General features: G+C 46.0%; 2 protein-coding genes across 2 annotated transcripts; both read right to left on the reverse strand.

The window, feature by feature from the left end:
- Nucleotides 1-5,553: 5,553 nt before the first annotated feature.
- Nucleotides 5,554-7,168, reverse strand: LOC138723122 (GTP-binding protein Di-Ras2-like). Its single transcript, XM_069862013.1, has one exon. The coding sequence runs from the start codon at nt 7,094-7,096 to the stop codon at nt 6,500-6,502; it is 597 nt and encodes a 198-aa protein (XP_069718114.1). The 5' UTR covers nt 7,097-7,168; the 3' UTR covers nt 5,554-6,499.
- Nucleotides 7,169-20,940: 13,772 nt separating this feature from the next.
- On the reverse strand, nt 20,941-59,634 carry LOC138723159 (protein wntless homolog). Its single transcript, XM_069862053.1, has 12 exons — nt 59,398-59,634; nt 42,524-42,796; nt 33,238-33,362; nt 31,955-32,116; nt 30,557-30,693; nt 29,989-30,157; nt 29,710-29,807; nt 29,331-29,394; nt 28,145-28,288; nt 26,431-26,514; nt 24,876-25,029; nt 20,941-24,332 (listed from the first exon to the last, which is right to left on the reverse strand). Exons 1-12 carry the CDS (start codon nt 59,501-59,503, stop codon nt 24,223-24,225), a joined length of 1,626 nt encoding a protein of 541 aa, XP_069718154.1. The 5' UTR covers nt 59,504-59,634; the 3' UTR covers nt 20,941-24,222.
- Nucleotides 59,635-65,469: the final 5,835 nt, after the last annotated feature.

Genomic DNA, 65,469 nt, shown 5'->3' on the forward strand with positions numbered 1-65,469 from the left:
CTCGTCCTGTGGCAGGGTGGGAACAAGGACACTTAGGAGTGGAAGGGAACCCTGTTAGGAAAGCAAAAACCTGCACTTATCTGCCTGCCCATGGGACACCCCAGCACAGACCTCTCTGTTCCGGGAGAGGGGCAGGAGATCCTTGTGCTGCACAAGCAGCCTGGCTGCTGGCAGCAAACGGCGACGTGTTCAACCACCCCTTCTTTGTGGGCAAAAGAGACTTTGCATTGACACACAGGCACAATGCAGTGTACATGTATAAGCTTTTTGGATACTGATCCTTGGAGAAAAACGTCAAATTAGGCAGCAGAAAAATCTGTCTGATTTCCTCTTACCTTTACCTAGGCGGGAAAACAGGATTCATTTTGAAAAGGGGAGTCTTCATCAGGATACACATTACATCCTTGTCCATCCAGATTTTCTGGGTATAAAGGAACAACCTTTCCTGTTCTCCACTGAGAGAAAAAGATTTGTATTTCCGCTGGCCAGCTCTCCCCATCAGTCTCTTGGTGTCAAGAGGATGCAATCATGTCTTGGCTGTTTCATGCAGCTGCAGATGCTGAACACCTCCATGCCTCTGTTGAGTAAACTGGAGCATCCCAGCACACTTGGGTTGTTCTGCCATGGAGATTGTGATAATGTTGATGTGTATTATTTTTGTTTCATCTCTAGGTACAAAAAGCCATCGCCTCAGAAGTGCCCTTTCCAAAAGGCAGACGTGAAACAACAAGACTCTTGCTAACGCTGGAGATGCAAAGCTTTTACTCCTGTGCTGCCCAGGTATTTTAGTACTGGGGCAGCACTCACATATGCATGAAAATCATCTCCCTGTCTCTGGAGGAGACATCACAGGCTCCAATGGTGAGATACAGGAGTCACATCATGGGTATGTTAATAATATATCATCATCAGTGAAGCGGTTTGAATTGCAGTCATTAAAAATACATCCTTCCAGGAGGAGACAGTTTCCAACTGGGAAACACATGCACTTTGCTCCAGAGTTAGCAGGTTACCTCTGCCTACAGCTGCTCTAGGATGATAGCATTTTGCTAAAAATCTGAGAGCAGAGAGCAGCAAATTGGACCAGATGAAGCAGACCAAGGCAGACCCCACACCAGGCACCCAGCCGTGCCAGTGAAGCTCAGCTCTGCCACTGTGGGACACCACGACCTTGCACAGAGGAAAAGCAACCCTGCCAAGGTAGTGCTGGTACTTGGGTCTTTCCCTCCTTTCTCCACTCCTCTTGTTGTTTTGCATTATTAGATGTATGTTCGAAATGGGAAAAACAGGAAGCTATTAGGGCAGCAGCGCTAGCCTACCATGCAGCAATATCCATTAACCAGGAGGCTGCTACACTGCAATTAGTTTTAAGTGGTCTTTAGCATTTTCATTAGCTCTTAGCTGCTTTTGATGTACTTAATTTACACCACAGAACCTGCAGAAGATAGCAGAAGATGATTAAGATGCACTTTTACTCTTCTTAGAGTGAGCTGAGTACCCTGTAGCTACAGACTGTGCATATAAAGCAATATTGCTTATTATTCAGAGCTGTTTGTTACATTAATCATGTTCCTGCTTTGCTCTGGGAAGAGGAATGAGAATATAGCAATATTCTGGCTGCTTGTTTTTAAAATATGTGTGTGGGTGGACACTCCAGTTTCTGCTCACGTTTTTCTGTTGCAAGTCACCGAAGAGCTGTTTGCAATTCCCCTCCCTGGTATTTTCTCCTGATGCTAATTTTGTTGGCCAGATTCAGAAAGGAACCTGCCTCAAGCCAGTCAACGAGTGCTGCATGGTAATAATAAGTATTACTAATTAAGAAATGTTTGAATTTCTGGACTGCAGAGAGGCAAACTTGGAACAGTTTTAAAATGAAAGGTGCCACAGTATTTTTCCTCCAGCAAAGACTCAGAAGGCCTCCAGTGCCATTATCTTTGCCCATTAAACCTCTTCTGATCTGGCACCTTCTAGTCTGAATACTGCTGAACACGCTCTCCAGAATGAACTGTAATGCTGTTTCTGAAAATTATTTAAGAGCTCTATGTAGTAGAAAGCAAGGAATTGATTTTTCAGAGCCAAATTTGAGCCAAGCTTCAAAGCAAGCTTGAGATTCTGAACCACGTATCAAAGAAAAACCTGTCTTAGTGCTCAACTCGGTTCATGCTGTTTCCAACGGGTGGTAGAGAAACTGAAAGGTAGGGTTAAATTAGTGGTGGAAATACATACCTAGCCGGTCCAAGCTGGGAACTGTCAGTCCTCGTGAAGTCCTTAGACAGTGGGCAGTGAGGAAACACAGTGACATTGCCCAGAATGGTTCAGCCTTCATCCAGGTACCCAGCCTACCGGGCCATCTTGTAATTTATTCAGGACATTGCGCAGAGAATTTTTACAGTTGACTGTGTTCACCTTGTGATCCTGGAAAGATGTTATGGAGGCATAAATAGCAACTCAACAAGTCATACCAGCATCTTCCATGCCCTTGTCTTGCCGCAACTGAGCTCACGAAGAGCATTTCAGAAAACAAATGCAGAGAAAAACAACCAACTCAGGAAACAGTGAGTTACCTTCCAGATACGAACAGGGTGTCAGGGCATGTCTCCAAGCTGAAGAGGTTACAGAATGCATAAACAGTTCCATAAAACACTCTGTTACTGCCTCATGAAAAAGCATTCTGTTGGCACACAGCAGTTAAGGACAAAACATGTAAGTCAATACAGGAGCTGCACCAGAACTGCTTGTTTACTCCAGACAAATGATTTCTCCTGAATGTTTTTCATCAGAACTCCTAATAAAAACCCAAAACCAAAACCCAAACCACAAACGAAACCAACAAACACAATCAGTTAATTTTAAATTGTACTTACTCAAAAAAAGTTCCTTATGATATACTCCTTAGGATGCAAAACATTTCAGTTTTTAAATAAAAATAATTTTTACTTTAATTCAGAAAAATGCTCCAACACAAGAAATAAAACTTAAGCATAAGTGCAATAAACTCCTCAAATGCTACCTGTAAGAGGCACATTACTTCAAGATGCTTTGAGCAAAAACTTACCCATCAGTCCATAAAACCAACAGACCTGTTCTCCAGTTCACCTGAGGGCACTAATTCTACAGCTGTGCCATCACACCAGAAAAACAACCTTAGCCCAAGACTACTGGTTACAAGAGTGCAAGGGAATGATGCCACCACTGTGCCAGAACACACAAACACACCAGATCTTGGCTGTGAGAAGCAGATCCAAACGCAAGGTTTATGAAGTAACGTTGATTTACGAGGAGAGCAGGGCCACCGTTTCATAATGATTCGCAAGTGTCTCTGAGCAATATGGTATTTTTCACTTTGTTGCTAACTATAGGCATCCTCTACGTAGCTCTCTGCAAGACTGTTAAGTTATTACCCTTTAAAGTAGATTTGCGTGGAACTTTTAATAGCCAACATCTTGACATGCATCAGTTCAATTAAAATAAATCTGCCTTCTATAAGAATGATAGATTATGCACACATGCAAATCAGACTAGTTCAGTTTATATAAACAAATACAATTATACAATTTATTTATTAATACAGTTTTAATTTACCATACAATTGCTCTAGCACACCCAAAACAGATTATTTACATAGCATGAAAGGCAGCCACACCGCACGTCACTCCTTCCCAATCCTCTCTCGGCTCCTAGGCCAGGACTCAGGCTGCCAACGCCCCTCGCCAGCACCCTGCATCAGCAGCATCCCAGCACCTCCATCACCCATGCAGTACCGCGGGGCTTCCTCTCAAAGCCACCAAAGGTAGCGTGAGGAATCTGCCAGGTGTGTGAGTGAATGAGCCTGTTTTTTCATATTAGTTGTTCCTTGTGCTTCACCAGACCTCAGTTCCCAGTGTTCTCCACACCACATACATGGAAAACACTGCAGTGATAATGACACATTACAGAACATCCTGGATGTGTGAATAATCACAGATACATGCTGCCCTGCCTTTGCACAGGCATCTCCATGAAGGCCGTGGGAGTTGTAAAGACATTATTAGGTCTCATGACATTTCAAAAAGGCTTAAATATAAAATGACTTATAGGGGTTTCGAAGGCTGAAATGGAACTGAATAGTCTTTGCAATAATAATTGCCAGATGCTAAAAACGACCCACAGAGAAGCATTTGCATAATTGCTTGGAAAGAAAAGAACAGAGCAAAATCCATGCACAAAGTTAAAGAGGGAAAAACAAGTTATTTTCAAGCAAAGTCATTACAGCTGCTTCTATGGCTGCCCTTCAGCCCATCTCACCCCTGACTGCAACGGCAGTGAAGGCTACCCACAACCATGGGACTGAGGACCGCACCACTCAGCACCACCAGTCCAGCACAAGAAGCTTGGAGGACCTGCGGGATATCACCTCCAATAAGAAAAAATCATATGGAGAGCCTTTAGATCAGCTTGAAGAATCCACACTTTATTTTGGCAAGTGAGCGTCACTTTAGTCAGTGCCAAATACTCATGCAGAACTTGCTTGGGTTCCTGAAATCTTAATGATCTGCTGAATCAAACGGCCCGAGGGCTGCAGCTGTACCTGGGACAAAGTCCTCTGGCACACTCGGAGCTAATAGGCCCCTTATTGGTTGTGTAGGCACAGCCTGAAAGACCAGAAAAGCAGCTCATAGACAGAGAATCATAGAATCACTAGGTTGGAAAAGACCCACTGGATCATCAAGTCCAACCATTCCTATCAATCACTAAACCATGCCCCTCAGCACCTCATCCACCCATCTTTTAAACACCTCCAGGGAAGGTGACTCAACCACCTCCCTGGGCAGCCTGTTTCAGTGCCCCATGACCTTTTCCATGAAAATTTTTTCCTAATGTCCAGCCTAAACCTCCCCTGGCAGAGGAATCAACAAAGCATCAGGAGGTAGAATAGACTGTAAGAGTTGTTCAGATATGTGAATTATTAACATGGATACAAACCTCATAGTTTTGTGTGTTAGTCTGCCATGAACAAACAATGGCTGAGAGAAGAGGCCCTTTTCTAGCATCTTACATAGCAGAACAGCAGTTATTAATAGACACTAGTGCTTTCAAACCAAGAAAGAGTACGTACCTTCCAGCATCTCCTGCCCCTTATCTTGTTCATCCTCAACAATAAAATCATTCCACTAGAAAAGTGCTATAAAAAGAAGCAATTCTGCTCTCCCACACCTCTTGACTCACAACTAAATTGCTGTGTAAAAATGAAGCCAACAGTACAACACTGAAGTCCTTAGTCGTCTTCTTGTGCTGACACATACACAAGACAGATCTATGGCATAGGCTGATAGCTGACCAGCACTTCCTTCCCTGAAATCTTTCTCTGCCGTGCACTTCTGATGAGGAGTGTCATGCTTATCTCTTGTTAACAATAGCCAAAGAAAGAAAAAGGCGGGCGGAGGGAGACAACAGAGAGAGGAAGCTTATGTCTCCAGTCCCTTCATCTGCAGGACTTGTCTGCTAAGAGGTTCTGTCAGAGAGGAATTTGCTTTATACACGCAGTTTCCAGGTGTAGATGCTTCTTCCTGAAACAGTGTTACCTAAACCAACTTGTCCCCAGTCTCAACTAAAACCTGGGTCACTCAGATGAAATGAGAGGGGAAATGAAAATGCCTAATAACTAAGAGAACTCCAAGAAGACACCAAGAGTATCTTCAGCCACTTACAAAATCAGTGTGACAGCTGCAAAAAGAAAGGTGAATTGCCAAGATAACCAGCTGGTATCAACTGGTACTTACAACAACTTGATTACCCTCTTGAAGGAGGCAGCTCTTGCTTAAGGATGCGGAGAATCGCCCCTGGATGTGGAGCCACAGCACACGGAATCCCCTGCCTCAGTGAACAGGGGAAGACAGAGTAAAACAGCAAACAGCCTGATTATATGCAGTTATAGCTGTAATCACTCTCAGAGCTCCAGAAGTCTCAGGAATTGCAGAGCACGCAGGAAAACTTAACTTCTACTGTGGAAAAACTGCATCTTTGGTAGGCAAGCCAGTCAGTTTGCCAAAAATGTAAGCACCTGAAGCGACATACGCGTTCATTTGCAGTGCAAATGCCCAGCTTTGTTAAAGGTTTGCTCTGGTCAATAGATTCCTAAAAACAATTTTTGAAGTGTACACATTATAGATATTATGATTTCTTTAGAGCAAATAGGCTGGAAATTCTTTAAAACTAGCATGTACTCACAGGAATAGAGATGTTTGTTTCTGACTGATGCTTTTCTGTAAACTTCTTGCATGAGAAACTTGTAGTCACATATAATTGCTAACATCAAACATTTATTGTTTTAAAAAAATAAACATGCAGAAAGCCATCCTTTTTAAAACCAACACATAAGATAATCCAGCAGAGATTTTAGAGAAAAAACAATAGCCCTACAAGGCATGGATTCCTCTGAAACCTCCAGCAGATGTGTATTTTCTGTGGGAGTCCACGCTCTGATTATATCATGCAGTAGTGCAAGTCCAGCCGAAGTCAATCACATAACAGAGCACTTGCTTTGCAGTTTATCTTTCTTTTTCTGCTGCTTGGATTTCTTTCCATCCACCTGGAGACTGACAGTTCTCCTTTTCTCCAGATTCAGGAGCTCCTGGAAGAGCTCCTGCACGTTGTAGTTCATTTTGGCCGACGTCTCCATGAAGGAGCACTTCCACTTGCTGGCTAACGCTTGCCCCTCGCCGGCATCCAGCTCCCTCTGGGCCTCGTCGCTTTTGTTCCCCACCAACATGATTGGGATTTTTTGAATGTCCCCTTTAATCTGACAGATCTGTTCGAAGATGGGCTGAAGATCTTGCATGGACTGCCTGCTGGTGACGGAGTACACCAGGATGAAAGCGTGCCCCTTGGAGATGGACAGCCTCTGCATGGCCGGGAACTGGTGGCTGCCCGTCGTGTCTGTGATCTGGAGGGTGCAGATGCTCTTGTCGCAGCTGATCACCTGCCGGTACGTATCTTCGATTGTGGGAACATAGGTTTCCCGGAAAGTTCCCCTTACAAAACGAAGGACCAAGGAGCTTTTGCCAACCCCTGCTGCTCCGAACACAACCACCCGGTAATCGTTGCTCTGCTCGGGCATGTTCGCCGCGCTGCGATTGTGAAGGTTCTAGCTGGAAAGAGCCCGAGTGCTTCAAGTTTACACACCCCTATGCAGAGGTGGAGAAGGGCGAGGAAGGGAGCAGAGGGGAAAGAGAGGAGCAGGGGGAGAGAAAGGGAACGAAATCCTTCACACCATCTCGGGAATTTCACGGTGCGTTCTTGACAGACGCAATTAAACCGGTCGCTCCCCTTCCAGTCCTTTTTCCTTGCGTTAAAGGGAAACAAACCGCTATCCCCGCAGGCACCCAGCTCACTTGGCGTTCCGAGAGGGGAGGAGGGATTCACCTGTAGGCATCAGCTCCACCGCCCGGAGAGGAGGGAGGACGATCCCCTCGCAGCGCCGAGCGGCGGGAGAGCTCGGGGGGCGCTGCCTGCTCCCGCCCCGCTCCTCCAGGGCCGCCCGCCCTCCCTCCGGCCGCAGCACCCAGCCTCCCCCGCCGGTTAAAGGCGGGTTCGGGTAATTAAAGCCACCCCTCTGATCGCAGGCGGGAGCAAACGCGAGCCGCTCACCTGGCTGCCCCGGTTCTGGACCCGTTTGCAGGCGGCAGCGGTGCCCCGAGGAGCGGCCCCGAGGAGCCGCTTGGGATCTCGGATCCGCCGCCGCGCCCCGGCCCCCTCCCGCTGGCGAACATCCCGCGGCCGCGGCTCTTTCTCCTCCTTTATGAGGAATCCCCCGCCGCCCCTCCGCTCCCCCGGCAGCAGGCGGCGCCCGGGGCCGGCGCTGAGAGCCCCGCCGAGCCCCGCCCGGCACCGACAGCACCGGCTGATCAGCCTTCCGAGGGTCGTGTCGGAGTTTTAGAGAGCGAGCAGCCTCCGTCGGGCCTGGGCAGCAGCAGCGAGCCGTCTCCATCAATCCTGTGCGGCCAGACCGCGCCTGGGGCCAGCATGGATCCCCCACTTACGAGCATGTGTGTAGGTTTTCCCAGAAACCGTATGCGTGTTCTGTTCCTTTCCAATTTTAATGTTATTATGAACTTCACAACAGTCAAAACTCTTGCTAATTAGGAGCTGGCTCCAGCTCTGCCTGACCTTGCCTTTGAGATGGGAGGAGGCTGCAAACAGAGGGGATTGCGGGAGAGGAGCCGTGTTCGGCACCGATCACACTGAACACCTCATTGCTCTCTACGACTACCTGGAAGGAGGGTGTGGAGAGGAGGGTGCTGGCCTCTTCTCCCAAGGGACAGGGGACAGGACAAGAGGGAAGGGCCTCAAGCTCTGCCAGGGGAGGTTTATGTTGAACATTAGGAAAAATTTTTTCACAGAAAGGGTCATTGGGCACTGGCAGAGGCTGCCCAGGGAGGGGGTTGAGTCACCTTCCCTGGAGGTGTTTAAGGGACGGGTGGATGAGGCGCTGAGGGATATGGTTTAGTGATTGATGGGAATGGTTGGACTCGATGACCCTGTGGATCCTTTCCAACCTAGTGATTCTGTGATTCTATGTTGTCATCTTCAAAGAATGAACAGTGTCTAGTAAAAACATTTTAAAAGAAAACATGCTATCAGAGGGACATTCTAACTTTCAAAAACCACAACTGCTTAGACAAAACTTAACTCCACTTTAGTGTAAATCAAAATATTCCAACTTTTTTAATATTAACTACTTATTGTATCGCGCCAAGGCACAGCCCCCACCCTCCTTCATGCCCTGAAGTGGCTGCCAGCCCTCGCAGAAGGACGCAGCCCCAGTCATCCGCAAATTCTTCTTCTCCACAGCATGTACCCAGCTCTGCAGGGTCCAGGCTGGCCCGTGAGTGGGGTAGTAACAGACAGCAAACACCACAGGAGAACGGCTGGGCGGGCTGGACAGGGCCATCGCTCTTCCCAGCTGCTGGCGGTGGAGACCACGAGGGCTGGAGGGCAGCAGCCTTGGAGCAGAGCCTGAACAATTGTGTGGCCCGATGTCCTGAGGACAGCCAGTCTTGGCTTGTATTAATCACAACACCTCCCACTGTGACAATTAAAACCATCCCCATCTCTGATTGTGACCAGGAAAAGAGTGCTGCCTTGCCTGGATAAGAATCCTTCCCTTTTTTTCCCCTAGAGAGTTTTTTTTTCTGAGCATGGCCTCAGGCTTGCCATAAAACAAGTAGCTACTATTACAAAAACTGGAAAATTTTTATTTAAGCTAAAGTAGAGTTAAGTTCATCCAAGTAACTGTATTTTTTGAAAGTTAGACAGAATGTCTCTCTGATAGCATGTTTTATTTTGTAGACATTGTTAAATCTTGTGTTAAGTATGATCTGTGCTGAACAGGTGACTCTTTTTCTATAATCACCTCTGTTTGGAGTGTCCCTGTCTCAAATGCAAGTTCAGACAGAGAGCTGGCTCCAAAGCTCCAAATTAGCAAGAGTTTTGACTGTTGTGAAGTTCATAATAACATTAAAGTTAGTCCTTGGAAAGGAATAGAATATACTTAAGATTTCTGGGAAAATTAATACATATGCATGTGAATGGGAAATCCATTCTGCAACCAGATTTTGTCTCGTTGCACGCGATTGATGGAGATCACTCCCTGCTCTTGCCCAGGCCTGATACAGGATGCTTGCTTTCTAAAACTCCAAAATGAATCTTAGGGAGTTTGTTTGCTGGCATTTTTGGTATCACCCTGATGTCCTGAGGACAGCCAGTCTTGCCTTGTACCACCAGCAAGATTTCCCACTGTGACAATTAAAACCATCCCTTTCTCTGGCTGTGACCGGGAAGGGGGTGCTGCCTTGCCTGGATGAGAATTCATCTCTTTTTTTTTCTATAGAAAGTTTTTTTCAGAATGTGCCCTTGGGCTTGGACTAGAGCTTCCCATCTGGGAGCCTGCAAAAAGCCCTGGATCCCTGGGCAGCCGTCGGGGAGTTGTCGGCTCGGAGCTGAGCTGCAGCAGGAGAGGACGGACCTGGCCAGCATGCTCAGACAAGGCCAGGCCCTGGGGAAGCTGCAGCCAGGGCTGGGAACCCAGGAATATGGCAGTTTTAGAGTGTGACCAAGGGCACTTGCGGTGCTCCACATTCAGCAAAAGAGTACGAACGTCCCTGTTCAGAGCTCAGCTCCAACTGGGAGAAGATGGGATGACCCTTGGCCAAGGGGTGTCTTCAGGGTCTGCCTGTCTTGTTTGTAGCTCTTCTGCTGCCTAAGATGGAGGTGTTTAAGAAATCCTTTTGCTAAGCTTCACTCTTTTATTGTTGCTACAGTTAAACCACAGCAGGACAAACTGCATCCAAAGGGGCCGGTACACCTGCTTCAGGACCTGCTGCAACCAGAGTTCAGGAACAGGTCCAGACTTCTTTCCCCCTTCACAGAAGCTGTAACTAAAACCTGGTTAGAGGTGGTGCCGTAGATGTTTCCCCTGATTCTGTGGATTGTTGGGGGAATAAGAACTCTAAAATGGTTAAATAAAATACTTCTGTAAATGTACAGGCATACAGTTCTCTTCCATGTCTCCTTCAGACCTTGCCTCACGGACACCCAGCCCCTCACACTTCTGTGTGGCCCTTTGGTGGCACATCTCGAACAAGCTTGCCCACTCCTGTCCCCTGCTCTTCCTGCGCTCCTCGTGCACGCCAGCGGTGACTGTCACTTCCACAGCCTAAACTCTCTAAGAAATAATTGCTTATCCAAACACGTGGTGCTTAATAACCCATGGTTTCAAAAGCCATAATTACATCCTGGTCACGGAAGGGCGATGCTGCTGCTCGCTGTGTGGGGTAAATATAGAAACTTCTGACTGGGGAGTGCTCAGATCTGTGTGCCGAAGAGTTAAATCCCTTTGAGGGCATCTGTCACAGCCCTTCCCAGGAAGCTTGGAGCTGGGAAAGTGAAAGATCACTCTTGTTGTTCTGCCACACTGACACTAAGGGATTGAAAGCAGCCAGAAGGAGCAAAGGTTAAGGCAGGCTGGATTTGAACCCTGCTGGTGACGTAGAGTCATGGAATCAGAATAATTCCAAACAATAGCACCAGTGGGAGCCTGTTCCCCCAAGAAGAATGCAGGCAAGGAGCTGTGCTGCTGCCTGCTCAGACCACAGGTAATCGGCATCAGTCAAAGGCTGCTCCCCAGCAGTCTCCTGAGGCTTCTTGCTTCCCCACAGCCTCTCCAGGGGCAGGGTTGCCTTCAGAGGGCAGGCAGCTGCAGGGTGTACCATGCAAAGCACGGTGGGAGAGAGAGGGAAAGCCTCCATGACAGAGGATAACCTTTGGAATGCAATTGTAGGTGCCTGGCAAGTTAAAAGCCCTATAAATCTCCTGCTTGTACTGGTACAGAAGCTGCAAAACAATATGCTTATAGGTGGCCTCAGATGCACCCTGGAGTAGAGGGAGTGTGCCCAGAAAGGAGAAAATGTTGACAAAAGCACAATTTCCATTGCTAAAATTAGTTATCTCATATCCCAAAATCCAGTTTCTGCATTTGTCCAACATACCTGAACCACTAGCCCCAGCACTGGCCGTGCCACTGGGAGCAGACCAAACAAACCCCTTTTGCTGGGATTTATGAACAGATTCGTTTTGCTCAAGGTCAACTGGCTGCACAAAAACCTCTTTAAGGCAATATCCTACCTTTTTGCCTCCCCCTAGACATCCTGCTCTACTCTACCATGGTAGTTTATGCCCATATTCACTGTAGGGAATAGACTTCTGCCAGTTTGTGCCTGTTGAGGAGCTGGTCTTAAAGCAAAGCCTCGGACCTGGCTGAGTGGATAGCTGGTGGCAGAAGATTCATAGAATCACTGTGTTGGAAAGGACCCACTGGATTGAGTCCAACCATTCCCATAATTCACTAAACCTTGTCCCTGAGCACCTCATCTGCTTGTGCCTTAAACACCTCCAGGGAAGGTGACTCAACCACCTCCCTGGGCAGCCTGTTCCAGTGCCCAATGACCCTTTCGTGAAATATTTTTTCTATAATCTCTTCCTTGGAACAAGGGAGGGCAGCAGACTGGAGCTTGGGTCTTGATGACAACACACTAGAAAGCACTTGAGTGTTTTCCGGGGCTAACACCTCCTTTTCCTGCAGGGCAGAAACTGGCACCAACCCTTGCACCACCCCACATGGGAATTATTGGGTGTTAAGGCAGCAACCGCAGTTCTTCACTCTGGGACAAAGACAGGATCAAGCAACAGACCTATAAAGGAGAAAATGGTCCGGACATCTGCTTCAAGCCATTTCTGCAGCTACTCTGCTGGTGCCAAGGTCTGTTTGGGTCTTTTCCCATCAGCCAAATTCTGGGCAGAAAGAGGAAGGGATCACACCATTGAGAAAGTGTGGGCTGGTTTGTTTTGGTACCTAGTCCCTGTCTGAAGGGATGCTGAAGAGCCTGTGCCACAGAGGAAAGCCAGGCTCCCGTGTCCGAGGGGAGCTGGGCAGGGCGCACACCATGGCTCTTGGGGGGAAAAGTGTTGGTGTGAGCATGGTCACGTGCAACAGGAACGTGCCCTTTTCTTGAGACTTGTAAATAGTTTTCATTCTTCCTGATACTGGAGGAAGTTTTTGCCCACACTTGTGCCTGAGTTATTGGACATGTGCCCATCTTTTTTCTGATCAGTGACTTGGGAAGAGCAGATCTGTGCCAGGAACCAAGCTGGCTTTGTATGAGGAGGTGGTTAGCGCTGTGACACCCTTCTCTGTCAGTGCAGCAGCAGCTGTGATCCCTCCACAGTGCAGGTGCTGCTGAGAAACCAAGGAAAAACAACTGAGAGTCTGCAGACAAGATGGAGCCACATTGGTACTGCTGCTCAGTAGCCACCCACAACAGGGCTGGGCCATCCCACATCACCATCAGGGTGGTATCCAGTAAGTCCAGAACGCATTGGCACAGGCTTGTCCCTGTGTCAGGCTCCAAGTATTAGCAGGCAACTTTCTGATGGCTGAAGAGGCAACACTACCCTTTCCAGGTAGTCCCTTCTTGCTTTGAGGGAAAAAGAAAGCAATGGAATGGTCCTGAAGGTGCTAAGAATCTTTCCTGTTTGTTTCTCCCATCCTGTTTGCACTCATACTGCTTCTATGTCTTTCTGCTATCACACCTCGTCTTTCCGCCGTATGTTTTTAGCCTATTGAAAATGAATGCAATTCATGAACCATTTATGCTTGGGGCTGTATGGATTATATACAACCTCGTCATATCCTGAGTTCTGATGGCCCTAGTTCTTTCCCATTGCACATGGATACTTTGATAGAAAAATTACTGTCTGGCCCCCCCTCAGTACTGTGGCTCCCGTTACCGATGCTGCAGTTGCTGTTCGAAGGCTGCTGCAGTGATATCATTCCTATCTGTGTTCTCTCTCTTAGTTGAGCACCTAGGGAGCTCGTGTCTGTAGCCAAATTTCACTTTGGGAGGTACAATAGCACCTAAAGTGTTAGTGAGCACTTGCAGAGGAAACATTTCTCAGGCCTTCTCCAAGCGTATCCTTCCAAAACCATCTCTAGTTTCCCAAGTTATTGTTTCTTAATTCTCTGATACTTGCTGCCTCCCTGACTCCCTGCTATTTTCCAATCTATTTTGGATCCATTCCTATCCTTACTGATACTGAGCAGCCTTGTAATGCCTGCCTCCTATCGCAGATGGAAAAAAAAAAAAAAAAGGGTCTTTGGATCTATTTCATACTACTCTGGATTTTTTTGTCCAACACAAAAAGCCCAGAGGATTTTCTCAAGGAGCTTCAATCTTAACATGAGGCTCTGTCAAGTCCTGTCATCATTCACTGCATTATTTACTAGGGGAAAACAAAAGCAGATGCTCAGCTACAGGGCCAGCTGTTTTAGACACAGAAGCGAGCTGTCTGCTGATAAAGATTAGGGCCAATTCTCATCTCAGTTACACAATACATAAGCAGAACACCCAATTTTTGCAAGGTACTCAGAAACACGCAGAGTAGAACGTAGCTCAAAAGCCATTCAAAAGTAAGGGGAACTATAACTGAGACCATCAATAAAGAGGCCTCTAAAGCCAGTAGGATTCCCAGTTGCACTGAGCTGCTTTGCAAGTTCCTGTCTGGAATATTTTTAATAATAACAACATAACAACAATACTAATAATAGAATAAATGAATCATAGAAGCATAAAAATCATAGAACTGTTTGGGTTGGAAAGGACCTTAAAGATCATCCAGTTCCAACCCCGCTGCCATGGGCAGGGACACCTCCCACTAGACTGGTTTGCTCAAAGCCTCATCCAGCCTGGCCTTGAACACCTTCAGGAATGGGGCAGCCAAAACTTCTCTGTACAACCTGTATAATAATAATAATGAAGAAAATTAAAATAAGGAAATAAATCAGATCTCTTTTACAGTACACTAATCAACATTGCTTCATACTTAATGCAAAGGGATGAACATTACTTCTAATAAACTGCACTTCTATTATGTTAGAGAATTCTTAGTGCTGTAATCCCAGCTGTTGAATCACAACTATGAATCACAACTATGCTGCTGTTCAGGAAATTCTCTCCTGTTGTTAATTAGTCATCTGAAGAAACCTGAGCTCAGCTCTGTAGGTGCAAATACAAGGGGCTGCCCCTTGTGTAACCACAGAAGATTAGAAGTCTTAGACTATGAGCAAAACCAAATGTCTCCTGCAGTGGAATATCCAAGGAGTATCGCTGCAGTGGTGAGGTGTCCCGAAGAAGTGCAGAGGACAAATGGGTCCTGCTCGGCAGTGAACATGCACGCCTGTGCATGCTGGCAGCAACGTGTTCCTGTGCAGATATCACTGCGTAGGAGCTTGTGGAGATCTACCTGGTCACATCAGCTGCAATTTTCTACAGGCTTTCATTCAGCACACCTTTTCTCTTCACTTTGTTAAGGCCTCTGCAGTCCCCAAATATCTTAGTTTTAAAATCCAGACGAATTAATAAACATCTCACTTCAAGGCAGCTGGCACCATCAGCTGCCCCATGACCATTTCTCTCCTGACTCTTCCCACCTCTTGTCAAATACTCTCTCTTTGAAGCCCATGTCTCCATCTGCTCAATGCAAACACTGTTCCTGAAGGACTTGGTGACTCCTTAGTGGACCATGTAACCCATCTGAGTTTTGGAGCAGTCACAGTGCTGGTTCCTGAATTCCTCTGTCATGCTCCCGTCCCCACTGCAGGATCCACCGTGCCTCAGCAAGTTGAAGATGCCCTTTCCCTTGTGCAGCCAAGAGAACCTTGAATTGCCGTTTGCCACTCTTTGCATGCAGTTTTACATCAAAAACATTTAAGCAAGACCCACACTTAGTGCCTCTGAAGTCGGGGAACTGCAGCTTATCCAGCTCTCTAGGACCGTGTCCTCAGGAATTCTCCCTGTGGATTTAAGAATTTCCTGAGGACACGGTCTAGAGAGCTGGATAAGCTGCAGTTCCCCGACTTCAGGCGTCTAAGTGTGGAGTCTCTGCATTTAATCTCCCTGATTTTTTGGATGTAAAACTTCTCCAAGAGCAAGACGTCCGTCTGCAAACGGCCATTCCAAGGTTCTTTGGCTGTGGCACCGGTGCCTGCAAGCCGATGGAGCCATGGCTAGGCCCTGACAAAAGTTGTCACAAGAGCTCTTTTCAATCCAGGCGACGCTTGTGTCCATTTGAAACATCTTTTTTTCAGTCACTTTTGCTCTGGGTTTGAGTCCTGGCAAACTCACAAATATCTTTCTGTATCAGGCGCTGAGTCCCACCTTCCTCTGTCTGCCTTCTGCAAGTGGCGCAGGGGAGGATTTAATCAACTCTCACCTTCCATTTGCTGGAAAACAATTTCCATTCCTCCTGTGGCTGCTTTTACAGTTCTTGTGTCTCCAGGCAGGACAACTTGCTCAGCCTAATAACCTGCATCACTCACATTGCCTGAATCCTATCATTAACAGGGTTTTCCAGAGCTGATTTATAAAACATCATTTCTGGTGTTTATGAGGTATTTATTAGCCACAATGAAATGCTAACTAGTACTTAGTAGCTTATTCACTATCCCAGCTAGCCACACTTGCTCAAAGGCAGGCATCCCATTTTCAGGGAACGTTTTCCAAGCATTCCAAGGGTTTTGGGTGGATTCCTCAGTCACCATCCGTCAGCCTCCTGGCCAGCCGTGTTTTACTCATACCAGGAGCTGAGCAGGGCTCAGCTAAGTCTTGCTTAGCTGGGCACAGAACTGAGTCCAGATCAGTGTGAGCTAAAAGGCAGCTCCTTCCAAGAAGTATTTGTTTGATAAGTAAGGCAATGTGAAAAGCCAGCAGGCTCCTGTGTTTTCAGAAGGATTTCTGACTCTTCTCCAGTGAGAACAGTAGGAAAGAAGCTGTGAGTCAACATAGCAGAGGCAAGAGAGTGGGAAGGATGGAAAGGAGACGCGTCCTATGTAGAACCTCTGTCTTGGGTGGGACTGACCAATCAAGGAGAGATATAACCACGAGATGCTGGCTCAATGCCCCACTGCCTGACAGGATTTACTTGGGCTGGAGCTGACAGCAACCAGAGGAATTTTAAATGGAAATCAGCAGTTTGCGAAAGCCTCCCCGGAAGGCAGAGCACAGAGAGAGCAGGGGGAGAGACACTGCTGCTTTGCCTCCTGCTGCTGCTGCTGTGGGAAACTGCCTGGGGAATGCCTGGAGCTGCAAGCTGATGCAAGACAGCAGTGGGGACCCACAGAAAGGACGAGTGAAGATAATCAGATCCCTCTTCTGTAGTGACTTTGCCAAAGATTGATTGTTACATCAAGACTCTCTTGGCACTTACAGAGATTGCACAAGAATGTACTTTCCCGGGTTACCAAGCCAGGGCAATACTCCTGACAGCAGTAAATCCCCCTTTCATATTGCTTAGCAAGCATGGGGGATGCTCCACCAAACTTAGTTGGTTTTCTCCAGGGAGGAGAGCATCTGCAGGGTCTGCTTTTAGCTTCATCCTGGAGCTGCCTGGCTTGAAATTGCTTTGAGGTGGAGGAGGAACCTTCCCTAGGTGCACACCTACAGCTCTCGCTGCTGCCTCCTCTACGCTTGCTCCTGGCAGGCAGGAGGAGCAGCGAGGAGCGCTCACACCAGAGCACGGATGGGGCACCCCAGAAATGGGTTTCATTTAAGGTTGAACAGGCCTCAGCTCCCACGTTTGGACCTTACCCAGCCCAGAGCAGTGAGCAGCAGCCAGGCTGAAAATGGGCCACAACACGGGTGCCTCAGGCTATTCCAAATTAGGAACTTAAGCGTTCCACTCCCTATACCACTACAGAGGAAGTTCTGAAAAGTCCAGGTCTGACTCCTGAAGTTAAAATATCCAACTTCGGGGTTTCGTTGTGGCACGGCCCTTGGGGTCTCACTAGGGGGTGTCTAAGTGACCTGGGGTACAGCAATGAGCACAGCATTCCAAGGCTCAGAACCAGCTCCATTTCCACAGCTTTTCCTCTGGAGCCCACCTAGGGCCTTTTCCCGTGGGAGATGGAGCTTAGTGTGCATGGCCAGTACAGCCACCTTCTTAATATTGCTTTGAATGTCTCCGATTCCTGCGGAGAGGTACGAGTCCGCAGCTGAAGGCAGAAAAGGGATTTTTTTTCCCCCTCTAGAATGATGTAGATTATTATTAAACCCAGACGATGTATGTCAGTGGCACATACCGTTTATCAGAAAGGAGGCCTCTTCCAGGCAATGCCAATACTTGGGAGTGCCGTTCAGCCTGTAAAATATTTATTAGAAAATGTTCCAGAGTGGCTTATCTATTTTTGAGCCATAACATCCATCTCGGGAGTGAGACTCATCTGTACCTGGAAGAGTGCCCTTCCTCTGGAAACGCTGGAGGGCATTAGCACGCTCAAACGAGGATGGAAAAATAGAAGAAAACACAAATGCCTGCTATTATAATGGATGTAAACTTTCCTTTAACAAAACAGCCAAAAGATAGGACGATATTTAAACCACCTCAGTGAGGAATTCACTGCATGGAGTCATCACGTCAGCTCAGCTGAGTCAGAAACAAGCACCTGCCCATCCCTGGCCACGAGCAAGTGGGGAGCCCGGGCCCTGATGTCCCCCGGTGCTCAGCATAGCAGTGAGGAGAGACAACCCACCCAAAACCTACAGAGGAGATTTAGGAAGTCCCTGCCAACCAGCACGATCTTCAAAGAGGCTCCTGCGAGAGAGCTCGATGCTGTGGAAGGGGGACTAATTGCATTAGGTTATCTCAGCCCAGTAATCAAAATTAGCGGCAGTGAAAGCAAGTCCTTCCAGCAGGACCTGAGAGAGCAATTCATGGAAATGCCTCAGCAATGCCTGCCCAAGTAATGGCAGCAAACAGAGAGCCCCAGAGCAGATGCCATTGCAGCTGGGCTGGGGGGAGAGCAGAGTGGGTGCTGACACAGCAGCGCTGACTGCCAGGGGCGGCTGAGCCACTGCCCTGTGCAGCACCAGCTCCAGATTTACCTCTTGCACATCAGAGATGGGAAGGCAGAAAGTACCAACAACTATAGTCATGATAAGGTCTTGTATTTTATTTGAAACTCTAGGCCTAAAGTGTAAAGTGCATATTGATTTCCTTTAATAGTCTCTGATAACGGAAAAGCTCAAAGAGCCACTGGCTCTTCTAAAATGTAATGTCAGGTGCTAAGTAGGAAAGCAGATCTGACACATCTCTGTGTGCCAACCAGAGAGCAAAATCCTTCAAAAAATAAATCTGTTGCTGCTTATTGCTTATTTTACACCAATAAAAATGCACCAACTGTGTCTCATCTTCGACAGCAGGAGTGACAGACATTTGTAACAAGAACTAGAGTGGCCAGGAGCAGTTCCCCAGCTCTGTACATCCTCTGCAGTTCAGCCTCCTGCAATTCTCTCCCACAGCCCATGCTTTACTTTCATCATAATTAATTCCTGTACAATAGCCTTGGGCTACAGGTTCTGTGGTGGGAGCGTGGGCGTGTTCCACTGTCCCACAACATACTGATTGTCTGGGGACTGCTGGCAGCCAATTAAAAAGCACAAAGAATAAATGCCAGCACTTCCCTCTCCCCAGCCTGTGCTCATCAGCACCATCAGGCCTGGGGACAATGTAAGCCGCTGCTGCGACATAGACCCACCCACTCACAAGTTGCTTCTCCCATTTTTAAGCTGGGAAACAAGGGCCAGATCCACCCCACAACCCTTGCTGCTGGAGCTTGTGGCCAGCAGGAATGGAGCAACAGACATATGACCTTCAAACATTTTTGTCGCCCTTCCCTAAGCCTTTCCTAGACCTAGCGCACCCTCTTGGAGGGACGGGCATCGGGGTCACAGGCCCAGTTCCCCAACACCTCCCAGAACGTCACTGCAATATCACTGCACAGACTTCGTGTGGCTCCTTTGCTGTTGTTGGGTCCTCCAAGAAGACAGGACCAGAGGGAGCTCCAGGCTTCAGCACCACCCTGCACCGAGGTTTCTGTTTCAAGATGAGCCCAGTGCTGCGTGCTCACACCCCACCTTGCATTGGCGTGACTGGGAGCAAAGGAATGGGAGAGACCAGACTGTGCTGGAGGCCGCTCAGCTCCTTGCTTCGCTCTTCAGCCACAGATTTCAGAGCAGAGAGGCTCTAGTCCTAGACTTCTAAGAAAATGCAGAAATTGGTCCAATAAGAAAGCCAGTCAAACTGTTCCAGCCAAAGACCATTTGCTGGCCTCAAGAAATATGGTCCCCAGCTCCCCCACAAAGGTCTGTTGTAACACATTTCCTTTCCCCTAACTTTGACTGGTCATAGCAACAGGAGATAGCCTTTCAAAGAAACTCTCAGGCAGTCTTCCTCCATTCCTCTCCAGTTCTCACCACGTCCAAGCTTGGTGGCACAGAAGCACAAAACTCCTGGGACCCTGAGCAGCGCCTTACAGGTAAAAGTAACGGGGACACATAAGCAGATTTCCCCCATTTTTAGAGGTGAAGGATTTACTTTTTGTTGCAGTCTGGGCTGGCAGCTGTGTTCTGCCAGCAGCAGAGGGCAGCCCAGGTCTGCACCCTGCCAGCACACAGCTGCCAGAAGGAACCTGGGAAGAGAAGTGTGTGGGAGGGCAGCGGTGGTTTTAGTTATTTAAAATTCATCAGTTTGCTCTTTTGAAATTGATTAAAGCCTGGAAGCACTGCCTCTCATTTGTCTTTGAGCAGCCCTAGTTCCTCACTGTGGCAGAGAAGCTGGAGCCAACACAGGCTGCGGCAGAAATGGAGCCACAGGCTCTGTCTAAAACTCAGCAGCTGGGTTCCCCTCCCCTGTGCCGTTTCGTCAGAGCAGCCTCTGTTGCAATGGGAACTTCAAGCTGTTGATATTGAAACTAATCTGTTGTCATCAAATTTTCCATTACCCCTTAAGCACATGTCCCAAGAACCCTTTTTTTTCTGAATTACAGACAATGCCAGCATGGGGAGCAGCGGGAGGCAGAGCCTCCAAACGTGGCAGAGGATGGAACACACCCAAATCTTGTCACAGTGGAGTAATAGCCAACAAGCAAAGTTCACAGTAAAGCTGTGCCAACTTCAGGGCTGGCAAATAGTGACACGCAGGGAAGAGAGCCCAAAGAAAAGCCCAAGGGTTGTGCACCGCCCTGGGAACAGACTGGTGGGATCAGGGGGCTCAGCATCCTGGTCCCACAGGTGAAGGGAGCCACAACTGATGCTCTGCTAACAATTAGTCCTAAAGCAAAGGTCTTAAAGATCAAAAAGCCATTAGCATCAATCCACAATGTTTCTGCCCCACAAAGCATTTGGAGAGAGCTGCAGGAGAAAATCATCCAAGTGAGTCAATCGAGTCAATTATTTTCCTCAGCAACAAGTTGTGTTACTTGCAACTGCCTGAAGGAAAAAAAAACAACTAAAAACACAAGATCCCAGCAGAAGAGCTATGATTTCTTAGGTGGTGAACCAGGCTGATAACAAATCCACAATATTGGAGATTTTATTTAAATTAACAAAACTACATGTTTTCCAGGTTGCTTAAAGCATTCAGTAAAAACTGAACTCAACCTAAAAAAAAGGATATATTTTAATAAGACATAGGGACTATTTGAGACATGAGTAGGGCTTAGGAATTAAGAAATAAAAAAACCACACACGCACACACACATACACGCGCCCGTAAACAAATTGTTAGTGTTTGACACAAAATTTGGTTTTAAAGCTGCGATTCCCCACCTGTAAGGAGCCTTTACAAAACGCAATGCTATACTAAGCTGCAAAAGAAACCATGGACACACCTACTGGAACAACATAAATATCACCTAAGAACCCAACGTGAAAAGGTTGTTAAAGTTGCAAAGTCAAGTGCTCAGACAGGAACATGCCAGAGTTACAATAACGTGCATTAATTTAACTCCCACTGTAATTAAACAACTACTGCTAGCAGGAACATCACTTGTACCTAGTTGTATTTGCTTTCCTTATGTAAATTACTTATATGTTACATTTTGCCATCTGTGTTGACAGTGCACTTATTCCACATACAATAAGTGTTCCCCTTTTTCTTCTTTTTTTTTTTTTTTCTTTTAAGCTGTATATCCTTTCAGTACAGGCGCTTATCACCCCACTGTACAAAAAACCCCAAACTAATAAAAATGATCAGTGTTCAAGTATCCAAAACCAGCCAAAGCTACTTCCTTGAGTAGTGGTCAGCACTTTTTCTGTGCTACAGTGACTTCACATATAGCAGCACACAGGGGACTTCACCCAGAATGGCACATTCAGCATCCCTCAGATCTAACTCTGCATCTCATCCGAGATGCTGCCGGGGCAGGGGGAGCTGAGGATCCTGCCAGGAGTGAACTGAAAGATGAACAGAATTGCTTTAAGAAAATGCTATACTAGCTTGAATTAACAAAACCGGGGTAATCTTTCTGCAGAGGGAGTCTGCCCAGTGTGCTGCACCCTGATCAGAGACCTGTTCCATGGTGCACAACCCAGGCTTCCAGGAAACTGAAGGGATGCGAGATTATATACGCTACCCTCTCTTTCTTCATGGTGTTGAGCTCTTTAAAAATGGTATTTTAAATGCTACTTTACAGAGCACCATTCTTACTGGGATTGTAACAGCCGAATGCCTATCAGTGCAATTCATACAGCACAGTCAGCAGTCCCAGTGAGAAATCCCTCCTGGGGCAAGGCTGGCAAGGAAACCGGGAGCCTGGCCAGTCCCACATGAAACTGAAGGGCAGGCACTAGCCTTCTGGCCTCTTCCCTGGTGGACTAGGAAAATGAGGAGGAATTATTTGAACACTTCACCCCAGCTGGACTACTGACTTGTCTCAAGAAGCATGGGGAAGGGAAAGCAAAAGGCAAGGGAAGCTGGTGCCGTATTTGGTTACTAACGCGTTTGAGATTGTGACAGGGACAGTTAGACTCAAACAGCTGCTCTGCTGGAGCTGCCGCCCCATGCAAACAGTGGAGTGGGTGTGCAGGGGTCCATGGGACAGCCAGGGATGGGCCTCACAGATTACAAGGTGCTGCTGTGGTGGGAAACATGATGAACCAGCACCTCTCAGTGCAAACCAGAACTCTAGGTGCACAACCTCAACTCCTGCCCAATGTCCTGAACTCACATACAAGCCATAACATGACAGTAAAGTCAGCATGCAATGAGCTTTCATTGAATGTCATAATGTATATATACATTGACCAGAAATGGATCAAGGTTTTATAGGTGATCTCACTTCTGCTATTTCCCAATTATAGTTTCATTTTGCAGCCTTAACAATTAACATGTAACTTCAGAAGTTTTAAGAATCCAACAACAATGTGTTGCCTTTCCCAGTACAGTGTTTCTACCAGTACTGGTGATGTCTGCCTGCCAGCACCTGGGAGTTTCCCATCTCTCCCTAATCTCTGACCCTTCAGACACAGACAGCAGTAGCAGATTCTTATCTTTTAGGGACAAAACTGGGAAGTTGATTTACATGTTACTGGCAGTTAACATCAACAATTACTAGTGCCAAGTGATGAGGCCCTCTGGATCCTCCAGACCATGGAAGAAGGTGTGCCCTGAGAGGCACAGACCATTTTGGCCCCATTAACACTTCCCTTCATTGGTCCCCACCATAGCCTAGTTTACACTTTCATCCCATATCAGTTCCAGTTCTTCTCACACTGCAAACACTCTCACAGCCAGACCTGCCCAGGCACAGCATGAGGGTGAGCAACTTTATCAGCTGCTTTTGCTTTGAAAAGCAAATACCTACATTAGTGCGTGACAAATGGATTTTTTCAAGTCTGATAATCCCTGGAAGAATCCAGCTCTGCCAAGCATGCTCCATCACCCCAGCAGTGCAAGGAGGAGCAGGACTGCCCAGCTCACAGGCATGGGAACTGAGAACACACTGTCCCTCCCATGGCCTTTCCCTTGTCCCCATGACATGTAAGCAGCATAAAACCAAGAGTTGTAACAAGAAGGTAAGATGGATGAAGAAAACAAGAGGGAGGAAAGCCAAAGGCGCTGAGAATAGGCAGGAGCTGGCTGTGGGACTGGTACCTCTGGGCCCCCTGAACAGGGGAACTCCTTTTCTCCTGCAACTCAGCTCAGGCATCCAGTTTTCACGTTCCCCTACACTTGTAAAACCTACTGAGAAGGTATGTTGCTGCTTCCACTGAAGTTTTACATATTACAGTCCACTCCCTATCCCAGCTGTGTCTCATTTAAGTGACAGGTTTGCTGTGGAATTGCAGGGCTGTACTAAAGACCTCAAACAAGGTTCAATACAACTATGGATGGTGGCATTAAGTGTATTTACAATGAGGCTTTTGTTCCCCCCGCAACCAACACTTTGTTTAAACTTGCACAAAAGAATAAAACTTGAAGCATGGAATATGCGCTTACCAGCTGAGCTCCCTACACTGCCCTTACGCGCACGAACACAGTAGCCAAATACAGACCATCCAGTGTCAGCTCTGCCTCTTCCTAACCTCTGCATGTCCGACTTTGCAACTTTAATGCTTTTCTAGCAGGTTTCGACGTGCTCGAGTGTAACATATTATACATATCCCTCCCCCCAGAAATAACTACACCATATTAAAGAGTTTACAAATGTTCTGTTCGGTGTCACTGCTCTGTGAAATTATACTAGGTACAGGGTGCTCAAGAAGCATGATAGGTCACAGAGGCCTCCGCCCAGAGGGCATTTTGCTGTCCTCTGCTCTCACCCCGGTGTGGGTCCCAGCTGAGGTCATCTCAGCATTACTCCTGAGCCTCCTTGCGAGCCAGCTTATAGACCTCCGTTGGCCCATCCACATGGGTGATGGTGGTGGTGAGCTGAAGCTCTTCTCCACTGTTTACTCCCAGGTCACCTGAGAAACAAAGTTATTTTGTTAGCCCAGTCTCATAATAGAATATTTCACAATTAGAAAGCAAAAAATACTATTTTATTCCCTCCAGGCTTTCAGGAGCTACCTCAGCTACAGACAATGCAACATTTCTACAAATGCTTTTATTTACAGTTATTTAAACACAAGCACATCAGCAAAGGATGATTCCTATACCACTGAAGACTACTGATACAGGAATCCCAACAGCATCGCCATTCTCCTATTGCCCAGGTTTCTATTTTCTCCTCTCCTCATTCCACCCTTTGTGCTACACAATTACAACTGGGTAATGCTAAAAACTACAAAAATGATTTAGAAGGTTTTAGACTGCCTTAGCTAAATATCAAACCTGTTGTAACCTAGCCATTAATTAAAATGTCTGCTAGGAAGACCAAACTATCATTTGCATAACATTTCAAGGTGCTGAACATGCACTTTGCCCAAATAAAAATTGCACAAAAAGTACCACCCACTTTATGTCGCTTCCTTCCCATGACAGCTTGCAGATCATTTAGAGGCATTTACCATTTGACTGATCTTCACCGTAATTCTTGTGCGATGGCGCATACAGGAACATCAGGGCGAAGACGTAGAGGTTCCACATCCCATAGATGCCAGTGAAGAAGGCACTGTTCACTTGTATCGTTATGTCCCCCCACTTCCAGTGGCCTTCGGTCACCTGCCCAGGAGGAAGAAGATGCACACAGGCTGGTCAATAAGACCGAATTATGTAAAATACAGAAGTGACCCCCTAAGGTAATAACCTTGAGTCAATCAATAAGAACAGTGTCAACTCAATAGGATCAGGTAAATGGAGTATAACAGGTTCATTGGTGCAGAAGTCAGGCTGATTCTCCTTTTTAGTCTCAATCTGCAGGGAAAAAAAACTGTACTTACAAAATGAACGCATCAGGATTTCTTTAACTTTGATTTCTCATTCTTAAATATGACAAAGTCTCTCACATTCTGCGATATATCCCTACCATAACTGATGTGTTCAGCAAAGATTGCCACATAAGGGACAGTACTAGTTACATGTGAAAACATTAGACTGCCATAAATAGACCTTTTACAGAATGAAAAGCAGCATGAATAATGCGAAGAGCTAATGTGCTGAGTACTGCCTTGCTGCTTCTGTCTTATGAGAGAGGCCTGGGCTGGCAGCTTCAGCCTCAGACACGAGGAGATTTGTCAAGATTTAAGCAAATATCATCAATATTAATATTCCTTGAAGATACTCAGACTGTTCACACTGAAATGCTGGCTTTCCATTACAGAAAGAGACATATAGGGGAAAGAAAAGCTAACCTGGCTTTAAAAGAGTAGCTGGACGAGATTCTTTGTGTTACCCCTATATAGTCATTAACACTCAATGATGAACTGAATTGCAGTTTCTCAAATCACTGTTTCAGCCTAAAAGATTTTTAAGAGCAAACTATCTCCGCTGTATTCTGCATTGGGACCCACTGCATACCCCAAAGCATGAGCTGTGCACTGAGAGAGAACTTGCTCCTGCACCCACACTTCTTGCGAGGCTGCATCCACAGCTACAAGCTGCCTATGCTTAGGAACAACCAGAAACATCTTTGAAACAGCTGCCATCTGAAAAGTCACTTGAGGTACAACCATCAAAGTACATTCATCTAGTGATAATAAGCTCATTTGTACAGAGACTGCATTGGGGCTTGGAATAAATAGGTATGGATACCACTGGAAACAGTAGGGTTGCAAAGTCAGCCAAGGGAAGATTGAATTCTGTTATTTCTTTGTGGGCATACAAAGCCACTGGATTCTTTCAATGTGCAGAGAACGTTTTTCCTCTTGCTGAGTTCTCAGAAATGACTAAAGCATGTTGGCTGGTATTTCAAAAAGCGCAGCCCCAAACCTTACTGTGAGCCAAAGGCCTTTGTTAAGGCTTCAGCCTAAGCAATTTTATAGCAGTGCTTCAAATAAATGAAAACAATTTCTTAAAAAGCAACTTATTATCAAATCTGCTTATAATAGAAAGTGAGCAGTCATTGTTAGCGGCCATGGAATCAGAGGCCAAATGTCTTGGACAAAGCTCAGTTTTGTCACTCACCTGGCTCACAATGAAGAAGATGACAGTCATTGCTGCACAAGCCAGAGTAATGAGCATCAGGAACTTAAACCTAAATATCAGCCCCTGTTTAGAGAGAAATGTCACTGGTCATATTAACAGAATCCACAAAAACCCCATTTTTGTTTTTAGCATATACAAGACAAGTATAAAAACAAAACAGTAAAGAAAAAAAAAGGGTCCAACCCACGAAACCCCAAAGCAAAACAACCTCCACCCACTCCTCTGCACCGTGTTCAAGACAACCCATATTCTCTGCTCCCCACACGTCTGCATTCCTCCCAGATGCTGTGAGCAGGGCATGCATGTCTGGACAGCCCCTGCTTTCCGTTACATTTGCTTTTGTGACTGATTTACCAAGAGTTAATGTGGAAGAGGAGGCAGGCCAGTGTAAAGCCATGGGCTTCATCCACCAGCCTGCCCTGTTTTCCCAGCTTTTGGAAAACAAGCATCTGTGTAGAGCTCGCACGGCTTAGCAAGAGGAGTCTGTTTCTACAGTGGGGGTACTGGCACCAGACTGATGCTCACACCACCATGGTCTGTACATCTGGGAACTGCAGTGACTCTCAACGCTTGTCAAAACTATGTTGGCTATTATGGAAGAAGGTTGATTACTGGACAAATTATGTCTCGATATCATTTGGTTAGGAATTGGACACCATACCCTACTTGCTACCACTAGCTTTACATTGTTACTTATAAATTCCACTAGTTTTGCTTGTGTGTCTGTGTTGGTTTTTTTTAACCTGTTTCTGGAATTCTGGTGGAAATGTCAGTGTCTGCATGATTATTATGCCACACTGTGACAACAAATGACTATTGATTTAACTCTTCCAGATGAGATTCATGCTTGCTAGATGTTTGTACGTTGAGTGTGGCTGCAGCAGCTCTACAATATGAGCTGAAATCCTATGCCACTTGCTGAAGAGAAACATGGGGAAAAAAAGCTCAATATCTTCTTCAAATTCTCTCGAGTCCGATTTAATGGCGTTTTTTATGTACATTCCTGATGGGTGATAAAAAACCTGCTTAAATCAGAAGTGACCGTCATTTAACAGAACAACATTGGTGATAAATATTTACACACATGGAAACAACAGACTCTCTCAGCTTAAGCACTTAAAGTGAGCTCCTTGTGTTTTGCAGTCGCTGAAGACAGTTAGGACAGAAACAACATATAAAATGACAGGCTAAGGCCAGGGATAATGGGTTGAACATGTTGCATTTTGACCCAGGTGGGACAGTTTCCTTCCTGTAATTCTGTTACAAAAAGAATGCCAAAAATCTGAATTCTTGCCATGGAAAAATGGGGTGTGTCTCAGCATCAGTTTCCAAGAAACATAAGAATTAATATTACAGGAGAGGAAATGGAGGTATGGGGAACTCCTGTTCTTAGAAATGTAAATGGTAATTTAGGCAATTTTCCTCGGTTCTCCAACACTGTTCAAAAAGCTGGGAGAGAGCAGCTAACAGATCCTCCTAATAGTTTAAAAATCTGGATGAAACACCCAAATAAAGAAGAAACTTCATGTCAAACAAAAAAGGCATTTAGGGGATTTGAGTAGCACAAGAAAGCCAACAAAGATCAGATTTCCCTGTTCAGGACTACATGGATAGAGAAAGCCTCAGTAGAGACTTTACGGTCAATAATGCATTTAAAAAAATAAGGAATCTGTGCAACAAGGAGGGACATTACCTCATAATGAAGACGGCGAGCCTTGCTCATAGCTGGGAGACTTGACTGCTTTCCACTGATGTTTCTGAACACTTGGAAGACCATAAAACACAGGAAGAGGAAATAGAGACACAAGCAGATTCCTGCCACTATAATAAAGGCCATCTGGGCAGTGCAGGTTAAGAGAAAATGGTATGAGCCCAACTGAAATAACAGCAAACATTTTTCAGGCAATTCCCTTATTCTAATATCCTCTCAAAGATCAGAATTAAATTTCATGCAATCACACAGGAAGGCAGCTGGCCACAAGTGAGGCAGTGCTGAGGGAGGCCTTGGCTTGGTAAGAAGCCTGGGCTCTGCCATTATTCCCCAGCGCTTGGCACCGCAGCGAAGAGGGACAACCCACTGGAAGGTCAGCCTGCTCGAAATCTGCAGAGATTTGGGAAGCCCTCACCAACCAGCACGTTCTTCAGAGAGGCATTGCATTAGGTTATCTCAGCACAGTAATCAACAAATAGGAGGATAGCAAGCCCTTCCAGTAGGGCCTGAGAGAGCAATTCATGGAAATGCCTCAGCAATGCCTGCCCGAGTAATAGCAGCAAACACAGGGCTTTGGATTAGATGCCATTGCAGCTGGGCTGTGGGGAGAGCAGAGCAGGCATTGCTGGAGCAGCATGGGCTCTGGACTATTATAATGACATCCAGGACCTAAATCTCCCATGCTTCCCCCCAAATCACTGATGTTTTCACAAGAGGTTTAGTTCTCCAGTCATTTCCCTCAGCATAGCACCAATTTCCAGGAATACCCAGCTCCAAACCAGTCAGGACTGAATAGATTTGGTATTAGGAAAAATTTCTTTACCAAAGAGTAATTTTTTTACCTATTTCTTTACTGAAGCACTGGCACAGACTGCCCAGGGACGTGGTAGAGTCACTGTCCCTGGAGGTGTCCAGAAAACATGTAGACATTGCACTTCAGTACATAGTTTAGTAGGCACAGTGGTATTGGGTTGACTGTTGGATTTCAGAAGTCTTTTTCCAGCCCTAGTGATTTTATGATTTCAAATGACACTTATCTTGCACAGCACCTGAGTCCCCCTCAGCCAAAAAGAGGAGGGCTTCCCCACTCCCTACAGGTATCTGGCATGAGAGGAACGTCTCCCTTTCCTACTGACATAGACTGAGCCTGAGCTGGGTGGAAGGATACAGCCAGCTCCGTGCCAACTTCAGTGGTCCAGATGCTGTAGAAGGGATTCTTCAGCTGCACTCCCCTGCAAAAAGAAGAGAAAACACCAAGCTGCCACAGAAGCCAGGAAGCTCAGAGAATCCCATGCCTGCTCTGCACCTGGAAAGAGTCAGCTATGCTGCTTTCCCAGGTATAGAGGAGACAAGGTGAGAAATGTTTCCTTACAGCCCTGCGGGACAAGATATGTTGCTGGGAGACACCAGTGTGCTTCAGTGCACTTACACGAGCCTCTCCATTTCATGAGACAGGGCTGTGTATCCAGCCATAGGGATTAAACTGCCGGTCAGGGCAGCAGGAGGTGCATGGGGAAGGGTCATCCAGGGAGCAGTGCAATACCTACCTCTCGCACATGTCAAAGATGAAGAGGCAAAAGGAGCCAACAGCTATGGGTCCAACCTGCTTCCAGTACCCTGAGAGACGATTCCGCTCGTTCTGGTCCTAATCGGAGCATCAAGAAGTGGAGAGGAGGAGAAAAAGGAAAAGCAAGTCAGCCTAAAGTCCTCTCACCTGGCACGAGACCCCACAGCATTGTTTCCAACACTCAAAAAAGTACAACGGAGCTGTCAGATATCTCTGCAAGCAGGGCTGGAAACCACTTTTGCTTCTGTGTCATACCCACCATCATGTGCTCTCCGCAAAAGATGATCCAAAACGACAAGAGCATAGCATAGAAAATGCCTTGTCGAATGTCTCCAAAGAGCAACATCCAAGTCCAGTCAAATCCAATGGAAAACCACTCCACAGGGATGTTAATGAATGTCATGGAAATTCCCAGAGCAAAGATGACCCTGGAGAGGCACAAAAAAAAATAAATCTCTTTCCAACTTGTAAGGCAAGGACACAGAGCCCCAGAAGCCACAGCTGTGCATGAAGAGCAACGGAAGAAAATATGGCACTGGTTGGGCAGTGGTGGTGGGGTGTCACCTTCCGCCAGCAAACCCTCTGGGGCTAAGCCCCTCTGAGCAGCCGTGGTCCAATGCAGCTACTTATTCTCTGTAGGTTTAACATAAAGAAAACAGAGGCTGTGGAGGCCTTCGGCTTCCAGTGTGCCTGGGTGAAGGGAGGGGACAGAGAAGAGATCATTTCTGCCTCCCCAAGCAAGGGCTCTGCCAGGGAGCAGTGACCACCCTCAGTCAGTGCCCTCTTGCTTGAGGGACACCTTAGCCAGCGCGCAAGCCCCTACTCACTTCTCCAGCAGGACAGGAGCACGTGTCATCAGCGTGATCCGTCTCCAGTACCAGATCATGATAATTAAAATGCTGGGGGTGAGGAAGGTCTTCATGGCAAACCACACTTTTGTAAAGCCTCCATTTTGATGGATGCCCTAAGGAAAACCAAGGTGGTATGCAACAGCTGTACAGGTTTAACATCATTACTCTGTGCTTCTCCTTACAGGAGAGGCAAGTACATGGCACTACATGTAAGCACATGTAGATGCAACTCCCCTTTCAAAGGTGCAGTTTGCTCAACACAGGAAAGGGAGCAGGTGCCTACTTAGACCCAGACCACGTGAGGACACTTCAAAAGTCCTGAAAACAAATGCCAACATACGCAGCGAGGCAGAGAGCAGTCAGGAGAGGGGCGCTCTGACACAGCACGGAAAAAACTGGTACAATTGCTCTCAGACAAGTAACAAGATACTCATGAAGCGAAGTCACCACTGGTGGGAAATACATCAGCCAAATTAATGCGTTTGTCCAGACACACACCCTCCCACCGCTGTCTGCAGCCACCACAGCCGGCTGTCTCGCTGCTTCTGCTGAGAGGGACGGCGGGGGGAGGTTTTCCATCTGGGAGCACCCATGGCCACCAAGCCTCAAGGAACAGCAGGAGCAAAGACAGCTGACAGCTATCCCAAATATCTGTGTGGTGATGGCCAACTTCAAGACAGAGCAGGCCCCCCCTGAACCTCATTGTGTTCTGTTCCTCCTTAGCTCCTATCTGTGAGAAGCAGGGCTTAATCAGGTGGAGTACTCTACACCCAAGCCACATTGTGGTGGGGAGTAGAGGACACGGGGAGCTCTTGAGGGTGTGGGAAAACCCCAGTTCTGGAGGTGGTCACCAGGCAGTGCAGGAGGGTGGCACTGTTCAAGGCTTGGGGTGGGCTCCTCAGAAGCGAGCAATCAAAGAGGACATCAGTTTTAAGGTGAAAGAGGGCAGATTTAGATTTGATATTAGTAGGAAAGTTTTTTCTGAGTGGAGTGAGGCACTGGCACAGGTTGCCCACAGAATTTGTGGATGCCTTATTCCTGGGGGTGCTCAAGGCCAGGTTGGGTGGGGCTTTGAGCAACCTGATCCAGTGGGAGGTATCTCTGCCCAGTGGCAGGGGGTTGAAATTGGGTGATCTTTAAGGTCCTTTCCAACCCAAACCATTCCATGATTCTATGATCCTTCAAGAAGGAAGGCTTGTGGGCAGGAGATACCTATAATGAAGAGAGAAGGATGTTTGCTGTGGATCAAAGAGGAGATCAAGAAAGGAGCTGCAGCAGCCCCAGCAAAGACGCCCTTGCTGGCTGCAGCATTGCAGGGCACAGGCACTCTGCCAGGGCTTGGAAAACATGGACAGAAGCAAGGTAGACACTTACCACGAGGCGGATATCCTTGATTTCTCCAATACCCACATTAATGCCTTTCCTCTCATTCACAGGGAGACGGATATTGATGAGGTAGTACTTGTGGGCCACACTACCAATCTCCATGAAGGGAAGGAAGTCACAGTCATAGTAACGGCCCTCAGAATCCAGGGTCTAGCAAAAGGACATAGAGCAGCAAGATGGCAGTCAGCCTCAGATGGACCAGCACGTGCACTCTCCACAGTGAGAGTCTGCAAAAGCCTTAACACATGGGCCATTGCTAGCACCAAGAGCCTGTTGCTAATTCCAGCCTTTGCCTGGAGAAAGTTTATGCAAGACGGAAGAGCATCAGAGGTTCAGGGATGTGTTTGGTCAAGTCTTTGATTGTTTTGAGTCATTAAGTCAATAATGATTCAACTCAAGCAGGCTCACATCTCAGGCTCTTAATGATATTTAAAGTCAAGGGAGCCTTTAAAGATGAAAGGCTACTTTGTGATCCAAGCTTCCTCCTTCAGCAAGCACAACTTCAGCCAAAATACGCAACCCTCTCAAACACCTTTACTTGGAGTTCCTCGAGTCCTGTTTTACGAGCAATGCTCCCTTCTACACCTCATATGTATTTACAGTATTTATGTGGCTATACAGGTGTATTCTGGAGGCGTAAGTGGGTTGTTGAAAAAAATTGTGAAATGGAAGAACAAGACAGAGCTGAAAAGCACGGCACAGGAAAGAGACAGCAGATTAACACAAGCACAGGAATTTCAGTCTGCAGAACAGAAACATCTTTGTTTAAATATAGATCTTCTACTCTTACTGCTGGCCATCCTCTCTGCTCCTAAGCTTTGTAGCTTGAGGCATTAAGAAGTTATTTTAAGAAATTTTTGCCCCACCTCTCCAGGTTCTTTGAGGGCTTCAGTGTTCCCAACGGGTTATTTCCTCACAACTCCTGAAGAACAAGGTTTTGTCCATTATGGAAGAACAAGATGGAGTCCAAGTTCTCTAGGATGATTTGGGGCACACAGAATTCAAAGCATCCAAGCCTGACCACAGCTGGACAACACCTTACACCTTTTCTTCCTTATAGTTTTAACTCTACCTCTGACTTCATCCACTTCTCTTTCATTGTCAAACAGAATGAACTGAAAGATTTTGAGCCATGAGAAAGCTGACACATTTCACAGTTATGATGGGAAGTTATGATTGAACAACTAAAAGTTTCTAGGAAGCACTGAAGAAAAGGAAGAGGACAAATCCCACCACATTCCCACATCTCCATCATCATCAAAACACCTTACTTTTGGTGAGCCGAAGGTGCATTTCAGCTTCCTGATCTCTATTGCATGTGCTATTTCTTTCCAATCATCAAACTTGTTATCACGATATGCTAATGACACATCCAGGGTAATTTCAGCATTTTCTTCTGTAAGAGAAAGGAGAGATCAGGCTTGTTAGAGAGGAAGGGTACAGAACACCAGAAAAGTACAAAAGCCTCTAGACACTGAAGGGACCTCCAAGAGGCAGACAGTGACATAAAGGAATGGGCGTTTTTGCACTCCAAACAACATAGACCAAATTACATTTTTTTTTCAAAGTATTTCTCTCTTTTCTAGTGGAGAAGAGAGAATTTTTACTGGTCATAAAGACCTGCATATCTTTCAAACATGTCAAGACAGAGATTGCGGGTGAAGTGCATTATTTATTCATATAGCATGAGAAACAATAATTCTTATAAATTTGGAATCTAGACAGCTGCATACACAGACATCATGCCAAGAAGCAATCCATCAGCCTCTTCACCTCAGGTTAGCAGAGAGACAAGACAGGCTTCAATGTAGGTTTTCTGCAGGGAATGCAAATGTATGCAATAGGCCCTTTCACTTCAGGAAACAATTATATTACATCATAGGATTTGCTTTAAGTGAACATCGAAATAGTGTTTACTTACAGAAAACAACAAAAGAGATTAAGTGTCTAACTGAATAGGCTGTATATGGTTAGAACTGTATAAAGGAGAAACCATGCAACTAATAGTATGTTTTGTTTACTTAAATGTCATAGCAGAAATCATCTATCAACGTAACCTTAGGATTCTTATGGTTGTAGGTTCACCATGCACCACATCTTGAATAAAAACCATGTGTCCCTTAAAGATGCACTCCAGTAGAGAGATATCATACAAAAGATAAAAAAAGGGTCACAGAGGTCTTTGGGTGGGACGGGAAGGGAGAAGGTAGGGAAAGGCACGGCTGGGAAAAGTCAAAATGCATCACCAAAAGTACAAACTGCTTCAAAAATCACCCACAACTAGGATCTGCTCTTTGAAGATAAACCAGAGTTCCCAGAGTAATAAGAAAACACTAAAAAGAGTTCCTTTATAAATAATATTTAAAAATTGAAACTTAGCTATGCTAGAAAAAAACTCAGAAATTACCACATATGATGGACTTTGTTTTCTACATTTATTGTTTAGCTGAAATTCTCCATAAGGCTTCAGAGCCCTCCCCTCCATGTGCACACCCCACAGTAGCATTGACTTGTTTCTACCTTTACAGATGCACCAACCTGAATATCAGTAAACACATACAGAGTTTATATGCCCAGGTAAGGTCACCACATCAAATTTGCATGGCTGAAGTCAGCTTGTCCTCTCCTGGACACGTTCACAGAAAGAGTATGGGGTGTACTGCTGTTAAATATGCCCTTGCTAGCATGCTGCCAAGAGGTCATTACTGCAAGAAGGAAATGCAGCTGGATCAGACCTTTTTAGGTGCCATAACTGAGCCTGTGACTGAGTTACAGTTGTAGCCTGCCAAGTAGCAACACGTAAACATGTTTTACAGACCCAAGACAAGTCTGTACCAGCTCTACCAGATGTAAAATCCTCCCATCTACCAGGCACAAAACCCAGGGAAGGCTCTGAAAGAGGAACGCATTCCAAAATGAGCGTATGCATGCTACAACTTAGCCCTCTTCTCATGGATCACCAAACCCCGAGAGCCACAGCCACTGGAAAGATGGCTACAGAACTGCTACCATGGAAGAGCTTTGGAACAGGGCTACAGAACCACTTGTTGTGCCAGTGTCAAAACAGCATGCTCTCACAGCAAACAGCTCATGTTTGCAAGCTCTCTGGAAGCATGCTGTGGCACAGTCCTGAGCTCAGCAGGTCAGAAATGCTTCTGCAGAACTAAGCTCACACACATTCCATCAGGGCTGTGTCACTGCACAGGCAGACACTCTATGTGCTCCTTCCTGTAAATACGTGGAAGGCCTACATCATGTCATAGAATCACCAAGTTGGAAAAGACCTCTTGGATCATCAAGCCCAACCATTCCTACCTGTCACTAAACCATGTCCCTGAGCACCTTGTTTATCTGTCCTTTAAACACCTCCAGGGATGGTGACTCCACCAACTCCCTGGGCAGCCTGTTCCAGTGCCCAATGACCTTTTCTGTGAAAAATTTCTTTCCGATATCTAGTCTGAACTTCCCCTGGTCATGGTGTCCTGTAACACCCATAGCTTTTCACCAAGAACCCTCTGTCTGAAAACAGGGCTGCCTGCTCTAACAGAAGCAGCCTGCATGTGGGAATGGGCTGCAAACACACATCAATACTTGATGAGCTTTGGAGTTTAGCTCTGAAAAAAAATCTGGTCTTCATAATAATTCTGGAGGGAAGCTGTTTCATGTCTACAAGCAAGCACGAGCCTTTCAAGCACTGTTTGGCCCATATATTTCTCATCTTTTTCAGTTATATTTCTGTTGGCAACAGGTGCTGGCATACTCATACAAAATTATGGGAAGGGGCATAGATGCTATCTGTGGTTTAGACTTTCTATCGATACAGTGTTTGGAGGCGGTTCTGTTACATCTTATTATGGGTGCACCAAGATTTTTGACGTTCTTTTTGCACACGTGATCTATACCATCCAGATTAACACCAAGTTCCTCTCCACAACACTCATTAGTTTGGTTTCCATGAAACATGAACTTGCTATCTCAGATCTGCTATTTAGAAGACCAGCAAAACAGCTAAATGGGAACATAAGGTTAAACTTGGCCTGGCTAAAAAGAACTACAAATTTCATTTCAGAAGCCATAAAACCAATTGGAATGCTTGGGATTAAATCCAACAAAAACAGCATTCATTATTTCATCTTTGCAATCCAAATGTTGCTGCTGCCATCGAGTATGAAAACCAGAAGGCAGAAGATACTCATCTGTGCTTTTCCAGACCAGGGGACTAGAATCACCCTCTGAATTTCTGTCAGCCTCTCGTGTCAAGGTAACATCTCCCATTAAAGTTTTGTACAAAGCTCCTTCAAGATTGTCACATGTATGTGTACACACAGACACAAACACAGATACACACACATGTATTTCAGCACAGCAGACTGATAGTCCTACTCCAGTCCACCCTTGGCCTCTCACCAGCAGTCCCTGCTGTCAAAGAAGAACAAACAAGAACAGTAATACACTATTCGGCAGAGAACTAGATTCTGAGAAGATTCATGACTTATATGAGGGGCAGGCTATGTGCCTGAGCATGCATATGCATATGAGAAGAAAAGCAGCAGCTGATGTTCCACCACCGTGTCTGGCTTCAAGATGAAAGGAAGGTGTTTTAGAACAGTGTTATTTACGATCAAAACAGCGGATGGGAGGAGTAAACAGGAGGCAAGGGACTGACAGTCAAGCCAGCTTTTACTTCTGCTGAGAGAGAGCAGAGTATTTTAATTATTCAAGGATGAGTCACAGCTGCAGCAAAGAATACATGCAAGGACAGAAGAGAAAAAGCTACTGCAAACCTGTGCTCAGCTTCCCAGATGCTAACATTTTTGAGGAAAGCAATTATTCAGTTCCTCCATGCACATTAATCAAGATTCTCCAGAATTTCTCTAACAATAACAAGTAGGAAGAAGTAGGTAGAAGTGTCTGTCTTATTCAGTACCAAAAGACAAAACTGCCCATGCCAGGAAACTAACTCACAAGGACCATGTCAGAGCAGCTCCTCACAGAATGCTGCACATCAACCCCGCCTTCACAGATCCTGTAGATAATGTCTATATAATTTGGAGCTCAGTAAATCCCCTCTGATATTAGCAGCTCAAGCACCAAGTTGCAACCTCACTAGTATCGTACAGAATTATATTAAAACCCCTGCAGAAACAGGAGAGGTTTGTTTAGATAGAGTATGTGTTTCATGGATGATCAATGAGGAGACATGCTCCATCTGGGATTCCCAGCATTGAGTTTTCTCAATTCATAGTGCTACAAGATGCTCCGGAGCAGGTCAGAGCCATGACACCCTGATACTCATCACACTGAGCATTGCCAGTATGTTTTTTCACACTGGCATTTTACTATCAGATGTGCAGTGCTCAGGATCTTCTCCACGACTCCCTTTAAACCATGATATTAGCAGAGGATAGCTTCACTCACAGTAGTCTAAAAATAGAGAAGTTGTTTCAGAAGATGGCTCTGTGCCAGCTGCATACTAATAGAGCTGTCTGGAAAGAAGCGTATGCAAGCAAACAGAAGAGTTATTTGCATTACACTTCCATGCTTTGCTCGCTTTCTAAAATTACAAAACCTATAAAAGAGACCAAAATGGGATGAATTTGAACAGGAGTCTGTAGTGCTTATGCATACAACTGCACACAATTGCTTTCCAGCCACAAAGAAACCAGAAGTTATTCTCACATCCTAACATTTTAAGCTCACTAGCTATAAAAAGAATAAAAAATGGGATTTTTTAGACTGAAAAATTGAAAAGGCCCCTCCATACTATAACATCATCTGATAAATAGCGGCTTCATTACCTAATGGCCAGCAAAGTGCAGCCATCACTTTATACTCCGCAGGGACACTGCATTACTAGATGTCAATTCAATATTAAGCAATTTCAGGTTTACTTTTCCACAAGGTGGAACTGAGGAAGGAAGGCCAAGAACCTGGCTCTGGGGATTCCTGAAGCCTGTGGCAGTGCGGGAGCGAGTAGCCTCTGGGTCCCTGCTCCTGTTAACAATGGGTAGCAGTGAATTATTTCTTGGTAGGTAGAAGGTCATGCTGCAAAGCAGCTCAGAGAGAAGGATTGATGTTCCCTGTTAAGAACACTGCAGCCTGCCAAATGCAAATGGCTCAGACTCATGGCAGTAGACCAGCCCAATAAATAAAAAAAAATTAAATCCAAGCCCACAGCACATGCTCCCAACTCTTCTGAGGTACCCTACCCATGAGAGCCCAGCAGCAAGCCGTGCCAACAAGCAACAACTAAATCAAAGTAGGAATGATTTTTTTAAAGTGAATCTGATGTACAGGGAACAGAGGCCACCAGACCAGCTAAGGAAGAGATATGTGCACTTGCTACCAGTAACCAGACCCATGGACAACAGCAGCACTGCTCTGCAGCCTCACGAGCCAGTTTGCCACCTATACTGTCTGGGAGTGGGGACCATCCTTCCAAGAGCAGGTGCTACTTTGGAGAATCATCCTTGACAGAAAACAGTCCTTGACAAGTTGAACGGCCTTCATCCCTCCCCTCAAAGCGCCCGGTGTTCCAACAATGAGAACCAGACCTAATTGCACAGTAACGGAGTAACACTTCAGCTTCAAAGAGAAGCCTTTTGTGCACAGGAGATTTCTTACAGCTAGGAAAGCAGAGGATGGCTGCTGCTCCCCTGGGGACAGAGCCAGCGGATGGATGGCAGGGATGGATGGCTGCACACCAACACTGCTGTGCAGGGCTCTGGCCGCTGCCTGTGCCAGCAGCTGCGTGAGTGCCAGAGGGTGGTTGGCACCTCTTACATTGACCCTGCCAACACGGCATTTTGCACTGCAGCAGAAGTGTGGTCCTGCTCGCAGATGTTGCTGCCCTTGTGAGAGGCACTAAGCTTTGCGATCGCAGGTTTTGAGACTGAGGTGCATGTGGTTTGAAGACAGCTTCATCTCATTCCTCTGCCTGCTGCTCTTCCCTGTTCAGAAAAGAGATTTGTAATAATTAAATGCACAATGCATCAAAAAAAGGATAAGAACGGTTCTGGCACTGAAATAGCCTTTTCCTCAGAGAAAGAGCAAGTCTAAGTCTCCCCCAGCTTTCCATGACAGATAAATACAAGGGAATTACCTCAGCTTCTAAACATCTGCATTCCAAGAACATCTGCATTCTGAAAGTCTAGAGCAAGTGCCCAAGGCAAACACAGTAAAGGCTGTTCCTCCTCCAACAGCTGTAAATCCCACAGGGTGTTTTAGGATGCTCAGCCCCATCAGGCTGCAGGCTTTGCACAGCTCCCCAGCTCCCCGGAGCACCAGGCCAGGGCTGCCCATTTCCTCCACCCAGGGAGAACCCTTGCTGGCTGGATGAGAAGGGCTGACACACAGGCCTGACACCGGCTCTCTGGAGGCGAGAGAAAGCACCTACGTCAGGCCTGTGAGTCACCCTGACGTCTGTCTCCCTGCAGAGGAGCCGGCAGTCTTGCCGCCTCCACCCCAGAGCATCCCTCTTGCAGAAGGGCTGTGGTAGCCAGTGCCCCGGGAAACCCCAGCCCACAGACTCACAGCAGTTTAAGCTTTTGTTCTGTGCCTTGACCTTGCTTACGGATTGCAGGGAGAGAGGATGAGCAAGCACCTTGGCGTAGAAAAGCAGGCGACAGTTTGAGATATGGCTTAGCAGCATTCCTGGTGAGGACTAAGAATGGGAGTACAGCCAAGCCCAGGACCCTGCACGGCTCATGTTGACTTTCACATCTTCAGGACACACTGCAGAGTGTTGGGAGCCACCAGACAGCAGGATGTTTCCCCAGGGAGACAGGCAGGTGGATAAGAGCAGCTTCAAAACAGTCATTACAATGGTGACTGGCTGAGGCTCCTACAGCTTCGAGGCCTTCCAAGAGCTGCTGCTGGTTTGGCACCAGCCCCTGTTGGTATTAACTCCATCAGGGTGACTGTTGGCTTTGAGGTCTTAGATTAGAGCTCGAGAGAAGAAACTCAAATTATCATTTTGAAAGAAGATACAAGGTTATTTCACATCTTCAGTTTTGCCTTTTTTGAGGAGCTAATTCAAATTACCTGAGCAATGCAGCTCTTAACTGCAAAGTTAGCACCAAGACACAGCAGAAGATACGTAATTATTTGGGCTTAACAAGACTTACTTTTTTTTTCCAAAATCTGTTACAACACAATCTAGCAATCAAGAAATGCATTACTCACTAGTTTGAGATTTTACACTTAATTTACATCTGCCTTCAGCTTGGCATAACGTGTAGGAAAATAACGTTTTAAAATACTTTCTTCAGTCAATGAAAGAAAACCTTCTGGAAGTGCCAAATAATCTACAACCATAAGAAGTATTCACATCCCTTGTCTCCAAGTGCTTCTTATTAAAAAAAAAAAAAAAAAGGAACAGCAGCAGCTACTGAACTGATAATGACCAGAAATTCAGTCTTTCCCAGCTGCACAAAATCAGGGTTTGGAGGTGAGTCCTTATCACCCATGGAGCGGCCCAAGAGAAACCTTTTCTGCTTCTGAATCTCAAAAAACATTCCCATCTTTGAGGGATTTGGTCACCAAACAGTCCAAATAATGGCTTGAAGAAAAGGCTCTCTACACTTACAAGAGAAATTATGGTCAAAAGCTCATTTAGCATTTTAACAACCTGCTCCCAGATGCTCAGCCAGTTGCTGGCTCCAGAGCAGCAGTTTGACCTTAAGAGCCTCAGAACAAACTGTCACTTCACTAAACACAATCATCCATTGAAGTCTAAGACACTGAGGCCTTAATAAAGTTACAAAGCTACTCTCTCCATATTTTAGAGATAATTATAGGGTTAAGAATACATACACAGGCTTTATATAATCTCATTTTTAACTTATTTTAATGACGATACATTAAACAGCTAAGAAGAAACAGGCCCAGGTAAGGCAGTAAAGGAAACACAAAGCTGTCGGTGAAGCTTTAGTGGATCTGCTGGATCTGGTTCCCCTATGCCAGCATCTTAGCTAGCCCACAGTCCCAGCCTTACAGCCAGCTTCTAACACTGTTCTGCTCCCTGAACTGATCCACCACACGGCTACAGACCAAGTGGCAGGCTGCAGCCAGGAAAAGTGTGACAGAAGCCCCAGTGCAGAACAGCGCGAAGAGTAAATTGTTCAGTCATTGTTAAGTTATAACTGTTAAAGAGGGATTTTCCCCCAACACTTTAAAACATGCAAACACACGTACAACTCTTCTTTCAGGAAGGGGCAGATCAGTCTTGCCCATGCTGCTCCCAATATCATTTTGCAGGGTTTGTTTGTGGTTTTTTTTTTATTTCATACTTTATCTTCTTTCATATCGTAAGGGTGAACCCCAGTATGACAGCTTCTGCCATGGTTCCTGCACCTACGCAGTTTTCCAGTCACTTTGGGCCACTATAGTTCCAAGGCCAGAAGGTACATTTCCATCTGCATGTTATCAAATCCTAGCAAAAAACGTACCTCACAAGTACTGATGGAAGGTAGGGCAACTACTTCAATTCACCAACAGCCACCCTCAAACTGAAGAAGTTATTATGTCAGCAAAGGCTGAGTAAATAAATATCAACTGCAATGCACTTGGTGCTCCATGAAGAGTGAATGTTTATAGACTCAAACATGAACATTCCTTCTTATGACCTTTTCATGTAAACTTACAGATCCATAATTTAATTTACTAAGTACTTTAGCTCACAGTTTAGAAACGCATCACACAAAAGCATTTGGCAAACACGGAGTAAAATACCACCGCTTAAAATCTTCAGCACTGGCAAACTAGAAACCAATCAAAGTCTTTGTATAAAGCATTTTTGGGGTAGAGACTTTATAAATAAGCCTCCACCCCCTCCCCAAAATCTCATGGCTCTATTTCACCACCTCCACACAGACTGAAAGAGGAAGTAGTGAGCTACTCCAGCAGACACGCAGCCTCCAGAAGGGACATCCCCACTCCTCACATGCTGTAGCAGACCTTCAGGTGGCCCTGGCACTATCCTTGTGCGGCAGCAACCAAGCCAACCTGCTAACCTGTCAGAAAGCTCTTCCCGCCAAACCCAGGTTTCCACCGAGGAGGCTGCATGACACAGCTCACCACGTGGCCAGGCACGTGCAGAGCCGGGACAAGGGACAGGCTGGGAACATGTAGGAGCAGGAGGAAAGCAGTGGCTGAAAAGGTTGGGCTGTCTTGACTGTAATTTGTTGCGGTGCACTCAGCATCCTGGAACATTTTGGAAAACTATATGAAACCTATGAAACCCAGAGGCATACGCTGTGAAAGTGAATTGCTGGATTTAAACCAGTGTAGCTGCTGATGGTCTACGTACTTTAAAACAGGGAACTACTCATCAACTGCTTAGCTACTCTCCAGTGCAGTGTGAGCCGCTCTCCATACAAAGAGACATACTGAAATGTCTCATTACCGATTCCCATCTTTAGAACACGCTCCTGGATCACCTTGCTGTACGAGGCACTGCAGAAGTTAACATATGGTACAGGATAAATGCAACTTTCAGAGAAACACATTGAGAAATTAGACCAGAGTCAGCATCTAACAAGTGGCAGAGTGACTTACTCAGGTCATTGTCCATCTTGAATGCGATGTCCAGCTGCATGATGAAAAGCATGAACTGGAACCAGGGGCTCATCTCCTTGCTGGGGAGGGGAACATGCACAGCAAATACGATATCATTGGCTTCAATCTGCCTGCTCACCGCCTCGTCGAAGTCTTTGAGCTTGTCGCAGTGGTTGGGTCCCCAGGGCATCAGCCACTTGGTTTTGTGGTGGTTTTTTCTTACATCAATGCACTTCACTGACATGTAAGGAACAGCTGTAGTGGGGCTGGGAGCTGTGAATAGAAGAGAACCACATTTTTAGCATCTTTAGATATCTTACATAGTGGTTTCCCCACCAAAATATGCAGCTCGCCATTCAACTATTTGAAGATAATCTAAAACAAATGCATCAAATGATCCTCCTTCAGAGCTCCTTGATCTTGCAGTTAAGCAATTAAGTTTATTACGTCTACAGACTTTGTAGTGGGATCAAATTAGGATTAGCTGAAGCCTTGGAAATCTGCTGGTTCAGTCTCAGATACCTCAGTTACCCCAAAATTACAAAGAAAGTTACCAAAATCTTTTTTCTGTGCGTACACTCTTCTAGTTTGCTCACTCAAGCAGCTTCACTTGCAAAGCATGTGGATATCACACACCCAGACAGACGAACTAATCCCAGACCTCGCGGTCCTGCTTACCGCAGTGATTTGAACCATGCCCAGCCACACGTTTCCTTGGGCAGGAAGGCTTTTCTGACTGCTGAATCATGCAATTATTTTTAAAAAACGTTAGGGAAATAAACAAAGCTCCCAGCACTGATAAATTGGATAATGCCGCATTCATTTTTCTGGACTTACTTACAAGCCCACCAGTGATCTGGTCTGCAGTATGCCAAGTCGAGAAGGCAGTGCAGCCCTCCCTGTGCCACCACTGGGCCACTGTCCCATGGACAACCAGATCCACTCCTGAGGGATGACAAGCCTCACAGCAGTGTGACAGTAGCACCACTTTCACTTCACTCCCTTTTTATAGGGAGGTACATCCTCATCCCAGCTTAGCTCAGATTAGTAAGGTAAGCAAAACATCTCCGGGAATGAAGCTAAATGCAAACGAGTTTCTAGCCTGAGAGTTTATCACTCACAGACACCATTGCTAATGGATCTTCCTCATGGATTTTTGCCATCAGTGCTGTTTGAAAGATCTCCAACACTTTTGCTGCTTCTCCAATTACACTGCTAGTGGAGCCAGTCCTACCTCCACCACCCAGCTGCTGAGGCAGCATGCTCACACAAGGGATGTAAGTTAGCCTGGATCCTTGTAACAGGAGCATGAGACATTATACAACCACAGAATCATTAAGGTTGGAAAAGACGTCTAAGATCATCCAGTCCAACCATCAGCCCAATACCACCATGCCTACTATACCATGTCCCAAAGTGCCACATCAACATCTTTTTTGCAGACCTCCAGGGATGGTCACTCCACCACTTCCCTGGGCAGCATGTTCCCAGTGCTTCACCTCTGTTGCACTGAAGAAATTTTTCCTAATATACAATCTAAACCTTCCCAGACCAGCTTGAGTCCACTTCCTCTTGTCCTATTGCTTGTTACTTGAGAGGAGACCAACACTGACCTTGCTACAATCACCTTTTAGGTAGTTGTGGAGAGCAATAAAGTCTCCCCTCAGCCTCCTTTTCTCCAGACTAACAATCCCAGTTCCCTCAGCTGCTCCTCATAAGTCTTTTGCTCCAGACCCTTCATTAGCCTCCTGCATCTAACTACCTTCACCACTGAGCATGTAACGCAGCCCAGGGCCACCACCCACACCCACTGTCTGAAAACTTGCTCTGGAAGCTATCTCAGCCTTGCCAAATATCCCTTCACGGAAAGCAGCAAATAAGCAGTCCTCCTCTGTGATGTTCCAAACCTTCTTGCTTACCCACTGCTGCCAGCTGTAGAAAAACACGTTGCATGAAGAGATTTCTTCCTTTTGCAGCCAGTCAGGTGTGAACTAATGACTGTTATAACAAAAGATTTATCTCTTTTTTTCCCCCTAGCCACAGGTTTTCTGAGATTGGGAGGAAAGCAGCTGAACAGAGATCTTGGCTCTGAAATGCTCCCCAAATTCTGCACTGCTCTCATCGCCACAGCAAGCAATGGGGCTTTGTACATGTGCACAAGATAGCATGTATCTTAATACAATGAAAATGGGTAACATCCCACGTGACATAATTAAAATGATGGAGGATTACACTGCTCAGGCTCTACATCAGTGAGGAAACAGCCAGAAACTCTGAGGTACAAATAGGCATGAAAGCAGAAAAAGATTCATTCCACCTTCAGCAGACTTTCAGCACAAAACACCTTAAAATCTAAGAAGGAAAAGGCTTTTAAAAACTTAAATATATTTCCAACATAGTTCTTCCATGCAAAGAATTCTTATGACTGTGGTTCTGCCCTGTTTCCAATATCATTTGGGAAATAAATATTTTAATGCTATTTTAATGCATCATAGAACTGGCAAACCATGGGGACAAGCAGAGCTGATGGCGTTCCAGTTCCTCACGTCCTCAGTATGATCCGAGGAGCTTCCTCAGGTCAGAAATGCAAAGTGACCAGAAACCAGAAACTCAATAATTCTGTCCCCTTTCTGCCAAACAAAGTGCGTTTTTTGCATAACAGTCAACATTTTTATGTCCAATACATTTCACTGCCATTAAACCAGAACAGTCCTATTTTCTGAGGCATTAACAGGAAGGAACCATTGGACATGCTGTAACGAGTTTCTTCAGCTTCACAGGTTTTGAGAAGCATATGGAACAGGTTAACTATCTTTTTAAGCTGTTAAAAAGTGTTCTTGAGTTCTGTTTCCACTAGAATTTGAAGAAATTAAAGCTAAGTAATACAAGTATGTCAAATGACATTTATGAAAAACAACCAAACTATCCAGCCCTTTTAAAAATGAAAATAGGGCTTGAAATTAAAAAAAAAAAATATGTAAATTTAAGCTAATAATGTAAAAATGCTCAAATGCAAGTGATAATATAGGAACATTTCAATGCTTACGAGAAGCAGCGTGCAGAACAACAGACATACAGGCACACAGAATGAAGTCTCCAGGAAAAAGATACCAGGGCAATCACATAAAACTGGAGATAAGGTGGCTAGTCTGTGGCCTCCTGCTGAAGGCTATTTTCATATTGTCACCATCCTCCTTCTGACACACAGTCCAGGACTTCCTGGACAGATCACAGCCCATCAAAAAAAAACCTCCAGCAGCAGTAACACCCTTCCTACATACAAACTGCAACCAAACCAGAGCCAAGCAGCTCCCACCCAGCCACTCCAAGCCCCGGTCAGGACAGAGCCAGCTCAGGGCTCCCCAGCTCAGCACGCCAACATCCCCACACACTACACCCAGATGATTCAGACCTGGCTCCCTTGTAATTTGGACACAGCATCACAACAGCAGCTCTATTACTTTTTGGGATGCAAGCCAGGAATTCTGAGCAGCATCCTCACTAACATGCCACCTTGTTAGAAAGATGACATCCACACTCCTTCCTACAGGCAGGGGAGAGATGACTCAACATGTGAGTTGGGAGGAAGTTATTAAAAGCCAGCTGTTTATAAACTGCATTTTTTCAATTTTTTTGACAGGACTGAGTTTCTTCCAGCTGAAAAGTAACAGCGATGTTGGCAGAAAGAGTGGGCTGAAAGGAAAGGGATTTACTCCAGCAGGAATACTCTCAGATTCCTACCTGCTCTTACTATCAACACACAGCCGAAGCGCATTGAAGATACATAGCACAGCTGCATCTCAAACCCTCGCTGCATCCAGGTACCACAGAAAGCTCACATGTTACAGCAGCCCCCAGAAAGAACAAATCATTGATATGCCAGAAAGAAACAGCAAAACAAAATAAAAGCAAGCATTCAAAAACCAAACAAGACAAGAAGTCTAGCTGCAAGCCCAGGATTGCAGAATGCTTTAATGATGTGCCGTAAGCAAATAAGACTGCGCAACATTCCTTTAGCATACCTTGATGCAGAACCTAGTAACCATGGCTAAATCTGCAGCTCTAAGTGAATATTAGGAATATTGTTGTGAAACAAGCCAGACATGCAGGCCAAGCTCTTGAAGCTTTTTAACTCTGACAGATCTTTGTATGATTTAAAAGCAGGCATTTGTGAATGAAGAGACATTGTTACTTCTATGAATGTTTCTTGCTTTGATGCAATTCATTATAGCCATAAATACATGTTTTCATCACTGACTGATCATGATTTTAAATGCTGGCATGCTAACTCAAGTACCCCCTCTGCCAAAGTTACAGCTTTAAGGAGCACGAGACAATCACTGTATATATTCCTTGTCAGGAACTGCACACCAAACAAATGTCGGTACTTGGCTTCCATTACTTGTTTGGCTCCAGTCCCATTAAATTCAAGTGAGTGTCGAACCAAATGGAAAATGCTTTGTGAAACTGCAGCCAAGTCAACTAACAGTATTACAAAGTGCTATGCAAAACAAAGCTAGCATCAAGGGATTTCAGTTAAAACGTGGTGCCAAGCAGGCTGCTTTCAGCCGTTCTGCCTGTGGGCTGGTATATGGTTCGGTTTTGTACATTAAATGATATATATGTCAGCCTGTAAATAATTAAATAGCCATTTGTGCATAACACAGTGGATAAGGCTCAGTCCATGTTCCAACCTGCTCACAGTGATGAGAAGCACTGCAGTATGGCAGGTCCCAGTTGGAGGGGTTAGCAGTCAAGTAAGTGCAGGACTTTGATCAGGAAGGTTGTGCAGAAGCTGATCGGGAACACAGCCCCCCAGGAGCCAGCCCTGGGGCTGGGACTGCCAGGGGAGCCCCCACAGAGGTGCCCTGCCACCAGTGGCTGCAAGTAGGGCAGGAACCCCACGCACCAAGGGATTTGACCCCTGTGGTGCTGAATGCCAAAAGCCATAGGCACAATGTGCTGTTGGTGGGTACTTCCAACCTCCCTGCTGAAGAGAAAAAACTTCCCACAGACAAGTTTAGAGACAGGATGATTCACAGCAAATGCTTTCAGAGGAACAGGCATGATCTTGAAGAAGCAGGTGTGCCTGCGCCTGTGGGAAGCAGGCAGGAGGTAAAATGTCACCACCAGAGTCCTCCTTAGCTCCGACAGGACAAACCTTCACTAAATCTTCCTTAAAAACTCAGGCAAGCATGGACAGGAAAATAAAATCAGCACAGTCTGAGCATCTCTTTGCACTTTGGTGGTTTTCATATTAGTTTGGAGAGTGGATACAGTTTAGCTTCTTTGAAGCTTGTTTTCATATACACCATAAACAAATCTGTCTTAAAGGTACGCAGTGACTGGCCAGCACAGCAGCCCCATATACTGCTGAGGAACAGGGAAGCTGCCCAGCTTCTATCTCCCCCAGCAGAGGCTTTAGAGGTGCCAGGCTCACTTCAAAAGCCCCAAGGATATCCCAGATTACAGGGGATTACAGCAGATGCTGCTGTTCCCTACCATGGAAGCATGGCTTCTTGCAGCAGCTTTAGTCAGCAAGCCCTCAGAGAGCCAGGGATCCTCAGCAGTGTGGTCAGCAAGTCCTGAGGAGGACTTCTGATGAACTTTGAAAGCCATTTCAGCTGTGTCTGACAGACTGAAGCAACCCTGGCATATAATTCTTAGTGAGGCTTCAGTGAGACTTTTTTCACATTTCACATTGACAGTGCTGTAGAGCTCATGGTACACTGGCTCGAGCACACGAACTTTCTCAAGCAATGTCCCCAAGGAACAGCAGCTGTTAAATTGGATACAGGCATTTAGTGCTGGGGACATGATGACAACATAGAAACTGAATTGCTTTCAGTTTTGGATGATCAAAAACTCACACTGAATTGGTAGCTGTGTTTCAGCCAAAACTAAGATGATGACAGTGTAGTAGAACAACACCAAATACGAGGATATGAAGATCTCAGCATACTGTACTTCTACTGGTCAGAGAGGTCAAGGATCTTGTGATCTGATTCAGCAGATGTTACTGGTTTCGCAGCACTGGCAACTATCCTCATTGCCAAGATAGAGAGGATTTCTCTCCTGTATCTCAACTGGAATAGAAATTCTTTCACTTTGTGTAGACTAAACAAGGGCAGGAGTGGAGGCAAATAGCTGAAGTGATTCATCACACAGCTGGGACAGCCCAAGCCACGCAACGCTGCTTCTGTCCCCCTGTATTCTCCATAGTCAAACCCCACAGCATTTACTGAAGAAACAGAGCATCCTACCCTAAATACCCAGCAAACTGTGAAGCAGCAATGACTTCTGAAGGGATCCAGGCCTGCTCATCACCGTTGTCTTGCTTCCTTGAACCACTGGGTTAGATCCTGGTTACCACCGTGCTTCCAACTCTAGCAGCTTCCAGAAAACTCGATAAGTTTTAATTCCATTCAAGATGAGTGTAACATTGTGGCCAACTAAATGAAACATAGGGAGTACTTTGGGGGTGTTTTTTTGGCAAAAGTTTTATTCAAACTTTACCTCCCTAGTTTAGTTGCTTAAAAAGGAAAGTAAACACACACTCCCCCAATCAATACAAGCATAATTAAGTAATCGCAGCATCATGATCTTGATTTTGTTAACATTTTTTCAAACAAAAGCTAGAGCTTCATATTATAGAATTATATTTCCTTGGACAACATAGTAAAACCAAACCCATTCAGAGGGAAGAGCTCTCTTGACACTGAGGAACAAGAGTTACTCTGGGTGGGACAGGACCTCAGGAGGTCTCTTGGCCAACCTCCTGCTCAGGGCACAGTCAGCCAGGTGGTGAGAGAAGGGTGTTCAGGGCCTTATCCCACTGGGTCCTCATGGCGGTTACTGCTCCTGGGATGCTGATGGGCTGCTTTTGCTGTCTCCTCATCCCCATTTTTATCACTCCACATACAGACAAAACATTATGTTACTCTAAAGCAGCCAAAGTTGGGTTTACACAAAGTATAGAACACTGTCAACTGTGCACATACCAGTCCCAACGAATATATAGTTCACTTCTAAGTCACCACTTTCTTTGCTCTCTCATCTGAATGCTGTTTCTATAACCCAGGAGATCAGATTCACAAAGCTTTACCACTCTGTGAAATCCTGCACAGCTCAAGATAGGCATTGGGAGATCCTGCTCTGACCAGCAAGGGTAAACCTGCTCCATGTCAAACAGCAATCACATTTACAGTCCACACATTTGGTGACTGCATCAGGGCATCTACCAAGGAACACCGTGTACAGAAGTGACAATGTGACCACCAACACAGTTCAATTTTCAACTTTGAAAAGTCACAGCTGCTTTTCTCTAGAGCTCCCAGTTCTCGGGCATGCTGTGTCCCAGGTCTTGCTATTCCCTCATCCCCAGAGATGTTTCTGCTTTTCTCCACCTGACTCACTCCCTCTTCCCTCTCACTGTTGGGTGCATTTACAGCTGATGCTTGGCCACCCCTACAGAAAACCTGGGGCCCAAAGCTTAGCCAAGGCAGAATACAGAGACTGCAGAGACTGAGAATAAGCAAAGGTAGAGGAAGGAGGCTTTTTGATAGCCATGAACCTCAATGAATCTTTAAGTGTGGGGAAAATGACATTTCACCTTCATATTTCTAAGAGAAAAAAACAAAGTTAAACTCCTTAGGTCTTTAAGACAGAAGAATAGCAAGCCTACTTTCTCTGAACAGCTATCAATCTTCAATAAATACCCTTTCACACAGGATCATAGAATGGGTTGGGACCTTAAAGATAATCCAGTTTGAGTTGCCCTGCCAAGGGCAGGGACACCTTCTGCTGTTATCAGGTTGCTCAAAACCTCACGCAACCTTGCCCTGAACACCCTTCACCACACTCTCCAATAAAGAACTCCTCCCCATCTCTCCTAAAGGCACATCTTTATGCCACAAACATAACTTGTTCCTTTCCTGCAAAATGTAATAATGGTGGTAGATGGGAGTGGGTGATGGCAAATGGAACAGAGAAAACTCATTCAGACAAACTCCAGCACCATTCATAGCCCACTGGACTTACTCTGAAAGCTGTTAACAAATAGCACCAATCAGCTGCAGAACTAACATTTAATTCTCAAAGCCCTGGTTCAAAACTTCAGTGGGAGTTAAGCAGGTAACACTAACATCTCTCTAGTATAGCACTAAGTAGCTTTCTTTTTGTTTCAGTTACATTGCTTCAAGGACAGTGTATCTCCCTTAACATGTAAGCATTCAGTGCCCTTTTCTGAGAAAGGCAGAAAATAAGATACTGCTGTTAAAGGGCCTTATCTTAGGAACCATCCCTCAGAGGAGAAACAAAACAAAGCAAGCAACTGTTTCACTGTGTTTAGACTTAACTCTCTAGGTTTTAAAAAAACCCCAGATTTCCTATGTCATAAGTGAGCTCAATTTTTCAATATTTTCGTTTTACAATATGCCTAGATTTGCATGACAGTCATCATCGTTCAGATTCTTCATTTCAATAGGTTAAGTAGATCTTTAAAAAGCTCCTGCAATAAACTCCCAAATAATCCCTTCCTCCTTCCCTCCTCCATACTCCTACAAACAAGGCATTCAGCCCAGCTACAAGAACATCCTCTCTCTTTCCCCACACAAATACTTACCTCTGTAATATATATTTTGTACCTTCTCATCCAGAGCACCTACAGCATTTCAAATTAACTACTGACCCTTGCACTCACACTATAAACAAGCCCTTTAGAAAATCTCAATTGCATTGTGTCTACATTGATTAAAGCTTGAATCCTACTGACCTCATGCGGTGTTAACTTCTCCCATGCACCAGGAGCATTCTGCTTTTCTACTCAATTACCCCCTTCTGTGCAGAGCCATCACTACCCAACGAGCACACACAATGGACTTCTGCTTCATTACACTAACCAACAGCGGGATCGGAATAAACAAGCTAATTTATCATCGGACAGACTGAGCTTTTCCAACTCAAATCGCAAGAATCTCAATAACGTTATATATATTTATGAAAATTTTCTTTTCTGCCTCCCTCTTCCCTGACCTTGGTGCTACTAGTTTAATACATTAATTAGTGACCACTAACACAGTTTTAAAATTATCGTTTTATTACTAGTTACTATTTCACAAGCTACACAAAAGCCTTTTTTCTGATCACTACTGCTGAATTGCAGTACCTTTAAATAATCTAATTACTCTTTCAAAAAAACCACTACCTACTAGAAGCTCACTCCCCTTAGGAAAGTTATTTCTTTATTATCATTTGACTTCAAGCTTTCTCAGGACCAAAGTCCTTTTAAAGCCCCAGTGCACCATTTCCATCCTTAGTGGGAGATGCCAGATGCACTATCGTAGCAGTACACCCTTCTTCCTGTCATCTCCAACAGATTTTTTCTATTCTGCAGATTTCTGTCTTTTTTGTTTCAGACCATAAAAAAAACACAGAATCATAGAACCATTCAGGTTGGAAAAGATCTCTCAAAGATCAAGTCCAACTGCCAGCTCAACATCATCGTGCCTACTAAACCATGTCCCAAAGTGCCACATATCCATATTTCTTGAATGACTCCAGGGATGGGGACTTCACCACTTTCCTGGGCAGCCTGTTCTAATGCCTGTTCCACTGAACCTGTCCAAACAGCCAAAGCCTAGTTTGCGAGATTCCTGTCCCAAGTTCATGTTACGTGCTCAGGACTCACGCTTTGGATGTGGAGAGTGAGCCAGGAGCAGGCTGTAAACGCACCTCCTCTAGTGACGGTATTGGCTTGGGCACTGCTGGCTCTTCTATCTTGCTTGGAGGGCAAGAGGAGTCCTGCCCCAGCTCAGAGTGGATGGGAGAAGCTGTCTGGTGGCACAGACAACAGCCCAGCCCTCTGCCAAACTCTAAACCTACAGTCTTAACAGACTGGGGTGGGAAGTGAGCTGCTGGGATCCAGACATAGAATCATAGAATAACCAGGTTGGAAGAGACCCACCAGATCGAGTCCAACCATTCCTATCAAAACATCCCTGACCAAGCACTACAGACAGCAGAACAGCCTTAGTGTGGTTTTGAGGAATTTCTATGATTTCTTCGCTTTCTAGAACCATGCAGTAGCTGGAGGTATGTGTGGGTAGGCACTGTGGAGGTGGCTGGGTTTTGGGTTTTTTTTTTTTTTTGTTCAAGGTTTGTTCTTCACTGCTGCTTTTGCAGCTTTGGGCCATGCTAGCAGAAGAGTTGTCCGTGCAGTACGCCTCTTTAGAGCAGCACAAACTGGAGTTTTCTGCAGTCAGACAGCTCTCAAAAAGCCATACGAGCAGCTGTGCCAAGAGTCTTTAAAACTGAAGGTGCAGTTGGGATCCCTGCTGTGGGAGCAGGAGTCCAAGCACCCTTGCAAGGCTGCTGCCACCAAACACCAAGTGAAGGGCTACTGGGGGGCGGGGAGCGTGTGAAACAATCTTCCTTTCACATCTAAGCGATTATTCCCTCAGTCCCAGACAAGTCACAAAGCAAGAAAACCCTAAGAGGCACTACAGTACAAGTATACTTGCTATAGAACTGAATGAATGGCCACCACGGTTCATATACAACATCAGCAACAAATGCAAACCAAGTAAGCACTAGCAGTACGAGTTCTAGAAATGCAGAAATACTAAAAAAAAAAAAAAAAAAATTTAATTCAAAAGAATTTAAAAAAAAAAAGGTAGAATTGATTTACTAATTGCCAGAGACAGTTTGATCTTCTTCCAAATCGTCCTTTGTCAATTTTCAACTCGGATGAAATGCATTTCCTGCTATGCCAGGCCAAGATATTAAATCCCTGCAGACAGAGGTCTAAAATAGCAGTATGACCTGACAGTATCCTGCAGCTTTTCTCCTGAAGTCCCCCAAGTCACACGCTCACGTAACAAGATACCTCAGACCCACCAACACTCAGATATGTAAAGAATTCCATCTGCATTTGAATAGGAGGGATCAGATCCCTGGGCCATTCCCCAGGCTGGGGCCAGCAGCGGCGGGCACCTTGCAGCCTTCAAAGGCTTTCAGACGCTATCCCAGAGTTATAAACTTGACTTCAAAGACAATAAATGTTATTTACTAACAAAAAGATTTCCGGTTTAATCGTCACCCCTTGCAAAGCGCAGAGGCAGCAGGACCACTGGCTGGTAAGCGTTCGGGTTTAAAAACAAGCCTCTTTAGTTAGTGTCAACACAAGAGCAAAGAGGAGCAGCAAGAGGACCATCCCCTCGATGTAACCTACCAGGCAGTTTCCCCGCTACACCTCTCCCAAGTTAACTGCAATTTGGAAGTGATGTAACTGTGAGAACTGCAAAGACCCCAGAGCCTCAGAGGATTTACAGCCTCGCTGCCCGCTCCTCAGGCCCCCAGCAGGGACGTTACTGCCTGGGAACTCTCAATTTCTGGCACATTCACCCATTCAGCTACAGTTACAGCTCTTAGAGAGAAGAATTGAGCAGACCTAAACTAAATAGACATGACCTTTCATGTCTGCTTTTTCATCAGCTCCCAGCGCTTCTGCCAAGGCTGCAGCACTGAAGGAATGTCTCTGTATAGAGGAGTCTATTGGCATTCACGTCCATGGTACAGCACCGACCTATTCAGCACAGCTTGCCCATCTTCTGGAAAGGCCAGCAATGAAAGAAAGTCAGGCACAGAAAAATGGTCTTTGTCCTAGAGCCCACAGACACTCTTCCCCAGCAGGCTGCATCCACATACCTTAGAAATCAGAGCAGCTCTCCTGTCAAAAGATCACTTCAGCCCTAAGATGGTAATGAAATCTGAGGAAAGAAAACTAAATCCTGGAAGCTCACTGCTCAGGAGCCAAATCAGACATGTAGATAATGAACTGGAATTGTTGATAGCTGCTCAGCCATTTATACACATGACTCATTATCTCTCTGGGCAAAACACACAAGTAAGTTTTATTTGCTCTAGTCAAAACAACTGTTTTTTCAATCTTAAACCAAGGCAAGGGAGCTGTGAACCTGCACCTTTCTCAAATGCATCCCCCTCAGCCCAGGAGACTCATGTGCTAAATAAATACCTCCACTTTTCCAATCAGTTAAATTTGTAAAGGGTATGGTTGGGCACCGGACTTTCTGTCCTTAACTGTATGTGTGCCTGCTCCTGGACTTTGTCTTCATTACAGGGTTCTGCTGCATTCTGTCAGTTCATTTGAACCGAAACCAAGGTACTCTGACTTGGGACAAGGAGTCCTTGTAGCCCTGGAGTAACTCACATAAAATAAGGTATTGAAAAGCTTTCTTTTCAATAACTTGTCTAAAGGAACAAACCCCACCACTTTGAAGCAGGCAAACTGCTGCACAGAGCTCCCTTGTCTGATTGCCTCCTGTGTCCCTCCTTTCAGCCTGCCAACCTACCCAGCAGCTTTACTCTCTGCCACAGCCTCCCACAGCACTGGAAAAGCAGGGGCAAGATGCACACATGTCGATTTTTGCTTGACTGAAGTAACAGAGAGAAAGTTGCAGTGAAGGCGGGGCAATTTCTTCACCCCAGGTCGTTAGAACAGACCAGACATTCAGTGAAGCACAAGCTTGATTAACAACATACCAGCAAGCGTGCCAGGTTTGTATGTCTGTCCAGCTTCTGCAGTGATCAGGCAGCAACACAAAGCCCACTGAGATGCACAGAACCCTGCCTGGGCACAGGCAGCACCCATGCGGCTCAGCATTCCCAGCACTCCAGAGGAGCCACACAGCCACAGAGCATTATAACAAATTACAACAATATAACTTCAGGACTCAATTAACACAAGATTTTCTATTATCTCTGTGAACTCTAGAGCAATTTGAGCAGCAATATCTTTTCTTTCTTTCCTCCTGCCCCTTTTTTTAAAATACCATGTATATAAATGAATTCCAGGATGCAAGTGAATTTACAAAGAGGACCACCACCAATAGCTTTCCACAAGGTATACAGAGGGACATAATTTATAATCAAAAGCTTTGATTTAAAGCAAGCCAGGAGTCATTAAGCCCACAGTACAGTCAAGTCAGATTTCCATATAGAGAATTTCTCCCACCTGGCCAGGTGTCAGAAGGAGAGGACACCAGCTGTCCCAGCTCACTGCTGGCTCTAGTGAAGCTACTCTAGCATGACCTCCATCAGAACACCCTGCTTGAAATCCCCAGTAATAAGCAGGGCCAGACGGATGCTGCAGCTGGTCCAGCTGTGGGAAAGTTTGTCCTCACACCAAGGCCATCACCAGCTAATCTGGCTCCACGTGCTGTTTAGCACGACTCAAAGCTCAGACAAGGCCAGTGGCACCCCTGGAGAAAGCCAGGATGCCAGGGATACTGAAAAGGCAGAGCATACCTATAGCATGCGAGAGCTCCTCAGAACGTCAACACAATTGTAAATTAGCTTCAGCCTGATTTCTCACAAACACTAATGCTGCCTTGAAGGAGGACAGAAAACATTCCTGTTTGATTCCATTCTCCTACAATGTTTGCTATCACTGCTAGTGGCATAAGGAAGACAAGGCTTTATTATGGCTAATTTTGGGGTCATGTTTTATTGAGTACTGATACATCCCAACAGAACATGTAACACAATCCAGAAGCACAAACCTTTAAACAAGATGTTTATCCGGAAAGAGAGCAGACACCAGGAACTCTGCAGGGCTTGCAAACAGGTCCGTTTGAAGCAGTGACAACACCAGTTGTCTGCAGCCAGCAGTTCATAGCACAACAACAAAGAAATAGCTCAATAGCATTCTCTCTGGAGGCGTCTTCTCACTCTTTAGTTTTGCAAAGCTCCCTTAGACTGCCACAGGAGGTTCATTCTAGTAAGCAAATGACTCCCATACGTGAACACCTCATGCTTTGCTAACCTACAGTTCTAATCAAAATCCATGTGAGAGCTGATAAGAGTCCTGCTTCCAAATATAAGAGCTGCTGGAATTTGTCAAGCTCTATTAAAACTCAGGTATTAACGCAGTTTACTGTTCAAAAACTAGCTAGAGAACCACCATCAACAGAAAGCCCCAGTTTCAGAAAACTGAAGCTTTGTTGTCATTGTCGTATCAGGTACCAATGCATTGCATTTGTGTATTTTGGACTTGCACAAGTAATCTGTTAAAATAGAGCACTTAGTCATTGTTTTGAAATATGACCTAACTGACTGCTAAAGGAAAGGCTGGTTTAGCTTTGTAGCTGTGTTCCAGTTGTGTACATATTTTGGTTTGTCTAGACCTGAACAAACTAAAATAACTAGATTCTTGATGTTTGTTTGGCGCACTGGATCAAACCAGACCAGGAACACTATTTCAGTGACACCTCAACTCTCATTCCACTTTGTGTCACACCTCTCTGAAGAGCAGCAGTCCTGTGTCATTGCTGCCAGACCTACTGGCAGTTTGGGCGCTTTGCTTCCCATCACCGTCTCCAGGCGTGCTGCAGAGGAATGCCACCCACAGACCCATTTCTCTTCTCACCAGGTGCCTCTTAGGAAATGCTAACTAACTGAAAGGACAAGGACCCCAAGCTGTGGTCTAAAGGGACTGGTCGCAAGCCACTGTCTCAGAGCTTCCAGGGACATGAGGACCCCAAGGGCGAGGCATGCTCCAGGGCTGGGAAGAGTTTCCTGCAGAGCACCAGGCTGCAATGCCCTGCTTGCTTGCACATCCCCGTGCCAGATGCTGGGGACCACACCTCATTGACAGTTGTTCCACAGACATCATGCACACTCAGGCTTCCAGCTCCCAGGAGGGCTGGCTGGGAGCTGTTGGAACCAGTCAGGGCTGCCCCACACCCACTGGAGTGAAGAGGGGGATGAGCCTCTTAACTCCTTGAATGCATCAGAAGTGATAAACACAGTGGAGAAAAACCAGTTTAGGTGATTGATGAGCGTAGGTTTACCTGCTAGAAGATCAGAAGTGGGGTTTTCCAGCAATGAAAGGAAGTTTGCCCACAATAACCTCCTCCATAACCTCTGCAGATACAGGATGCATTTACTCCAGAGGTATAAAGTCACTCTGAGTTTGTGTAAGACATTGAGATTCGGCTCCAAATTGATGTTCCCATTTGCAGGAGAGCTGATTAGCCCAACAGATCTTCCTGAGCGGTTCCCCAGACCAGGCATCAGCGCGGGGCCCCCCAACCAGGACGGGGATGCTCCGTAAAGCAGGAAATAGGCAAGACAGAAAGCAGAAATAACAGTATCTAACTTCTTTCATCCCCAATCCCTACAAATCTGTTTATTCCAAGCATATTTCTGTTTAGCTTTACTATGCCTGTCCCCAGATGACAACAGAAACAGGGTTTCCTGATCAACACCTTCCTTTTGTACATACAACTTACTTTTTTTCTAACTTTGAAGAGAGAAGCTACTAGAAAAACACTTAAGAAGAACACTGAGTCTGTCTTCTCTGCACAACACATGCCAACGCATTTTATCTAATGAATCTGTGCTCAGTTCAGTAACCTGCTCTGAAACAGGATTTAAAAAAAAAAAAGAACAGCCAATCCTAATAATATTTGGTGTTGGTTCAGACCCACAAGACTAGAAAAACGGAGTTTAATCCAATAACTCCAATGTCTGCCACCGACTCCTTTGTGCTTAAGCAAAGATGAGAAACTGAAGCAAGAGAACAAGGGAAACTAAAGTTTTTCAAAATTCTATTTAGTAGAATTCCTCTGGCTCTTAAGAACAGACAATTAGAGGCTACAAACGCATCGATGTGCACCAGGAACACCGAATCTGCTTCGTGAGGAATGGCTGCAGGTATTTCTTCAACAGCTCCAAGCCCTCCTGGAGAACAGCCCAACTCTCTCCTCCCAAATCCCCAACTTCCCCGACGCTCTCTCAGCGCAGTGCGACTGCAGCTCCCACAGGCGTTAGCAGAAAAGCCCCACGGCTCCGAACACCAGAGGAAAGGGGAATAAATCCTCCTGGCCACGCGGGAGGCAGGTCTGCCAGCTCCCAGTCTGCCAGCTCCCACCGCCGAGCGCGGCCAGATGTTAGACCACGATCGCCCCAAGGAGCCGGCGCAGAGCTCTGCTGCTTTCTAGTAAAAAAAAAACAACTCCCAGGACTGCCCCAAACCCCTTCTCTTCTCCATCTTCCTCCTTCCATCCCCCAGCTCCTTCTCCAGGCAAACTCTCGGAGGCAGAGCGGCGGCGAACCCCGACCGCACGGTCGTCGCCGAAGGTTACGTCCCACGAGCGCTTCCCGGAGGGTTTTTTGTAACGCTCCCGGCCAGCTAATAAAGGAACAAACACCAGCCGGGATTAGAAGTTTCGGGGGAGGAGGCGTGCGCGCTGCTGCCCCTGGAGGGACCCCCCCGGCACCCCCGGGGTGCGGAGCGAGCAGAGCCGGCCGGCCCCGGGTCGGGGGGGGGACAGGAGGGGCGGCCCCGGGCACAGCGGGAGCGGGGCCGGGCGCCCCCTCGCCCCGGGGCGCATCCACCTCCCTTCATCCCCCTTCTTTTTATAGTTCTTTCTGCTATCCCGCGGGCGGTTCGGAGGCCGCGGCACGGGGAGGGGCAGAGGCACGAAAAGAGCCCAGAAAGAATATATAAATATACATATATATATATTTTTTTTTTTTTACAGCCCCCCAAGCTGCGCCGCCGGTCGCCATGCTGACGGCTCCCCCCGTCCTCCTCCTCGAAGAACAGCCTGAAAACAGGCCAAAAAAAACTTTTCCCTGCCCGTGTTCTTTTATTTTTTTTTTTTTATTTTTTTTCTCTCGCAGGCACCGGAGTGAAATGCGCACAAAGAGGCCCAGGGAGCCGCGTTTCCTTAACTACAATAGCCGGGCTAATTAGCTCACGGGCGGGAGTCAGCGACACTGTAACAAGTAGCTCCGCACCGCGAGCGGGGAGAGCGGGCGGGGAGAAAGTTCGCACCCCCGGCACTCACCGATCAGCCCTCCCACCAGGAAGGCGATGACTTGGAACGCCAGCAGGATCCCCCCGACGATGCAGAGCTTTCTGGTGCTCATGTTCTCGATGATGGCCCCGGCCATGTTGGCGCCGGCGGGCCCTGTCCCGCGCGGGGGCCGGGCGGGCTCCGCACTGATTGCCCCGGGCCGCGCGCGCTCCGCCGGCCGTGATTGTGGCCGCCGCCGGGCTGCATGTGGCCGCTTTAAAGGAGCTGGCGGCGCGTCACGTGACCCGCCGCCGCCGCCCCTCCCCGGCCCCGCCGCGCGTGCCCCGCTCCCGCCCTCCCCGCGGCCCCGGCGGCCCCGGGACCCCGGCCGGGAACGGCCCCGCGGGGCGCCCGCTTCGGGGACGGACGGTGGGAGACGCTTCCCGGTGCTGCGTGCCAGCCCGCTCCTCGGGAGAGCCCTGCCCCGTGCCGCCTGCGGGTCCGCTCCTCGGAAGAGGCTTGTGTGATGCTGTGTGCGGGTCCAGTCCCTGAGAGATCCTTGTCTGTCTGATGCTGTGTATGGGTCCAGTCCTTGGAAGATGCTTGTACGGGTCCACTCCTTGGGAGATCCCTGCCTGATACTGTGTTTGCAGCCGCTCCTCGGAAGATACTTGTCTGACACTGTGTATGGGTCCACTCCTTGGAAGGTGCTTGCCTGATGCCATGTACCAGTCCACTCTTTGGAAGATCCCTGCCTGATGCTCTGTTTGGGTCCACTCCTTAGGAGATGCTTGCCTGATGCTGTATTTGGGTCTACTCCTTGGAAAACACTTGCCAGATGCTGTGTACCAGTCCAGTCCTCAGAAGATCCATGCCTGGTGCTGTGTTTGGGTACAGTCCTTAGGAGACGCTGCCCAATGCCATGTACCAGTCCACTCTTTGGAAGGTCCCTGCCTGATGCCATGTTTGTGTCTGCTCTTCAGAAAATACTTGCCTGGTGCTGTGTACTGGTCCACTGCTTGGAAGATCCCTGCCTGGTGTCGTGCTTCGGTACAGTCCTTAGGAGATGCTTGCCTGATGCTGTGTTTGCGTCTGCACTTTGGAAGATCCCTGCCTGGTGCTGTGTACTGCTCTACTCCTTGGAAGATCCCTGCCTGATGCTGCGTTTGGGTCTGCTCTTTGAAAAACACTTGCCTGATGCTGTGTACGGGTGCACTCCTTGGAAGATCCTTCCCTGATACTGTGTAATGCTCCACTCCTTCGAAGATGCTTGCCTGATGCTGTGTACCAGTCCACTCTTTGGAAGATCCCTGCCTGGTGCCGTGTTTGGGTCCACTCCTTTAGGAGATGCTTGCCTGATGCTGTGTTTGGGTCCAGTCCTTGGAAGATCCTTCCCTGATGCTGTGTACTGCTCCACTCCTTGGAGGATGCTTGCTGATGCCGTGTACCAGTCCACTCTTTGGAAGATGCCTGCCTGATGCTGTGCACCAGTCCACTCCTTGGAAGTTTCTTGTGTCCCCATCTGTCCACCTGCACATTCCTATACACTGCCCAGCATGAGCCTGCTGCCCCCAGCCACCATCTCTAGCATCAGTGCCTTCCCGCTGTTCCGGAATGCCACACGGATCCATGCTGTGCTGCCCTGTTGGACGTGTGCTGGAGGATAAAGAATACTGTCTGCGACTGAAACTAGATGGGGAGTTGCAGGAAACACTCTTTGATGACAAAGACACCTTGAAAAGAAACAATTGGTGAGAAAAGTATGGACAGGAACTATCAAAATGAAAGATGGTCCAAATATTTAGAAGCCCAAACCAATGATATTCTGAAGCAAATAGTAACAAGAAAAAAGTTTAGAAGAAACAAATTTAGAAAACCCCAACAGGAATTGAAGTCAGATTGCAGAAGTGTGGGCAATGAAATATGGGAGCCCTAGAGCCAAACCTACCAGCCTTCCAGCTCTTGATGGACATGTCCTTTGTACCTACTATGAACTCACTGGGATCATTCCCACAGACATGCTTCCAAAAATCAAAACCTGGTAGTAGCTTTTTGCCAAGACAATTGAAGAGTTAAACCCCCGAATATTTTATACTGAAATTTCAAAACAATCCCACATAGCATAACTGCTATTTAAAAGGTTTGTTTTGAAATATCTAATAGTAATTTTTAGGATTTCTGTCTAACACAATGCAGGATCTGAGGGATGACTTCCACTATTTCCTTTACTGGAAATGGCACAAGCTTTTGAATTACATTGGTTCCATCACAGTCTGCAATGACTGCTGACTAAGAGAGAATCTTGCAAGTCCAGGCTACCCTTCGAGGTCCCGCTGTTTCCAAATACCTTTATGACCAAAGATCTTCGGAGTTACAAGTGCCGCTAAATCCAGTTTACCTTAATGACTTTAAAAAGTCACGTGGTCCAATCTTCAGTTGAATGTCTCATTTGTTCCAATCAATTTATAGATTCATAGAATTATAGAATGGGTTGGGTTGGAAGGAACCTTAAAGATTGTCCAGTTCCAATGCCCCTGCCAAGGGCAGCAACACTTTCCACTGGATCAGGTTGCTGAAAGCCCCATCCAGCCTTGCCTTGAACACCTCCAGGGATGGGGCACCCACGACTTCTCTGGGCAACCTGTACCAGTGCCTAGCCGCTCTCACAGTAAAAAATTTCTTCCTGATGTCTAATCTAAATCACCTCTCTTTCAGCTTAAAGCCTTTCATCCTATCACTGCACCTCCTGATAAAGTTTCTGGGACAAAAATGTAAGAGGTAGAGCTAAAGTCCTACCATAATAAAAAAAATCTGAAGTCAAAAAAGTAAAATGGCAAGAACACAGGAAACTATTCTTCACATTTATAAGGCACTTTCCATCTCTACCACATTCCTACATCTTTAAGACTGCAAAGGTTTGAGTTATTAATCACGAGTCACTTTTGACACATGTCCAAAGGTCGTAAAGAGCAAATGCATTGGTGATTTGGGACCCTCTTTTGCTGGAAAGTGACCACACACAAAATCTCACAGAGAGAAACTGGCCCCAGTGTGTTAGAAAGCCCATCTTTAGCCATCTTCTAGCTGTTTGAAAATTGCAGTTTCTACCTTTGTAAGGTTTCCAAATCAATCATCTGGCAACTCATCTACTTGCTGCCTATTACATGATTGACCGCTTTAGGCTGTTTTGAAAGCCTCAGCTATTCAAGCAGCTATCCTACAGCCAGCCCTGGGCAGGAGGAGGAGTCTTTCCGCAGAAAGCTCTGCAGGGTTGGGCCCAAAGCCCAGATTTTCAAAGGGTTTTAGCTGCCTGCAGCTGTAGGTAAGGGCTCAGCAGGGTTACCGCAGGCACCAGTTTCTGGTGCTACGTGTCCATGCTCCAAGTTACTGCAAATGTTTTGAGAAATGTTTTGGATGCTCAGTTAGCAGAGAAATCAAACTCTACAAGTGTCAGCATTTTTTCTCCTCTGTCACCCCATTTCAACTGGACAGTTAATAGAAATCTGGAAAAAAATTGGTAGAATTTAGAAGTATTTCCCAAACACAACTGTACAAGATCGACATACACTACAAATGCACCACAAAGGTTTGACAGAGGAACAGCTATGGTCTGGATTAGGAATTTAATGGCATGATCATGGCAATAATTTCTAGTTTTAGAAAGCTAAAAATAAAAAGACCCCAAAACAATCCAAACCACCCCAAAATCAAAAACGCCACCACAGTTATTTGGATTTACGTGGCTGCATAGAGTCCAGTATTGAGCCGCTTCATTTTTGCTTTACAGACACACCTTTTTTTTTAGCATTATTACCATTGTTTGTAACAGCACAACAACAGACTCTGACTCCATATGTAAAATATAAAGTCTAGTAGTCGACAAAAAGCTGAGTAAATCATCGTCATCTACCACCAGATATAATCTTTTAAACTCTGGTTTGTACTTTGTTTACAATACTGCATGCAACGTCACAACAACCAAGCTGGGGGATTAAGCTTTGGCTCTGTGCTCTGTATTTTTCAGTGTGGGGATTGGTGTTGCTCGATGCTGTGACTGCAGTTTCTAATTTTGTTTGGAATACACCTAAGGCATCCCAAAGTTACCCTGGTAATCGATGACATGTAATTTGCAGCTGCAGAGGGGAGATGGTTCAAAGCATTCAAAAGCACTGCTTACTTCTCAGTACTCCAGTCTGCCTCCATAGGTAATTCTATAGCTCTGTTCTCTTACCAATACTGATAACATGGAAAATTTTCTGGTAGAACAGGAAAAGGGCAGTTTATGTTATTTCTAGCACACAGATGGTGGGGAGCATTTTATCTTTGTAAGAAAAGCCTTCTCTACAGTTCATAAAAGGTACTCAAATGTAAAACTTACTGTGGCACATGTCAACAAGATATTGTGGGGAGGTTGGGATCAGTGGGTAAACGGAGATCTACAACTTGTAACTGCCTGCTGCAGTAAGGATTAGGAAGGCAATTGAGAGGTTTGCCATGTTTCATCTTATGTGAGCCCCACTCTGCAATATAAATATTTTTCAGTCATTTCTAAGCCCCATTGTAGCCTAAGGCTAAACATTCATCCACTTCTTAGGAACCAGGGAATTTGAATTGTGCTACTGTTTATACATTTAGGAACTCAGAGCTAGGAATTTTTTTTTTTTTTCCCTGTATGACACCTTTCATTTAAGTGCCACCCAGACTCCTAGATTTGAGATCCCCTGCTATTCGTCAGCCTTTACATGTGCAACCTGAAGCTCCATCTCTGCCGGCAGTCATGGACTCCCTGCATAATTTCTTTGATGAAAATAAGGCAAGAAATGAACACAAACTTAGCAAGGGAATTACCCAGCCACCCTGGTTTTAATCTTGAAGCATGCAAGGATCACAAATAGCTGAGAATAGAAGACCTATATGGTGAACCCCCAAGCCCCAACTCCCAGCTACTCTGTGCCTACTGGACTGTTCAGCAGCACTGGGTGGGTGTCAATGTCCAGCTTAGGTCCTTCAAAGCAACTGACTCCACTCAGGTGTCCCCCTGTCCTGTGTTCCTCACCAAGTCTTGCCTCTCTCAGTAAGGAACTGGGCAAGAAAAGGCATAATGGGTTAGGGGTGGACCAGCATCTGAAAAACATTGAGCAATCCCAGATACCTGTCCTGATAGCTCTTCTCTGATATGCTTTCAATCAGATGACAAAGCCTTCCTTGCATTAGGATGAAGCTTCAACAAAATGGTTGAGGTTGGAAGAGACCTTTAAGATCATCATATCCAGCTGTTAACACTGCCAAGTCCACCACTAAACCATGTCCCTAAGTACCACATCTACAAATAGGGTCATGAAAGCTTCCATTCAGTATGTAAGACAAAACTGGGCCGATAATTTGATGGAGAGCACATTTTAGCTTGTCAGACTGAAAGTGCAGACTTGTGATATCCTGAAGGAGAGGCCAATAACAGTGCATTACAATAATTTATTAAATACTGTTTAAACTAGATTTTTAAGGTTTATTTATAGTCTTTACAATTACTATGTGGTTAAAAGGCTGAAACCTTCCAAAGCAAATCTGTAGAAAGCCTTTTATTTGAGTCTGCCAAGCTGTCTCACAAATCTAGGAAAGAGTTGTCATTAATCCATCACTAAATTTCCAAGTTCTTCCTTCCAAACCTCTTCCATAACATAATGAACATCTGGCAGTAAGTACAGCTCTACTTTAATCCTGTTGTTTGATTGATTAAGTGATCTGGAGGCCCAAAAGCCTCCTTCTATCAAAAAAAACTCCTAACACCCTCCGCCCTCACAGGACTACCTCCCACCTCTACAAAATCCCCAGCTCAAAAGCCACATAAGTTACTTGGAATGTTTTTCTATTCCCCAGCTGAGTGCTGACAATATACCATGCTGGTCTGGTCCAAATTTGTTGTATTATATCAACTCAAATAGCATCCCTGATATTTCTGACAAGCATAAGTTTGGGTGATCGGTGTGCAGCAGACCACGCATCACCAGCCAAAGTTGTGTTCAGCCTCTTACAACTGTCCCATGGACCATTTTGCAAGTTCTTCTTGCTTCTTCTCAGTCCTCACAAAAATACAAGCTTGTAGCTCTACTCTTTTGTTTTCTT

The sequence above is a fragment of the Phaenicophaeus curvirostris genome, chromosome 8 (genome assembly GCF_032191515.1).
Source record: "Phaenicophaeus curvirostris isolate KB17595 chromosome 8, BPBGC_Pcur_1.0, whole genome shotgun sequence".
Classification (NCBI taxonomy): domain Eukaryota; kingdom Metazoa; phylum Chordata; class Aves; order Cuculiformes; family Cuculidae; genus Phaenicophaeus; species Phaenicophaeus curvirostris.

Coding starts and splice junctions, on each gene's coding strand:
- LOC138723159 (XM_069862053.1), bottom strand. CDS start 59,503: ATGGCCGGGGCCATCATCGAGAACATGAGCACCAGAAAGCTCTGCATC. Junction 30,694..31,954: donor TCAAGGATATCCGCCTCGTG/GTAAGTGTCTAC, acceptor GGTTTTCCTTAG/GGCATCCATCAAAATGGAGG. Junction 29,808..29,988: donor TTTGCGGAGAGCACATGATG/GTGGGTATGACA, acceptor TGCTCCGATTAG/GACCAGAACGAGCGGAATCG.
- LOC138723122 (XM_069862013.1), bottom strand. CDS start 7,096: ATGCCCGAGCAGAGCAACGATTACCGGGTGGTTGTGTTCGGAGCAGCA.